The 72,089-nt window shown below is 39.1% G+C and overlaps 3 protein-coding genes across 4 annotated transcripts; 1 reads left to right on the top strand and 2 right to left on the bottom strand.

Annotated features, from left to right (window-relative positions):
• Positions 1 to 17,677: 17,677 nt before the first annotated feature.
• Positions 17,678 to 45,517, bottom strand: sucla2 (succinate-CoA ligase ADP-forming subunit beta). Its single transcript, XM_031746639.2, has 11 exons — positions 45,386 to 45,517; positions 42,117 to 42,312; positions 37,734 to 37,833; positions 35,946 to 36,108; positions 34,007 to 34,135; positions 29,559 to 29,697; positions 26,649 to 26,810; positions 25,403 to 25,545; positions 25,147 to 25,267; positions 21,255 to 21,343; positions 17,678 to 19,973 (listed from the first exon to the last, which is right to left on the bottom strand). Exons 1-11 carry the CDS (start codon positions 45,467 to 45,469, stop codon positions 19,899 to 19,901), a joined length of 1,401 nt encoding a protein of 466 aa, XP_031602499.2. The 5' UTR covers positions 45,470 to 45,517; the 3' UTR covers positions 17,678 to 19,898.
• A 1,337-nt stretch (positions 45,518 to 46,854) lies between these two features.
• Positions 46,855 to 50,282, bottom strand: med4 (mediator complex subunit 4). The gene is made up of 7 exons (XM_031746641.2): positions 50,136 to 50,282; positions 49,543 to 49,609; positions 48,718 to 48,888; positions 48,298 to 48,355; positions 48,106 to 48,192; positions 47,890 to 48,021; positions 46,855 to 47,536 (listed from the first exon to the last, which is right to left on the bottom strand). The coding sequence occupies exons 1-7, from the start codon at positions 50,204 to 50,206 to the stop codon at positions 47,364 to 47,366; spliced, it is 759 nt and encodes a 252-aa protein (XP_031602501.1). The 5' UTR covers positions 50,207 to 50,282; the 3' UTR covers positions 46,855 to 47,363.
• Positions 50,283 to 52,810: 2,528 nt separating this feature from the next.
• itm2bb (integral membrane protein 2Bb) lies at positions 52,811 to 71,651 on the top strand. 2 transcript variants are annotated; one of them, XM_031746635.2, is made up of 7 exons: positions 52,811 to 53,040; positions 67,015 to 67,173; positions 68,287 to 68,355; positions 69,340 to 69,489; positions 69,875 to 69,985; positions 70,397 to 70,547; positions 70,797 to 71,651. In XM_031746635.2, the coding sequence occupies exons 1-7, from the start codon at positions 52,957 to 52,959 to the stop codon at positions 70,883 to 70,885; spliced, it is 813 nt and encodes a 270-aa protein (XP_031602495.2). In that variant the 5' UTR covers positions 52,811 to 52,956; the 3' UTR covers positions 70,886 to 71,651. The 2 variants fall into 2 exon arrangements, with proteins under 2 accessions (XP_031602495.2, XP_031602496.2); XM_031746636.2 differs by having other exon boundaries at positions 67,015 to 67,146; positions 70,797 to 70,939.
• Positions 71,652 to 72,089: the final 438 nt, after the last annotated feature.

The following is a 72,089-nucleotide window of genomic DNA, read 5'->3' as shown; positions in this document are numbered from 1 at the left end:
ACCGTACGCCATGAGACTAAATGCAGGAACCACAGACCCCTTCCGTGACCTAATACTAACACTAATGGAAAGTGTAACTAATAATCAATTTAGATTTTTTTTTAAATCCAAGATTTTCTTTTGATGCAGAGTAGAAGTGTCAAATTGGACTAAATGGAAACTTCAGAACCTTCAGTCCATCCGGTCTTCTAGCAGAGCCCTGGGAGTTTGAGGGTTTGTCAAAGTATCACAGCTGTTTCTAGGTCTGCCTTCTTCTGGACAGCAACCTCAGATGTTGCACCTGGAATCTACTGGAGCCACTCTTACAGTTTTGGGGTTACAGTTCATAATGCCACATCTGCTACAGCTGTTCCTTCAGCCCTGGTACTTCTCTATTTTCCCGTGCTCCTTCATCCTGATGTTGCGGTCCACTGGGATTTCTACATCTTTCACAAATGCAGTCTTCTGCTCCATGTCAGCCACCACAATGGCTGGTTGGTTAACCAGCAGCTGCTTGTCTGTCTGGAACTTCCACAGGATCTTAGCCCTGCTATTCTCAACCATCTTTGGTGGGATCTCCCATCAGGACTTGGAGACTTCTGGTCCATACCTGGCGAAGATATTTCTGTACACTAGCCCAACCATTTGGTTGTGATTTTCAGTGTACAATGTCCCATTTTATATTCTGCTACTATGTGCTGGATAGTCTCCAGTGTAGCTTTGCATAGTCTGCAATTTGGTCCCTATCGGCTGTGGCAGACTCCTCTCGTTCCTCTATCGGTCTGGAGCTTGAGGCCTGTTCTTATGTTGTCATGATCAGAGTCTCTGTGCTGTTCTCTAAGCCATCCTTTTCTAGCCACTTGTAGGATTTCTTTATGTCAGCCACTTTCTCTAGCTGTCAATGGAAGATCCCATGTAGGGGCTTGGTTGCCCATTAGAGGCTCCTCCACCTGTTCCTCATCACAGTCTGTCTTCAGCAGCCTGAGGTATTCTTGGAGCAGCTCATCTCTGGGGCCGTCTTTCTGGTGTGTGTGTGTGTGTGTGTGTGTGTGTGTGTGTGTGTGTGTGTGTGTGTGTGTGTGTGTGTGTGTGTGTGTGTGTGTGTGTGTGTGTGTGTGTGTGTGTGTGTGTGTGTGTGTGTGTGTGCTGCTTGTACTTCTCCACACCACTCTTGTGTGCCATTCTCCAATATGTGCTTTTCTTCTAAAAATAAAAAAATCAAAGCACTCATGCATTCAAACCCCTACAGGTCCATGATCTAAAATTATGTTTTTAGGTATACAGCACACTACTGGAGCCTGGATTATTATGAATTATTCAATACAGCCATTTCAAATTAAAGGAGTTTAGAAAGTCTGGATGCAATAACCCAGGGGAACCAGAAGCTCCTCCTTATGTGACAGCCACTGACCTCTTCACACACTTTGAGGTGGACAGTAGACAGTCTATCCAGGGTCTACTCTAAAATGAACAAAATCAACCAAAAATACACTTACTGCCACTTCATATAATCGAAAAAGCAGGTATATTTAAATGTTAATGCATTTTTGTCTCCAAATTCTGCATCTGTACATGTTTTTAGACATTTCTTTTTTTAATTAGTGTGTGATGGTTTACTTAAAATTGCATTTCATACATAACGTAAGCGTCTTCATTACTGATCCTTTTCATCTCACTGTCTTTCACCGTCTTTAATAAATTCAAACCAATGTGACACTGTTAAATATGATTTAATGAGGCACCGTCTGATGAGGCGATGTTAAACAGATGGTTTTACGATCCTATCAGCGAGAAAACATCTGCCGCAGTGTCTGCTTTCTCATCCCACCGATCACTGTCTGAACGTTGGCAGAGAGATGATGAGAAGATGAAACAGAGTCACGCGAGCCATGGCATCTGCGTGTGCAGAGATGCTAGCATGAGATGGAGTCATCATGGTAGCTGGTCAACCGTCGGCCAAAATCCTGCACGTCTGAACTGCATGTTACCCAGCTAAAATTTTATTGCATAACAAAAATCCACCTGTGTACTAATTCTAAATACAAAATTTAGAACTAGTGCTTTCTATTTAACAGTCCCTCCCATGGATGCAACAGAGAGCAATTTGGAGTATTTTGCCCAAGGATATTTGGCACACAGCCTGGAGCAGCCAAGGATCAAACCACCAACCTTCTGATTAGTAGATGACATGCTCTACCTCCTGAGCTACAACCTCCTCCAAAACAGGGAAAACTGTAACTCATACTCTGTGAATTTAAATCATTACACAATTAGATCCAATTGAAGTTCAGGCTTTCAGTTTTTTTGCTGCCTTTTTTCAGCTGTTCCTCTCCTCCATACTTTTTTTCTTCCATCAGTCTGTTGCAAGTTAATCTGTCCTAACACTTTTTTGTCACAACAGGGTCGTTTAGATGTTTTCTACCAGTCTGGTCTTCTTGTTCTTGAATCTTGTAACCCAATTCATTCATAAAGATGTCTTTTGAATGTAGACTATAGACTGTAGATATGTTTAGCTTGGTTTTATTAGAAGTTTTTTCTCACAACCATGGAAATAATGTAATCATGCACTTTGTTGTTTTCTGTGTTCTTTCGGGTGTTTTGGTGTTGCTAAGCTGGGCTATGCTTTCACTCTGTTTCTAAATGCACTAGTTTGTTGATTTGGCCACTCCTGGAATTTTTACTCTCTCTCACTCACTCACTCACTCACTCACTCACACACACACACACACACACACACACACACACACACACACACACACACACACACACACACACACACACACACACACACACATATATGTGGTGTTGGGGGGTCTCCTCCCTTTCACAAACAGCTCTTTAGGCCACATATTTAAAATAACAGTGAAAAAACTCGAATAACTTTGAGCTTCTAAAAATCAGTGACTATGTATAAAAATGACTCTAATTCCTACACAGTCAACGCAATACTTTTATTAAAGCCCTTGAATTAAAGCTGAAAGTCTGAACATCAATCACAATTTGACTATTTGATTTATCCACCAAATCCACGGTGGTGGTGTAGACAGGCAAAACTAGGAAAAAAGTGTCTTTGCTCAACAAATTACTGACTTATCTGTAATAAAAACACACCAAACATATGTATAAAATGTACAGGAACACTGTGACACATATGGAAGATGGATTTAAAAAAACCTGCACAGATCATTACTCAGGTATGTATGAATGACATGACAAAGCCCTTTAAACGTCACAGGTCTTAAACAACTGATCAAACACACTGTACAAGATCAATGATGTCACAGCTGGAGAACTTCCAGCCTTACTTCATACTTTTGATAATCACTGCTGACACCTTTGTGGTTAAATGTATTTAACGTATTTTCCGCAATATAAGGCGCACTTAAAAACCTTTAATTTTCTCAAAAATCGACAGTGTGCCTTGTAATGTATGAATTCTGGTTGTGCTTACTGACCTCGAAACGATTTTATGTGGTACACGGCGCTCAGAAATCTGTCAAAAAATGTTTTAGTCAGGGGCCTCGCGGAGAAATCTGTGTCCAAAACTCCGTCCGCTTCAGGTCCCAAAGTTAAACGGACACTGCGGCATCACTGAGAGTTAAAAACTGTCTAAATTCTTTCATCTTTAATATAATGATAAGTGCTGCTGCTTTACCAGGTGTAACAATTAAGTTAACACATCCAGGCATCCATGAAAATAAAATTCATTACATTTAAAAGTTAGCAGGAAGTTAACTCACTGGTTTCCACCTAAACATGATATAGCATGTTCTGACTGAGAGAGTTCTGAAAAAATTAAAACATGCAGCTCTGCTATCACTTCCAACATGAATGAAGACAGGAAACTAAACAGCAGTGACTTTTGTAGGGTTACTGAAGTTGGGCTAGCTGGTATATAATGATGTGCTACGTGATCGCTAGCGACACAGCTACGTTAGTATAACATAAACACAGTGGAAGGACGCTAACTTTTTTCCATTCGATAAAAGTTAACATGAGGGTTAGGGACAAATGCAATCGCATGGCAGGATGCTATAAATGGACCAAACTTCAGTCAGGAGAACAACTGAGATAATCCATCCACAATATGAGGTTAGTCATTAATATACTGCAACAACATGGGAATAGAGCAGCTGTGAGAGAATTCAACATTAATGAATCAATGGTACAGAAGTGGAGGAAGCAAGAAGAATGAGTTGAGTAAAGTTTGACTTATATGACTGTTTTGTTTCGCTTAATGTGCCTTATAATCCAGTGCGCCTTATGAAACCTCAGCAGAGGGTTTCAGTATTAAAAGAAACAGGTTGTCATAGAAATAAAATATAAAAAATCACAGAAGTTTTATTTAAGTCAAAAGCTTTGGTTGAAGAATGAAGATGGAGAGTAACTAGACTTTATATTGACTATAAAATCCGCAAACAGAAAGGTATGCAAAGCTGGGTAGTTCCATCTCTCTGTTATAATACATGGAATTATAGAACTTGTGCTTTATTTGCCTCTGTTGACACGCCAACAGATTCCTGACAGGAGTCACGAGGAGCCCCTGTCCACTAAAAAAATGTAAAGGGTTTTTAAATCTTTCAACTAAAAATACCAAACTTAATATTATATCCACTCAGTCGAGCAGGGATGGCATCAAACATGTGCAAAAACTATGGTCATTTCTGAATTTGGTGCAATTAATAGAAATTTCTAAGAAATATTTTGGCATGTTAAACATTTACTTGCTCATTAGCCGCTCTGCCTACAAGCCTTTGAAAAACTGTTTTGCTCTGCAGTAGTGGTTTTCTTGCAAATTATAAACTGCTCATTTCTCACAGGCATCTCTCCAGCATCATTAAAAACTGCAGGCCACTCCTGAAAACAAGAAATCTGGATGCCCCACTAATAGCATCCTTGACAGATTTTAATCAGGTCTCTGCTCATATTATTGTAACGTCTGGACTTACTCACCAAGGTAGCACATTTATGCTTCCTACAACCCAGGATCACTTCAAAAGGACCACGTGGTTATCATTTATTTTTACCTCATGCTAACATGCTTTCACCTTGTCTCATCTTGACTGTTGTAATTATGGCACAGACAGAAGGTCATATCCAGCTCTTGCTCATGAAAAACCCACCTATCAGACTTTAAACACATTTAAAATGATTTTTTTTTAGATTATTTAATAGGAAAATGACTCGTAAATATATATATAATGGTGCATAATTACATTTTCTAACAAGCTGATGCATTTTCATGAACTTATAACTAATCTATAAAAATATATAGGAACAGGTTTGCAGTTTGTGGGAGCCTTCAACGTATTTTAATACAGTGGCCGTGAAGGACATCTCCCTTCAGACTAATGGCAGTTTATGGACATGGCTAGAGACCAGCAACAGAGGATCACAACAAAGATGGAAGAGAAGCTGTAGGCATTCATGTGCAGTGGAGGGACATTTAAATGAATGCCCGAACCTTTAATCTCAAGATATGTAGGATCATATCTATATGAAAGGGGTCCCATTGACCTAAGAAGCAAAAACGTGAAGGAAAGGGACAACGCCACCGACATCTTAATAAAATGCCATCCTCTTCCTCCTCACCTCAAGCCTAATCTCCTGAACTAAAGTCAGAGCTCTAACAGAAAAATTAACAAAAACATGCTCATTTATTTCCAATGTTGTCACAATTACGTCTCATCAGTAGATTAGACGTGTGACCTCTGGACAGCTGACAAGAGCCAAGCAAACAACAACATGTTGTTGTATAATGTTTGTATAATGTTTATAGCTAACATTAGCCTAAAAATCACAATTTCCCTCTGACAGTTTGATTACATTCTTGCATCATATGAGAGTTTATTAACTAAGCATCAGAGCTATGTTACATCCACTTCAAAGACAATTTCACCAAAGCTAACAGCGGCTAATAGCAGCTAACCGAGGCTAACAGCAGCAAAAATGGCAGCGCTACCAACAGTTCACCGTATCCTCAATCCGATCCTGTCACTGGCCAGTATTGGATGTAATGACCCAGCTCAGATTGCTCAAAAGGATCAAGGTTCTTTGTCTCGACTCGAGCTCGGCAAGTTCAGGAGCTCCTGGATCTCTGTAGCTTTTTCAGTTCAGAGATACTTGGGGGGCTCAGGATACTCAGGGAGCCCAAGAAAAACAGTCAGCTAGAAAGCTCGCACAGTAAACATGGGGGGCTCAGGCAAGCCAGTCTCTTAGAGGGTATTAATACTAGGTGCAGGAACAGTCTGGGGCCTAGTGACCTTCCTCCTCAGAGTGGGGAAGAATTTAGACTCAGCCCTGGCTGACCCAGGCAGAGGAATAGACATGGACCTGGCATCAGTTGTCCTCAGCAGTAGAGATAAAGGGGTGCTGCGACAGGCTCCAGGCAGCTCAGACTAGGCTTGTGTGCAGGGTTGCTGGGCTGCTGCACTAAGGAGGAACAGCACTGCCAAGGATGCTTCATCCTGAAGAAGGTGAAACAGAGGAAGTGGGCTGAGGCAGGCAGGGGGCATATGCCTCAGTAGGTGGCTCACTGACTTCATGTTTAACCAGCCCACACTGACATGTGAGGAAAAGCTCCCAGTGTAGAACATTCAGTTCAGTTCAGTTCATTTTTATTTCAAACATGTGCCTTCACAATCATTACAAAATATCATTCCATTTTTTGTTTGAAAAGGAGTAGGCAGAAGTATATACTTATTTGTCCCTACCTCCTCAGGTTTTACCTCTCATTCATTTGATTTTCTTTTAGTCTTAAATTAAACAAACAACATATGAAGCAAAAGTAAAGCAAAACAAAACAAACATACATAAATCAAAAACAAGAAATAAGCAAACCCCACCACAGTATAGTTTCTTTCATATGAAAAAGACAGAATGTGTAAATTTGCAGATTCACAAGTTATGGAAAAAAACAAACAAACAAACAAACAAAAAGAACTACAACACCAGCAACAGAACATTAAAGCCAAAATGGGTGCTGCTTAACATCTTGCAGTATTTCATAAGACTGGCTTTATCTTTGTTGAAATTTTGGTAAATTTATCCAAGGTCACAACTTTGAAATCCATCCAGACATTACATTAATTTTTTTACAAAAGTCTGGGTGATGGGAGAGTCAGACCACTGCGTAAAGTCATCTTTAGCCCATCCCAAAGAAATCTTTATTATTATTATTATAAATCTTTATTATTATCATTGTAATTATTATTACAATTATCCCCAATATAAAGATTATTTAAGAGTTATTCCTCCAAATCAAAGGTCTAGAAGCTGTCATGTGCTGTACAGATAATATTATATTATGATATTAATCAGAAGTCACTTGCATTGAAATATATAGTTATATAGAGATATAGAGAGAGAGAGAGAGAGAGAGAGAGGCACCAGATCTGATTATTTATCTCCTTGCTGTTTAAAAAAAAGCCTGTTTCCAATTAAAACTGGGTTACATAACTGTGCTAATCTGTGCAACTTTCATGTTGTAAATGTGCCTCAGGTTCCCAAAAGGTTGATTCTGTTCATCTGGACGTAGCGTTTTCAGTAATTTCTTTAGTCTGTGAGGTCTTCAGTAAGACTGAAGAAGTCACTTGGATGAGTGACAAAACATATCTTCCACTGAAAATGCTACATCCAGATGAACAGACTCAACCTTTTGAGATTTACATACCTTGATGATTGAGCATCCATCAAGACGTGCCTCGGGTTGTTTGAGGTTTTTTGTGTATCAGCTTGTATTTTCTGACTGTGTGTCAGTATTCAGGGCTGTCGTCATCAGTGAGGCCGTGTACTTTGAACTAAAATGAACTGTGTTCTTTGTCTGCAGCAAACTTTCTGATGTAAAACAGTTTTCACTTTAACATCTCAACTGATTCCGGCTGAAAATGATGAGCCTCGCTTGAACTTGATAGTTTTATTAGGTCACAAAAACTCAGATAAACAGTTTTCTTTCCGTCTGTGCTTCATCCTCCTCTCGTGTGCTTGCTCACTTCCCTCCCCCTCCCCGCTATCTCTTCGCTGGGTGCAGACAGTGATGGAGTTCCAGCAGTGTGAATACAGGTGGCTTGGCTCCCTGGCTGTTTGCTCTCAGCTGGCTTGCTCTGATAAGGTTCAGAGTTTACAGAAGTTGTGCTGCTGCTGCTGCCAGTTCATTTACTTAACTTGTGATAAGGCCAGTCAGCTGCAGCGAGCTGGGTGGGCTGGAGGTGGCAGGCAGTTGTTGGTCAATTTAGTTCATTCATAAAAAAAACACGCTGTCGTTCTGTGATGAAAATGAGTATATTTCACCAAGTTTCCAGACTAAGCCAAGAAGAGAAATCTACAGTTGAGAGTGTGTGTGTGTGTGTGTGTGTGTGTGTGTGTGTGACTTAGAAGAAGTAGATTTCAAGTTCACTGGAAAAAGAATACACTTGTATCAACACAAATAAACATATAATCAGAGCAAAATCAAGCAAATTGCTTTGGATTCCACTTTTTATAGTAGGAAGTTATAATAAAACATTATTACAAAATGTTGCCCACAATCCCAGCCGCTTTGTAATGCAGTGCACGATAATCATCTGCATCATGAAATCTGTGTGTTCAAAATAGAAAAATTGACAGCTTAAAAAAAGGCAAAAATGTTATTCTTGTAGTGTGATTGACTTTTCATTATTCAATTAAATCATTCATTGAAATCAAGGGTATGTTTGTCTCTACTCTTATTCAACTATCCAGTGTCCACAAGTAAGTTGTGTTCCTATCTAAGTATATGAAATGTAAACCTTATTGTAAAATAATGATCGATTTTCTTTAAAATGTACATTATAGACTTTTTTACCAAGAGGAAACCTCAAAAAGTGGCCAGCTATCACTCCCCTCACCACCATCTATCTAGCCCTACATAGATATCCCATAATGCCAGTTATTTAATAATAGGCGTCTTAAAGCAGTGAGGGTTCACCTGAGCAATCAGCCTTCTTTCTCCATTTTCTCTCATTTCTAATTAAAAGACCCTTTTTTCATCATTTATGGCTTACACATGCTGAATGAGTGACGCTTTTATTATGAACCCCAGAAAAACTTTCCTCTCCTGATATAAGGGCCTCCCCATCACTGAGCCCTACAGGAGTCTTTAAGTTTTTTATTTGAATTTTGAATTTAACAATAGAGTACAAAGGTGATGCAAAGTTTTTCTGGTATTTTGAAAGTGGAATACTGTGTATTTTGCACACAGCGATCAGTATCAGGCAATAATAAATAACTCTGCTGCCCAGAGTGACAAACCAGTCAACCAAAGTCTTATCATGCTTTACAGCATTCACTGAAATAAGACTTTAAATAAACATGTGGTGCAAAAAACTTTCTGTTTCAGCTTTTAGCAGTGACGTCAGTGGCAGATTGACCATCAAAATACTAGCTAATGTTGGAAACAGTGACAGACTAGAAGTGGATTTGTGGCTGAAATAAGAGGTTGGACCGTTATGAACCCTATATGTCTCAGATACACTTATGTGACAACTGGGGCAGAAAGCAATCATCTGCCGGTAATAGATAATATGTAAAGAGAAAAAAACCCACCTGAACTCACGGTACTGAAAGTGATGTCTTTGAATGAAAATAACAGGTTTCCCACCCAGCAAGAGGTCTTTGAAAACATGTGTTTGGATTTGATTGAAAATTGAAAGTTGAGAAGATGGCTTTCTCAGATTGCTGTAGAGGTGTCAGGTTTATACACATAAATGCACTCAAATTCGACAGCTTCCAAATAAAAGAGAGAGGCCAGATCAGTACACTTTTTGTTTTTGTGCTACTACACAAATAGTGATAACTGTAAACCTGTGATTTTTTTCAGGTTGTTTTGTTTACCAGCACACTAAAAAGTCAAGATTAATATCACTGAGTAGTTTATGATGTCAACTATTTTTACTGTAACAGTTAAGACACCCATTATTTATGCTGTAAAGCTGACAAACCAATGAATTTCCAAAATAAAATATCTTTACAAAACTTTTAAAAATCTGCTAAAATTGTAACAGTTAGTTTAAAACAACTCATATAGGTCTACAAACAGTAGTGCTAGCGTATAAACCATGAAAATACCATTAAATAGTAGTTATAATAACTTAGCTTACGTAGCTGTGCCCTCCATTGGTCCAACAGGCATTCACACACTAATATAACAGCATGTGAGGTTCAAGGATTCTGACATGGGAATAAATAAACGTTTCAGCACCACTGACTAGCCTCCACATTTTGCTATCCCACTATAACATTTTCATTTCAATTCAATTCAGTTTTATTAATATAATAATCATTAGAATGAATGAAATTAGAATGAAATCACAACAAGAGTCTCCCCAAGGCGCTTTATATTGTAAGGTAGACCCTACAATAATACATACAGAGAAAAACTCAGCAATCATATGACCCCCTATGAGCAAGCACTTTGGCGACAGTGGGAAGGAAAATCTCCCTTTTAACAGGAAGAAACCTCGAGCAGAGCCAGGCTCAGAACCATCTGCTGCGAGCGGTTGGGGTGAGAGAAGGAAGACAGGATAAAAGATTTGATGACATAAAGTTATGAAGTATCGTCTGTGATAATCATTGAAGTTCTTTTGTAAAATAAAAAATATATGTTTAATTCACTTTTTCCAATAGATTTGGTCAACAAAGACATATTTCCCATGATCAAAGACAAAGCTAAAAGAAGGATTATATGAAGCACTTCATATAATGCTTCAGAAACCTTCATTGGTAAATATATATATAAAATATATATTTTACATGCTTTCATTTTCAGTTTGATATTGGCTGACTTTGACTGTCACCAGAGGTATGATGGGACTATGGGTTTTGTATGTGACGGCAGAGATTTTTACATTTTGTTCTACACTTTACATGAAACCAATGAAGTGAAGCTATTGTGGAGGAAATATTATTAGTTCCTGAGATTCCCCTCAATCAGCTGGAGGCTTTCCAAAGAGCCACGAATCATCATGATGACAAGAATTACAGTCCAGCATGAAGGAAACAAACATGTGTTTTTTTTTTTTTTTTTTTTATCTTTCACAGCATTATTTTACAATCTAGTTGTATAATAAGGTTTATTGTTTCTATTCTTTTAATTTACAAACTTTCATCAGGCTCTGTTTTAGTTTACACACGGTACATGCATGCAAGATTAAGGACACACTAAAAATCAACCCGGACTTTAAAGGGTTGGTTCCTTCCTGCTGCTCTTCCCTCACTTCTGCTGCAACAAAGTGAGCAATGACCAGCCAGAGGCATCACGATTCACGTGTGAGCAGCAGCACAGTCGCCTCTGCTGAGAGAGTGGGAGTCCCTGATGTGATCCGTGCTGACACTTCAAATATCAGTGGTGGAGAAGCCTTTTATTTTAGACCATGGCATAATGTGTAAAAATAGCCCATTGTAGGAATTAAGATTTTCACAAATTTCGTCAGTAAAATGCATCATGTTGGTGCCTGTTTTATAGTATTTTAATAGACTTGGGCCCATAGGTTTGGGGACAATGACAGTGTTTTTTTTTCTGTACACAACCACAGTAGATTTTAAATAGAACAATTAGGATGTGATTGAAGTCACAGCCACTGTAGGAGGGAAGAAACAGTTGGTTTTGGTGACAGTGTATACAATGAAAGAGTAAAAATAATTAATAAAACTAGTTTAAGCATAGATAGCCAAGCTATCATCTGTAGATCATAAGACCCACATTCATTCTTGAAGATCTAGGGATAGACCTGTTAATAGAGGAAGTGTGGTTTTGTATAAGGAAGTCAGGTGTCAGAGAAGTATGTGAGGCTGGTGCAGCACATGTTGAGAAGTGGCAGGAATGTCCAGCCTGAATGACTATGAGGTTTGCAGATGATGGTGTGCTCTGTAGTGAGAGTAGGAAGCAGGTGGGAAAGAGCGTGGAGAGGTGGAGGTATGCTCTGGAGAGAAGAGTAATGAAAGTCAATGAATAGCAAATTAGTCCCACAGTCACTCTACGGAAAACAGTGGTTGGAGATTTTTACTGCAGCCATGTGCAGTGAAGTTCTTGTTGCCTTTGACGTGGTTTGTTCAAAGACATGGAGCGGGTCTGCGGCCAGTTGCAGTCAGCTGCTGTCTTCAAAGTGTCTTTGTTACAGCAAAATGAGTGTTAAAACAGCAATAAGACACCTGATCAGTCTGCTATCAGGCTGTGATTTAGCTTACATAGGGTACATGCATGCAAGATCAAGGATAGATAGAAAGGTTGATGGTTGTTTTCAATTGACTGTAAAAAAAGATCCTTGAAAGTCACAAATCTGTTGCACTCTTCATACAGAAATTCACATTAAACAGAAATTCAAAACAACATGTCTATGTTAACAGATTAGTCAGCAAGTACCAGTCTGTCTGAGAGTGATTGCAGCAATTGTTTGAAGACACATCTCCATCTCCACCAGGAGATGTGTGCAACCCTTTGGGTGATGTTATTTTAATAAAACACATGGATTTAACTTTACTGTTTCACAATAATTTAAAAAGATAAAGGCAACAATTTAGAATTTTTGAATGCAATGTAATCCAGCAGGAAACAGACAAACTCTTAGAGGTTATAATCTCACAGAGAAAAAGCCAAAATATATAAAATCAGTTTGTGGTTGGGGCAGGGGTTTTTCTCTGGCATTTCTTGCTGTAATTTCTAACTGTGACCTCCCAGGGCTGGATCTTCAGATGATGTTTTCTGCTTATGCAAGGAACTATGAAGAATTAGAAAAAAAAAAGTTGAGCCAGGAAAAAATCCGTCATGTTTTTCTGTTCTATACTCAGTTACTTTGATACAATACCTTCTGCTATGATGGTTACACCTATGATTAGGTCTCACAAGTGTTTGCTTTATTTTCATACCAAGATGGTTTACACAGAGTTTGTAATTGTAGAGAAATAATAAATTCATAAATGATACATGGTAAAGTCAGACATTCCTTAATCATTCTGACCGAGCACTTAAAGCTTCTCCCCCTCAGACAAGATCTGGGCTGCACCATGTTTAACTTCTCCAGTGACATATCCATCTCAGCACAGTACAACCTCACACCAAATCCCAGAAAACGGACAGAACTCAGGTATTAGAAACATTTCATTCTAATGATTATATTCTCATTCATCTGATTAGATTTTGATTAGATCTATTTTTGATTCTGAGTAGATTTAAGCATGATTCATTATTAGCATAATCACATACAGATAAACTGCTGTAGCACTTTGTATCACTTTAAATAAAAAAAGCTGGTCCTTTGATCGAGTCCTTTGATCCTCGCTCAGATGTAATGAGAGATAAGCTGGGGGACTTCCCACCCCTCTCAACACTTTCAATCTGTCAGGGAAAGCAAGAAAATGAAACGAAATGCCATTATTGTGTTTTCCCTGTCACAAGGAAGTTACTGCCCCAGTTTTACTCTCATGTGAATGAGTTTTTCCTCATAACCCACCTTTTCTGCCATTTGGTCTCACTGATTATGTTGCAATTAATATATGTAATATGTTTCAAACTTACAATATTACTCTTAGAGACTTTGGTAATCTTTGCTTTTAGTCTGATAAAAGTTGCTGTACATCTGCAGGCCACTTTGGATCCCACCTCAAGCCCCGCCTCTCATTTCATGCTCTATCACATTTCACAGATGTGATACACATCTGCTCCATGTTCTGCTGGGGTCTGTTCTCCATAGCAAATATACAATACAATACAAATATAAATTATGCACAGAGAAAAAAAAACAACCTTCTCTTGGTTGAACTGAATGACTTAGCAATAACGCACACACATACACAAAAAAGGAAAAACAACATCAGATTAAAAGTGTTGGTTTGGTTTTGAGATGAACAAAGCTAGACTTAGATTGTAGAGGGCATTTGTTTTACTTTGACCACCCGCTGTAAGTTTATTAAACACTGCACAAGTGATTTTAGTAAGGTACTGCTACATTTTCCATTACGGCTAAAATTACTCATGACACAGATTGAGTGCAGTTTGTCCCGGCTCCAGCACAGACGCTGTGCCTGCCACCCACAAACACACATTTAGAAAATTAAAAATGTGTCATCGAGTTTCATATTTTAGTTCCAAATGCATACAGTGCATCCCTGACAAATCAGAGCCCAGCTTACTCCTCCTTTCCCTCTTAATTAGTTTTAGAAATAAAAAAAGGTCCATTTATCACAAGATTTTTGGCCTCAGCAGTCTTTTCATCTCTGGAGAAACATGGCAGGGAGAGATATAATGAAATGTCTTGTGTACAATCAAAATCATCTTTTCTAGCCACAGGGTCGAGATTTGAGCCTTGTGCTACAGCCGAGGAAATCGTGGAAAAAGAGGCTGGAGCAAAGACTTCAAAGCTCAGTGTGAGTGTGTGTTGTATTGGCAAGGTTTAATTTGAGTGAAGATGTGAACTCAGCAGGGAGTCCTCTGATGACTTAACCCAGCTTTTCATCTCTTCTACAGTGACACGGCCTTCCAGCGCTCAAAGGCCATATCCACATTCAGCTTTAAAGCAGTGACTTCATCTCCTGCTTCCTGCTGATATCGCCGTCCATATTAAAACAGTGCTGCCCTTGTGGATTTCAGCAGCAAAGAACTGCTAGAGCTTGTTGCCTGAACTGGAAGTGGGCACGTGTGGTTGTGTGCAGATTGACTGATAGATCTGCTGCTTGTGAACATCAAGCACCTGCATTTTAGCAGCTGTCTGACCAACTGTATAATTTGCAGCGTGGAGTAAATGACATCACACTGCACATAATGCACATTCTTCTTTAAGAAGTGATGTTATATTTTGTGCTTGTTTTGGCATCTCTTTACAGATTGACTGGTGTGTTCCCGTAGATGTTTTATTTAGATTCAATACCAGCCAGAACACACTCAGACACATACATGCACACAGCAAAATTAACTCACAATGTGACAGTACAAGCTCTTGCTTGTAGTTATTGCTGTTATTCTTGATGTATCGACTGATTGGAAGATATTACTACCCTTGTTTTTTAAATATGTGTTCATAAAAATATAACAGACGTTGTCCAAATTTGCTGATTGAAGATCTGGTGTCAGTAGTCCAAAACCTTTGACGCTAGTTTATATGAACTGTGAAGGAACAATAGTCAATAGTCTTTGGCCACATCTGTCCTAAGTCTTTCCAGAAGTCTGATTTATTCAGATGGTGCTGTGCAAAGCTAAAAGCTGTCAAAATTTCAGAGGTGAACACACTCACTGATAATGAATTAATGAAGAGCATTTGATTATTAGCACCTGGCTGCTACTTAGTTGCTATGGATGCAATCAGCATGAACTTACATAACTATCATTAAATAAATAGATTTGTCGATCTTAAACATGGGCAGCACAAAAGCCAAACACTGTGATGTCAAACACTGGTTTGTGAAGTCCCATTTTAAAGCCTCAAGCTGAGTGTTTTCGACTTGTGATTAGCAAGCCATTAGCCAATGATGGCTTAGTCATCAGGAAAGAGTTTACTGGGATAAGAGAACAAGGAAGCTGAGGGTCGTAGACTTCTATAAAACTGGAAGGGTTTCTGCAACCCACTGCTGGTCATTAGGAAGAATGCAAGTTTAAGGCTTTTCCATGTTGGCTTCAGTTTACAGACCCATAAACTTCATCCATCTTCTATACCATCTATGATTTCAACTTGTATCATCTGGCATGTTATTGTAAACTTGTTAAACAGTGGATTGGTCAAGCCTTGACTATAGGACACACTTTTTTACTTCCATTTTGGGTCTCGACCAACTCAGTGCGAGTGTGTGAAATATCTATAACTCTTTATCTGTTACATGTCCTTCTACAATTTCAACTGGTCTCTGTCCTCTGACCTGCCTGATGTTTGATTTTCACAACTTCAGAGCAGGGTAGCTGAAAGACGACAAAGTGACTTCTACCTTGTTAAATAAAGCTAACTAAAACAGGTTAATCTTCAAATGTTAACCATGTGTGAATGTTCCTCCAGTTTCTTTTTACTTGAGCAGAGTTTGAATCATCATGTGTTGTTTTCCATCAACAGAGTCAAAAGCATTTTAACCTGCTGTCACGAAACACCCACTCAGGTAATCAACCTGCCATTACAGCCAGCGTGGGTGACTCTGACAGAACCTGTAATCAGAGAGCGCTCGCTCAGAGTCGTTACAGGGCCAACACAAATGGAAATATGCTTACAAAATTATTATCATTTAAACAACAAAATGATCCTGCTGCATACCGAGCAGAATTGTTAGAAAATAGCATCAAACAAAGACCATAGTTTAAAGTACCATTCAGATGGGACTGAGATTACACAGGTAAACATTAGAAAACATATTCCCTGTTTGTGATAGTTTAACTCATTCTGAGAATATTTTTAACCTCAGCAAAATTACAGAAAAAGGTACATAACATTAAAACAAAAAATAAACAAGTAAAAAAAATTTTTTTCTATCACCTACTGACAGTAATCTGTATATTCATGAATAGAGGCTGTACAGCTTGGGTAATTCGATAAATTTAGAGTGAATATTAGTTGTTTAAATGTAGTCAGATTGTGTTTTTCTGTAACTGTGACTTACTTGGTGTCATCTGCCCTCTGTTTTCCACAGCAGTGCAGAATCTTTTTGATTTTTTCTGGCAAAGCCTAATCTTCTGGTATTCTTTGTAACCAGTGGTTTGCACCTTGTTTTAAACCCTCTGCATTTCCATTCATGAAGGTGTCTCTTGACAATGAGCCACCTACAGTCTCGACAGTTGTTGACTGGGCTATTTGTTGTGGAAGGTTTTATCTTAACCCAGGAAAGAAATCTGCACTTGTCCACTTCATTGGTCTTCCAGACCTTAAAGTTGACTCCTTTTGCTATACTTGGGATCAGTTTGTCAAAGAATAACAAGGGAACAGGTCTCACCTGCCCAAACTGCTTCTCACCAAGGTGTCAAATTACTTTTGAGGCTCTAAAAATGGTTGTAATTCCTGAACAGTTGGTGTTTGTTAACGCCCCTGAATTGCAGTTGAAAGAAACAACAGAAAATCAGTCAGAGCTTTAGCTAGATCCCCTTTTAGCCCAAACTTACCGGCTGTACAAGGCTATATTTTTTATTAATGAAATTCCCAAAGTAACTGATGAGGAGGACAGCAAACCAGGAGACCCGTTGTTGAATTTGCTTTTTTTGAATAAAACTAACGCTCATCTATAATTGGACAAGTAAGCTCTATGTCATCTCTGCTTTTTGCAGTTGATGTGGTCCTGTTGGCTCAGAGTAGAGCTGGTACACTCCACATTGAAAGGAGCCAGCCTAGTAGAATGCCTCCAGCTGTAGGTGTTCCTGGCACACCGAGGACCGCCTGCCAAGAAAAGCTACAGGTGGTGGCTGGTGAGAGGGAAGTCTGGGCCTCTCTGCTTAGGCTGCTGTCTCTGTGACCCATGCCCCGGATAAGCAGAAGAAATGGGTGGAGGCCTGGATGTATGAATAGAAATATTCTCCACCATCTCACAAGACTATTGCAGGTTCTTGATTTCAAACTCATACAAAACATTAAACAGTTGCTCTTTTACAGGACAATAAATAAAGGCTTCTGAATGTTGCCACTACATTCAGCACCAATTAGGCATTTTTTGGTAAGAAGATTAAACCAAAATAAATGCTCAGCTTTGTACAGTGTCCAAGACAAAACACACAGGAGACAAGAAATTCAACCAGGGAAAAGTTGGTGTTCTCTGTATTTATTCTTTTCTTTTTCTTCCTTTGCTGTGCTCTTTGTGAGGAGCATAAATATTTTACAGAGCGAGAACATCAGTTTGGTTATTTACAAGATAAAATAAATGACGTACAACTCACAATGTCAGCTTGTGTTTGGAGAGCTGGAGGAGGAGGAGTAAAGGGAAGAAAGAAAAAACATAACCTAGAGCCATTTTACCGTTTGACTTGGAGGACCTAAGTACCCCAACCTTGACTCTGACTTCACAAACAGAAACAAAAAAAAGGAGCTAATAGACTGTGGCGCGATGGCACGACTGAACACACGGGAGCAGCAACTGCAGAGGTCTAAACCAGCGAATTATTCCATAGAGAGAATAAAGCAGATAAATAAAGAGCGACACAAAATTCCAGTGTCTTCAGCAGTCATCAGTCCATTTCTGGTGACTTTGATGCTCCAAGGGGGGAAAGAATTATTATGGCAGTAGTTCATTTAACAAGAAAGTTGCCTACAATAACCACTTTGAACAAGGTGATAAACCTGCAATCGGAACCAGTGACTTTTCTGTCCTCTTCAGTTTGAGCTCAACCGGAAAAACTTGTGACTTGTGAACGTTAACGATCAGACTTCCTGGCTGCCCCCATTAGCCAGTATAACCAAGTACTGTTTGGATGACAGTGGAAGTGTTGGTGTCCACCGGTTTTGTGCAGTTTCAATTTGGAAAATAATAATCTCAATATTAAAACACAAAGACTGCAACTGAGGACTTTTTTCATTATCTGTTTAATTATTTTCACACTGCCCGGGAATACATCAAATTCCTTATTTGGATTAATTAGCAGCTCAAAACAAAAAGATCTTAAAAGTATTGTCATGAAAGACATCAAAAGAACAGACTTTTTGATTTTCAGATGGTCACAAGATGTGAACTCCATCTGGTTGAAACCTGGCAGGTAAGCAGGAGCAGTTTCCACGGGAACAGGAACGTAGACCAAGCTCTCTTGATTTACTTTGGGATCATTCAACTTTTGATCTCCATGTTCCTCCCTGGCAAAACTTGAGGTGCCCAACACGAACACTGAATAATTCATTTATTTAAAAAAAAAGAAAGTTAGCTGTGATGTATCACCTGTGTTCAACATACCCACACACGAGCTCCACCACAGCTGGGGCACAGCCCAAACGCCAGGCCTGCTCATCAATACTCGCTCAGATCCTGATGTCGATCGATACGCCCGCAGGTGTCGTGCCTAATAATTCAGGCAAACAAATGCGACTCGTTCAAACCCGGGTTAAACCAGATTGAGCCGTTCAAACTTTCAGGTAAAGTCAGAGATTAACCCGAAGACCATCCGTGCAGAGTGTGCAGTTTTGAAAGGAGGAAACATCTGCTGTGTGAGGAGTAATGAAGGAGGCTGAGGAACTCATGCCTACAGGAGGTACAGAAATAACACTGAGGCCTGCATGGAAAAAACCCCACCATTATTAAATCGATGCTGCTGGTTCTCCAATAAGGAGAAAACTGAGGTTGTTTCCTGATGCCAGAGTCAAGCTTGCCAGCATGTTGTTTGTGTGTTTGTAGCTCTTCACTCACACACAAAGAAAATCGTGTATGGAGGAATATATTCCTATTTAGAGGTCGCACACTGAAAGGCACTCGTGCTAAACCGTGTAATGGATAGCACTAGTGGGTCCCGACTCACAAGCATTCAGCTGAAAACAGGAAATGATGCGACTCAAAAGAGCCCCAACCTGAATACCAAGTAACAAGACAAAGCTACTGTTTTTATTCTATTATTGTTTCAAAGTAGGTCAAAGGAAGTGTTTGCAACAAGTACCAAATAAGACAGAAAGGCTCACCGCGAGTCTCCCTCTCAGGGTGGAAGAGAGTGAAGAACGAGGAAGAGGAGGAGGTTTGTGCGTATCGACTCGAGTGCAACTTAAGTGTTTTTTTTCTGGGTTTGAGACTTTGAGTAAAGGAGGGAGACATGGGGTAGAGAGGAAATGGAGATTTGGGGGGGGGGGACCTGTTCAGAGTCGTGTCATCGTGCCACAGAGCCAGAAAGAGGTTTAACAAAGGCCTAACCTAATGTGTCTTCTCTCTAGCTCATGTTGCTGTTTGATTGGGTAGTGGAGTGGCGTGTTGTTGATAGGCTGACCCAGGGGTGTGAGAGAGGAAGTGCTTGGAGGAAGAGAGCTGAAAGGTTGGGTTTCTTAGATGGGCAGCTGGAAAGTGATGTCCACTTGAGCTTCCTTTGCAAGGGAGACGATTTCAGAAAGCTTTACAACCTGTGGACAGAGAGCAGAGTGGGCTCATTAAATAAAATTTAACATAACATACTTTTATAATTGACCTTTATTTAACCAATAAGCCCGTGTTTTAAAAAGGAGACCTTTTTTAAGATAGTCAATACAGAACAGATGACACAAATGATACAGGTCTCTGAAGTCATGCAGCTGTTTCAATGGGATCCCAATCCTCTTCTTGACTGTGCTTGAAAAGTCTGAAATTCAGGTGTTATGCAGGTATTCTGCTTTCAATTTAGGATTGAGATATAGTGCACCTCAGGTTTGACAGCTGACATCCCCATCACTCACAGCAGTCACGCTTCACTTCACCTCATTATTACCAACTTAGCCACTGACGTTCTACATTTACAAACTTTTTCTAGAACTTTTATCGTGGGAGTGTCATCGCCCAAGTGTCATCTTGAAGACGCATATTTGTCTCTCGACGCACGCACACCTCAAACTCTACTTGAACAGTTATAGAGCAGCTGCACCTGTTAATCAGCTGATTGCACACGTGCAGTCTTGTTTTGTGCACTGAGACACACGCTGCAGTTTCATGCCATATCATGTCATACTTGTCTAGTAATTTTCTCCAAAATCATATTAATTCTAAACTTTTTTTTTTTAATATTTGGTTATTTTGGCAGAACAAAAATACCAAACACGACAACTACTAATACAGGTGACTGATACACGTTTCTTTTCCTAATCTAACAACAAGGACTCTCCACCCACATCAATCTAAAGGGTTTTCATTATTTCTCATCTTTCCTTAGAATACAAAAGAACAGAACAAAGCCTTTCATTTCCTCACTAACTCACATATCTGACAAAGCTGATCCTGCTCATCACTAATATCCTGTTTTTAGATCAAATACAACCATTTTCCACATATATAATCGTTACATTAAAGCTGGAAGCAGTCCACTTTTAAGCAATTAATCAAGCAGCTTAATTGGATGTGAAAAGTGTTTAGAACAGAGTAAGATTTAATAAAATGTTATCAAACGGCCTCCCGGCACACCTGCTCCCCAACCCTGTTCTCACATACGCTTTCACACTGTTGCTGCTTTCTGGTTACTTTGTGCTATAAATATAAAGTGACGTTTTTCCTCACATTGGTTCTCTCTCTCTCTCCCTCACACACACACACACACACACACACACCACTTCCTCCTCCTCACATACAGCGACACACCTAAAGGCAGGTACATGTCAGCTCTGCTCTCCCCATTCATGACGTGAACATTTGAGTTGAACGTGCGTCTTTGTGCGTACCATTTTTGCAGCTTCGTCCAGGTCGTCGCAGGCCAGGATTTTCAGCGGACTGGCAGCGATCAGAGCTTTGGCGTCGTCCACTCTTGTTCCTGAGGACAAAAAAAAAAATACATTGGAGGAAAAAAGTGAGTTTTCCAAAACAGCAGTACCTTTGGCCTCCCTACAGCTGTGTCACGGTCAGGATTGATATAGTTTCTTGATACGGCAAACATTCGTTTGGATGTTGTTGAATGTTTTTGAACCTTGAGGAAGTTAATAACCTCCTTGTGGTTTTCTATGGATACCTGTGCCTCCTGTGCTGTCCACCCTCAGACCACAGTTTCCATTTCCACTCGGGAAAAACAAAGCTGAATGTCTAAAAGGTCTTTCCAGAAGTTTGGAGAGCTGATGAAGTTTCTTTGATGAAAAAGAAAATGTCTGCCAGACCAAAGTGACAACTCAATTTCCCTAAAACTGCCCTATAACCTCCCAGCAGACAGTTTTTATTAAAGCTGCTGTCAGACAGCAAGCCGTTGCCTCCTCCTTTGTTTTCGAGGCAAACTGCAACGGCAACCAGGCGAAGGCGGATGCCTTCACACTTCATGGTTCAACTTTTTTCAGCTTGCCTCTGTGGCTTGCTGTGCAGCCATGGCAACCGCAGATACAACCATAGGGGGAAAATGGTAACAAAGGCTCATCAGCAAAAAGAAGACAAATCGATGGAGATCAACAACATCTGCTTTAATGTCTGATTATACAGACAGACCTCACAACCCAGAAAAGAATTACAAACAGAGCAAAGCAGACACATCCATTACAGAATTAGCCACTGACACAAATACACAAACCCATTAATCCAGGATAAACCAGCGAAGCACTCTTAGACACGAAAGAGCATGTATAAACATACCAAAGAAACTTGTCAGTGTGTAGACAAACACAGTATATTTATTATTTTTTTAAAAATTAAAATGTTAAAAGAGAGCATATTCCTGTTTTGAAAGGAGAACGTGGTTCAGTCAAGTTTCCAGAGTCCAGTTAGGAGCTGTGACCTATCTGATGTATCCGAGTCCGGCCCCGATTAACAAGTCATTTGGTCACACGCACATTTGTGGATTTGGCCACAGGAAAAGCATGTCTTAAAATCCAGGAAGCGTTTGGGTTTAAGCATCACACTGATGAGCTTGAACGTTTATCACAGTTTAAACACCGCAGAGATGTTTAAAAGGTTACAAGACAGAATTTAACAGCTTTGGAAAGTTATTTCAACTACTTTCCTTTACCCTTTACCACTAGGTTTAGAAGATAAAAGCAGATAAAGCATGCATGAAGGAATTCTTGCCTGCATGTGCTTGATTATCAATCACAGCATTATAGCAAATGATCTGCTGCAGTCCAGCAAAAGCCATTTTCAATGCTGACAGTCTTGTTTTGTTTTTTTACCCTGTTCTGCAGGGTGTTAAAATTCAAATAGCCTTCAGAGCTTTAGACTAACAGCAGAGTATTTAGTTTCAGATGACTGAGTACTCTGAAGCCTTACAGTCTCAACCGCACTCAGTCAATTAACTTCATTTTGAAGGTAGAAAAACAAACCACGGTATTCAATCACATCGCTATAGGTAACCAACAAAATCTCAATTACATTCAACCATGTCCAAAACCTTTATGCGTGAAAATACTCCCTGAAGAAAATATAAAATACAGATGATTCTGCTATGGTCAATATTAATGAGCAATATTTTTTAATGTGCAAGTATGTTAAGTATGCCCAAACCTCTAAAAAAGTACACATCACTACAAAGGAACTGAAAACATCTGCTGCAAACCATGAACTAGGATGTACTCTTCTGAAGAAGGCAACTTCCTCTGTTGTTGAACCTTTCACCCATATCCTATTTTCTCTTTGAAACAGATTTTATACCAAGTGAACTTAAAGCAGCCCAAGTCCCTCTCTGTTCAGGTGACTCCAACAGTTCACAATCATCACCTTCTGACACTGCTGATCATAACATCCTATTTAAAAAAAAACAAAAAACAAACAGCATGCAAGGAGCAGCCAATCAAAAGAAAGTTGGCTTAAAGGGAGGGTGGCATTAACTTTTTAACCCTTGAAAGCCAATCAGCAGTAACAATTGAAGCTTTTCTGAACTGAGTCATTTCTGTCATATTTCAGGCTTATAGAACAAAATGAATGGGTGTGCATCAGAAGTTAGCAAGAGCCTGGGTCTCTGACTATGCAGCTACCCAGAAACTATTCTAATGGTGATCAAACCATGTCTTTGACATATATTGAGTAAAAACACATGATTAAGGGGAGGTCAGGTGAAGGGGAGGGGAGGTCATCAAATGTCGTCTTTATCAGGGAAGAGTTAACAGGAGAGGAGCTGAAATACCTCATTTCAGAGAGTGTATGAACTGAGTGGCAGCACAGAGGCTCTATGATAAATAAGGATTACATTGATTATTTTCAACATGCAAAGCTTCCCTAAAATAACACCAAAATCTGTAACTACCTGTCCTGTTCTTCACCAGTGCATGAGCACTTGCAGACAAGACCACAGAGGTGCTAATTGAGATTTAAGACAGAACCCACCTAATGACTCCAATCCAACTTCAGAGGCGCTTCTTCTCATCTTAGATTATAAAATGTGTAAAGAATATATGTTTAATCATTTTTTAAAAGTTAAACAGAAGGCAGCCCTCCTGTTTAATTCACGTAACGTGTCTAAAGCTGCAGTGCAGTTACAGTCTTGGCACTGGAACGCAAACCTCAGCAGCAGCATTTTGAGGTGACATCCTCTCGTTTCCAAAATAGAAAACAGGAGCAGAAAATGTTGCCCTGAGGAAAACTGAGAAATGTCAGCTCTGTTTAGGCTCCAAATACAACCATGCACCATTTCTTTGTGCTTGCAAATTTCACTGCCTTGCACTGCCGAATGAATAAAGATGAGAAAACCAAATTGGCAGAGGAATATCACCCAGTGAGGGATTCAGCTCTCTGGAAGGCCACAAAGGACCAGCAAGTCTTTGTATTCAACACTTGGCCTCCTTTGGTAATATAGAGTATGAATGTACATATGCATATATCATACGATATCACAATAATTCACACCTCATTTGGGTTTGTCGTTTTCTGCGTGTTTCCAAGAGCCAGACTTTGAAGTAGGAAGCATCAAACGAAACAGACACGAGTCCCCCCCCTCAGCACTGCCAGCTGCTGCCAGTTAACCCGCCTGACAAGGTGGGGGAGAGTGTGTGTTTGTTTCCACTGGAAGGGGAGCCTGTGGCTGCAGTCGATCCAGAACATTACAAGCCTGCGGTTCGGGAGTGTGTTTGCGACCAAACCCCTGTCTATTTGCATTTCCTTTTAAAACGAGGTTTAGGCTGTTGGTCAGGTTGGTAATGAAATCTGCATTACAAATATCTGTACTCGTTTTTAAACTGAGATACTGTGCTGGAGAGTTGTCGGGATTTCCTTGCATTCCTTAGCTCACTAAGATCAGACATCCCCGAATTCAGCAAGATCTTCTCATGGAGGGATCCTGAGGGGCTCCTAGTGCAGATGAGATATATATAATCTTTGATCCTTATCTCTGATCCTATTCCCAAATCACTTCAACTGGCTGCTACCAGATGTCTGAAGTCGTCATCCTTTCGTTCAGCTTTCAGAAGGATTTGGTGACTCACTGCGATGGGTGAGGATCAGAACAAAGACTTGTTGATCCAAAGATTGGCCTCCTCACTACAGAGGGAGGGAGGCATCAATCCCCCATCAAAGTCATGGGAAATTATTTAACAAGAGTAAAAATTCTATTTAGGATAAAGTCTAAGCTTCAATTTAACAAATTAACGAATACAATGCCACATTTTAAATCCTTTTTTTGTTAAAAAAAAAAAACAGTGCATTTCTCACCTTGTAACCGCACTACGATAGGGATCTTGAGGTCCAAGTCTCTTACAGCCATGATGATACCCTGGGCGATGACGTCACACCTCATAATTCCTCCGAAGATATTGACCAGGATGGCCTGAACCTGAGGGAAAAAAAGAAACAACTTCATCAAAAACTGAATGTTACAAGAGCTCAGAGGGTTGAGCTACATCAAGCTTCAACAGTTTCCTGTTGAAAAAAAATCCTGAACAGCCTTTGGAAGGTGGCATCTTCTTACCTTCCTGTCAGAGGTGATGAGTTTGAAGGCCTCCGTCACCTGATGAGCTGTGGCTCCTCCTCCTACATCCAGGAAGTTGGCTGGCGTGCCACCATGGAGCTTGATGATGTCCATGGTAGCCATGGCCAGACCTGCTCCGTTTACTAAAAGAGACAAAGCCACTGGTCAAATGATTCAGGCAGACGATTTTCTTCTTTTGCACAGAATATGTACTGGGGGGGGAAAAAAACCAAAACACTAACTGATAATAAGACTGACATTAAATAGGAACGCATTACATTTAAATCACAACTAAAATAGCTCCTACTACGACAGTGCTGTCTTTACACTCAAAGTCTGGTCTGACAGTCGTTATAAAAAGCCAATTGGTGAGAGGCTGGTAGGTGTTAATGGCTGATACTGATGCACCACTTTGAACTAAAGCAGCTCAGGTTTGTACTTCTACGTCTGAAACTAACTGTACTACTGCCTTATGTTATGTGAAAAGGTTTAATATCCATTTTGAAATCTTTAAATGATGACAAAACATTACAGACTCCCACTAAAAATTGTTTTTACACATGGAAACAAGACTTGGGTGCCACTGTGCTGTAAAATACCACCCCACTGTATTTATGAGTCCCTCGCACTTTGAGCCAGTAGAAAGTGTTAGAGCCAACAACAGCTACCGAGTTTGGATATTTTTAAAGACGTAAGAAAGAGAAAAAAGACCGTGTATGATCTGCTTTTCATTGTTAAGAGACAGAATTGTGTCAGATAAGCTAGCACACCACTGGACACAACACAGCAGCTCAGCTGGATCCTGTGAACCGTTTCTGAGACGTTGTCTAAAGTAAGTGAAGAAAAACAAATGCAACAGTTCCACTAAAAGGCCGCAAGGTGTCTTTAGGTTGTGGGATGCTGTGTATGGAGCTGAGGTGGCTAGAACGTTGAGGGGGAAAAAAGACAGTAAATAGGAGACTGACTGACTGCAGGATATCGCAGGACAAATTAGCAAGCTCCTTTTTTTAATCTATACATATCCATATCTTGTCCAGTTTGGTCATATTAGTATCTGTGTTACCGTTATAACCTATAACGTTCATTTTCTGTCTGGCATTACCGAGCATTATGGGAAAATCAGTACCCAATCAGGATTACAACTGAGAACATATCTCAAAATGACCACCAAATAAGTTCACAAACTATAATAAACACGAAAAATCAAACTACTAAATAGCTTTTCTGACATTTCACTTGCACTGACCCAGACAGCCGATGGTTCCATCAAGGCCGATATAGTTGAGGTCAGCCTTGGCGGCCTGCCGGTCCCGCGGGTCCTCTTGAGTCCAGTCCCGCAGTTCAAACACCTTCTGCTGGCGGTACGCTGCGTTGGAGTCAAAGTTGATCTTGGCATCCATGCACATCACTGTTGACAAGGAGACACATAAGATTTTGGCATTAGAGGAAGATCAACGTCAGCTCATCTCTCCATCTGCCAGAGAGTCAGCCATGGGGGAGGGAGAAAAAAAAAAAAGTCTGATCAACTCTGGGACACAGAGTGTTTCCAGCACTGGCACCGGGAATGTAAATGTACAGCAGAGGGTTTTTTTTAAAGACCTTCTAAATGCTTATAACCTCGGAAATGATCAAATAATTCAATATGTCGAGGAGAGCGTTTCGCTTAGTAAAGAAACAAAAACAATTCAGGAGAATAACTCATTTCTCACTACACTCTGCTAAAATTTCTGGCTTTGATTATGAGCACAAGGAAAAAGGAACACTGTGAGCTTCACTGAAAGTCATACCTGAACAGTAACCGCAGGACAGAAGAACATTTCTAACATGTCTGTAATCAGCTGGCTACAGTGAAGGAAGCTAAGGAGCTATTATTTATATATATATCTTTTTTTTTAATCTTTCTTCAAACGACATGATGATCATGCAGAAGAAGGACCTAACGTCTCATCAGGCGCTCAGCACAGCGTTTGGCACAAAGGTCAGCGGTCTCCTTTCCTCACAAGTGTGTTTGAGAGCTGTGATTCATGCCTGAGGAGCTCATCACTGTGCATCAGGCAAAGCCATTAACTCTGACTCACTGACAGAACAACACGCACACCTCAGACTGAAATCAATCTCCTCATCATCTCCAGAATGCTTTCATGGACAAACCCCGGTGCATTCCTCCTTGCCAGAGACCCATAAGTCCGGTTAAATTAGTCTGTTCCCCAAAATGAAAATGACCTTTAGAGGCCAAGAGCTACACAAGCATACCAACCACACACCACTCACATCTCAGTCAGCAAGACTGCAAACCTGGGCAAGACTAGCATGGCTCCATTTTTCTTTAATGTCAACTAGGCCCAGGAAATTAAAGAATCCTGATATTTGTCAAGAGGTAAATTCCCTAACTAATGATTAAACTGACAAGTCGTGTAGAGTTAATGTTTGTCAGGGTCAACCCTCTTCAGCAACATGACTGTGTAGCTGAAAAAAGTGCAACTCCAACCAATCTTCCGGAAGATTTGGAAAAGAGTGAAAAATGCAGCAAGAAGCTGATGCTGCATCTCGCTCATATTTCTAAGTAAAAACAGACCCTAAGCATATCTAGGAGCATGCACGTGGACAAAAATGATTACACGATTCAGTCCAAGTACATATTTTTCTGAACAACATGACTGATAACACAACAGCAGTCAAGAGTTGTAGTTTAATGTGGAAGCAAAGCCTCTCTTTGCTGTGTAGCATTCACAGCAAAAGCGCTTGTTACTATAATCACCATGAAAGCATTTCCTGGTAAAACAAAAGCTAGCAGAGTTTTTATAATCAAACCACCTGTGCAAAAAAAACAAACAAACAAAAAAAAATGGTGGTTGCCAAGTGATTCCATTGAATATTTTACTTTAAAGAAGGGTTGTAAATATTTGCCAAAAGATTCGGTCAGTCTGCCAATGACCTAAACTCTCTGACGAGTCTCTTTGCAGTAGGAGACTCAACTCAACTGGTCACTGGGCAGGTTGTATTCTGGTTATATTAAGTTTGCCGAGCACCAAGTCACTTCCCAACTAAACAGTTGTCCTGAAGCAAGTATATCACTGTTTGTTAAAGGTGATTTCTGTGCATGGAGATGGCCACAGGTCTGTGATTTCCAATGATTTATCACAGTTAAATGGCATACCATGACATAACAACCCCATTCAATTGCAAACTGATAGCAGACTGATCCAGTGTCTTGACCCAGTTTTATCACCAAAGGCCTTTAATGTGACATCCAACTGTGACCGGTCACAGGTCTGACCTTCATCTTCAAAGCAACCATGTCAAAGGTAACAAGATTGCTACTTCATTGCATATGATTGCAATAAATCTGGTGTTGCAGCAGCCTCTCACCACTGTTTTCCTTAATAATACGGCTCTTTTTGCTTCTCATTCTGCATCTTTGTGATTAAGTCTCAACAGGATCTTTTTTTTTATGTTTTAATTTTTTAGGAAATGAAATGCCATCAATGACCATCAAAAAATGAAAAAAACAACCAGTTTTTTTAGATTACCAGATTTACAAATCGTCATCCGATATATAAAGAACAAACCACCTTAATAATAAATTTTGGAAATTTGGGCCATCAATGAAATATACCATTTTTTTTCATTTGAATTCCCAAACTAAATTTGGGCACCTGTATACCTTTCATTTGAATACATGCTGAACTGCTCGGTAAGACCAAACTGGTTTTTAAATTTATTAAAATATCATAAATTAATGCCATTAAATTCCTTTATCAAGCTGTATTTCCTAACCTAACAGTGACTCTGACTTCATCTCTGTGTTCAAATAGGATGTTTTCGTTTTTGTTCTCCAGACCACATGACTAAAAATTCAATGAGACAGAACATGTGTGTGATAGAGGGTGGAACAGTGATGTTATGACTCAGAAGGGAAAGATTAGTCTGTTCTCACTCAGGTTGCATCTCTCATGGATTTTAACACTTATTTCCTGCTACTGAAAGCTTAAAATGTGCTCAAAACAACTGTAAACACATTTGTTTGCCCACATGATCAGGCTACACATCACTCCAACCAGCTGAGTTAGGTTAGGGGAAAAGGCTAGACAAGACCCAGCACCACCCAGCAAGGACAGAAATACAGACACAGACAGGTGCATGTGTGTGCACCTACCAATGCCAGAGGAGTCTTCCACCATGGGATTGATCTCGACCATTGACGCGTCATACTTGATGAACAGATTGTACAGTTTGACCATGGTCTCGGCTGCCTCGTTCACCAGCGCTGGAGGAAAGCCCATCTTCTGAGCAACCTGCAGACAGATATACTTTGTCAAAAACAAATCAGCAGCGAGCTATTTTCAAACAAATGGCAGAGAAATGCATGTTTACAGCCACGATCAGGGGGTCAAACATAAAGCCCGTGGGCCAAAATTGGCCAAAGAAAAGACTCTACTCTGGCTTTGGAGAATGTGGAGGAGGAATTTTATACTTTTAGGTTCACAGCATTTACTACATTCACACATCAAAGTAATTAAGTAATTAGAAAGAAAGAAACATTTCTGTATTTTCATTATTTTATTTTATTTTTTTAAGAGAAAAAATTATGAATGATCAAATATCTTCTGTTTTAAAACTACGACGCACCTTAAATTAATGTGTACAATTACAGAAAAGGTTCTGGTAGGTCATTGCCCAAAAAGTCTTGCTGACAGATTTACTTACCACTGCAGCATTTCTTTATCATGTAGAAACACTGAGCTGTACGGTTTACTTACCTTAAGATTTGTCAGGGATTAAATGTATAGTAAAACTTCTGTACACTGACAGAAAGGGAGTTCTGATCATTATCAACAATGCCATAAGAATTACAGCTTGATTTAACCTGCTTTAATTGTCCTGATATCTTTAACGTCTTTCAGCTCATTATTTTGGTTTTCTTGGTCACATATGTAGCACTTTGTCTCATTCGCTGCTCCCACAGAGCTTAACTCCTGTCGACATTAAGACAAAAGTGAAATTTCAAACAGAAACGGTAGCTTCGACAGGTCTCATTAGAAGCACGGAAAGCCTGCTGGGTCTGTAAGAACATCACGTCGTTTGAAAAATGTGGTCTTGGCGGACAGAAATAAATGCAGTGAAGGAATATCAATGCCGCTCCATCTACTTTGAGAGCCCTGCAATCAACACCTCTTCTCTCTGTCAAATATATTGAGTCTCTGCTTTCACTATGACAACCAACATATTCAATATTCAGAGCCAAAGAGATGTGCAGCAACAAGGGGACAGGAATAAAGTGGAAAGGAAAAGAAAGACAGGCAGAAGTGAGAAAGGGTGGAGAAATGAGTACATCTGTAAACAAAATAAATGAAGTCCACCAAAAACAAGAAAGAACTCCAGCATTAGCTTCTGAAAGTCAGCTGACAGAAAAATAACGAAATTTGTGTTTCTTTTAAAAGTGATCAGAATAATTTCTTCATGAACTGTGTTCTGTTTCAGTGATTTTCATATTACTACAATTTCTCTTTATTTTTTAAAGAACTCAAGTCCAGAATCAGTGCTTAATGTTTCTGAGGGGAAGAAGACCCTGTTCTAAAGCACAAACTGTTCTGCTGCCTTTAATGGTTAATTCAGCTTAGCTGATAATATAATTTTACAATTCTTAGTTTGCAAATTCATGTTTTATAATGATGTATTACTGATGACTGAGCCACAGTCTGAGGTTGGACTTTGGTCTTCCACTGTTGAGCTCTCTTAACACACTCTGTGCAGGCCTGAACTTTTCTAGATGGAACTAAAAGGACGAAAAAGTCTGATGCGATCAGATTCCACATTAAAAGGTCGTTAATCTCCCAGTCCATGACAACTGTCAACAAATATCCTAAATTTGTTTATCCACTGCTCCAAAACAAATGATTAAATACCAGAAGTTCTTGGTGAAGGCAGAAGAAGGGTGGGAAACCAGCAGCAGGAAGAGATGGATGTGGAGGACCTGCCAGTTCTTTGGAAAATGCCAGTCAAGCTGCACAGTGCTAACTGGGGAGCACAGGTCTCATGGACTGCCTCATGGAGTCTGATTCTAAGAGTCCGGTCAGGAAAAAAAAAAAAAAGCACATAACTAGCATGCACTGGAGGTCAATCTGAAGGGCTCTGGCAGTGTTTGTCCTGTTTCACCTTTCACAACGGAGCAGATCCCAGTCCTACTGCTGCTGGCTTGATGTCCTCCTATGACCCCTCCCAGCTCTCCCTGGCTATCCGCTCATCTCCTTGCATCTACTCCACACAGTTGACTGTGATGTGATACACAGCAAACCTTGCAACAGCAGATATGTGTGGTCATTCCCTTTTCAGGGGCGTGGGGGGTTCTTGCCATTGTTACTTTCATTTATACCAAAGCAGGTGACACAGGGTCTGTCCAGTTGTGCATCCTAATTGGACAGACTGATACCCTGAGGTTTAACTGACTTGGTGTAAGACTGCGATGATCAAGTGTTCCCTTAATTTTATGTTGAGCAGTACATATTTAAAGTGGTAAAAGACTGATGGCAGCTTCCATGAGAAAACCCAACAAGAGCTGTACAGATACAGCTTGCAACTCTGAAAGCACTCCTGCTGATGTAAGAAGAAACAGAGGGAGAGTCTGATGAAGCCTTCTGCAATTATGAATTATAAGTTGATGTATGTCAGGAAACAAGCAGACATAACGCGTCATGGCTACAGGGTGATCACTTCAAGCTTTGTAGTTTGTTTGTTTTTTTAAATATTATTAAGATCATGTTTCTTTGTTGAGCACATTTTTAAGATCAGTCAAGAAGAAGCTTTGGCAACGTGCAGATGCAGTGATAATGATTATTAAACATTATAAAATGTTTTGAGTTTGTTCAGGTGATCTGGAAATAAACCACAGTTAATGGAGTTCATGATCCAAGCATGACTGAGCTGAGGTGCTCAGCTCTCAGGTGCTCAGCTCAGGAACATCCTCACTCTCCTCAGAAGTAGCTGCTCAATAGCTGTAAAGTACAGCAGCTACATTACAAACACCGCAGCATCATCTTGTTGACAAAGGTAGTCCACAGTGCATCAGAAAGTATTTTTACTTCTTTTGGTACATGTTGTCAGCAGGAACATCCTCACTCTCCTCAGTGAAAAGTAGCTTGAAATGCTCAATAGCAAAAATACAACATGTACATTTAGTATTTACTCAGCAGCTTAAAGAGCCATTACAAACACAAGTCATTTTAGCATCATCTTGTTGTTTGTTTTGGGGAGGTAGTCCACAGTGCATCAGAAAGTATAGGGTCATTGTCACTTGGAAGATTCTTCCACATCATGTTACAGTTATGTTGTCATTTTACAGCCTTATTCCAGAACAGTTTAAAATTTAAACACAGAAACGTGGTCTTAGTCTTTCACATTTGGCAAACTCTGTCATGTGCCTTTTACTGAGGAGTGGGGCCACTCTACCATGCAGGAGTTTTAGTCCTCAGATAAGTTTACTTGAAAAAATGCCTTCGTTAGAGAAACCATCAGGTTATTTGTCAGCTCCCTGACAAATGGCTCAGATTAGTCAAAATTAACAAAAATACAGCATGTACATTGTCTCAGAGATACAGACACAGACTTCATGGCTTCCTTGTGACTGATTCTTTTGCTGTCGGTGTGCTTTTCAAAGTCAGGCCCAGTCAAAGAATTTACCGGTGGACTCCAGTCAAGTTTGAGCTCTGTAATTTTGTATTAATCATGTATTGTGATCAGTGCTTTCTTTAAAGAGCTCCTTCGCAGGTGGACTCCAGTCAAGTTGACAAAGAGCCAGTGTCTAATTGAGACTATTTTAGAATTCACATTAACATTTTAAAGGAAATGTTTTCTTTGCATCACTGTATTGTTGAATTTGTAGAAAATGAATGTAATCATGTGAATAAGGCTGTAATTTGACAAAAGTGAAACACTGGGAAAATCTGATTCTGCAGGAAAAACTACCCAGCTGAATGCCTGACTAGAGAGTCATCTTTGTAAATCACATTAAAAGCAGAACATGTTTGGGCATTATTTATCTTGCTTGAATGCCAGTCATCATCAGAAAATCATTATTTATCTTGCTTGGCACATCACTTACAAACAAGTTTTTTTTTTTTCCTCTAACAGATTATTTTAAAGGCAACCATCAGACTGAAAAATGAAAAAAAAAAAAGAATGACTATTCTAAACCAGGCACCAATTTCATACTGTAAACATGAGAAAATACCAGTTGTTTTCTATAAGCCCTAGAAAATGATTATAACTTAGGCTCAGAGGAAAATTTGGGATGGTGGGCGGAAATTTGGCATTACAGGCCAACAAACTAAAAATTTAAAAACCTTAATTATATCAAACATACATGTAAAAACACGCTAAGAAGAATGCAAATATTTCTCCAACCAATGACCTTGTTTAGATAAGAGTTATCCTTCTTTAAACAGCAAAGAGCCCCTTGTGATTTAGACATTTTAGCACTCACTGCAGCATGAACGCACACAAACACACTCCCCTTTCTCTTCCTCCAAGTCTTCCTGCAGCCCAAACTACAAAGTTGGAGCACCTCAAGTCTGTTTCGTGACTTATTACATCTACCATCGATCGCACCTTGACAGCCTGCTCCATCTTAATGCCCTCCACGATGTCGATGGGCTCCTTCACAATGGCATCTGGATTTTCCGCTGCAACATCTTCGATGTTCACGCCACCCTGTGAGCTGCCAATCAGCACAGGGCCCTGTGGGACACAAGTGGGAGGGATGGGGATTTAAAAACTTAGAGTTACTGCAATATTTTTGTTTCAAAATCTGTGAAACCTAAGCCCCAGATAGACACCTTTACAAGGAAAACGAGTGATTTAATAAGAGTGATTTTATGCAAGGAGGTTTTGACTATCCTCTCCCAATAATTACAATCAAAATTACCTTCTGTTTTTTTACTGACTTGGCTGCTCTTCCTGTAATTTAAATCAAATCTGAAGCCACATCCTTCAGACTTAAAATTCATCTTTTTGTGTGTAAAAACTAAAAGATGCTATTGCCATAAAAAAAAATTACAGTGTCTTCAAACCTCTCAGAACAAAAGCAACAAAGTAGTCTGTGGCTGCACAGTAAAATCACCGTCCTCATAATAAAATGCAAACGACAACAATAAGCAATTTTATAATCTTGTCATTTATCTTCAGACTATTTTCTCAAACTTTTACAAACCCTTAGATTTTCTATTTAAAGTCATGTAAAACAGGAAAAAGAAGAAACTCTCAGACCGGAGTAAGTAAGTAATTTTCATTGTTGTTAGAAAAGCAATGCTAAATAGTTTATAAAATATGAAAATACTTATTAATTTTACATTCATCTGATTGTCAATAGGCTAATCACTGAGCGCGCTGATTGCTTGCAGCAGCTTCATAAACACAGCTGCATAGAAAAAAAATAAAAAGGTTATCCACACAAGTCTTCATGACTGCACATCCTGAGGAGGCTCCTCAGATCACAAACCCCGTTTAATACAAGGTTTTGTTCCAAAGACTCCTTAGGAGACCTCTGAGACCTCCTTATTTCTGCTGTGATTACGGCAAAATACTAAGAAGGAATTTCTGTGGTGAGCAGCATCTTTTTCCCTTTCTTCATACAGTAAGAACATGTGGAATACATTACAATCAGAATTTTATATACTATATACAACAGTGTCCAAACGTTTTAAACACATAAAATTCTTGCTCACCACATGGTTCATGATCTATGACTGGATGATCAAGCTATAGACACAATGGACACGAATGTTACCACCTTTGCCTAATTATGAATAAAAACCTGAACATCCAGTAAAGCATACAGACTCACTGAACCCTGAAAAAGATCCAGTGAAAGTGTTAAAATTCTTAACACATATAAAAACACTGACTTCATACTGGTGTAAGTCATGCTGAACAGTCTTTATCTTCAGTACTGTGCTGCCATCTAGTGGTCAAAATCAGATTAAAGCAGGAAAAAATCTGTTAACTGAATCACGACTTTCTTTTTTATGAGTTCAATGAAGATGAGTCAAGATGCATTTAAGCACTGAAAAATTAATCTACGTGTGCTTTGCTTAATTTAGTCATCTGAATGAAAAGATGAGATGACACTGTGGAGGGGAGGTGCGATGTACAGTTTCATTACAAAAACAACAGTGAATCACATCCAAATCTTTAATTTCACATCTAATTTTTGTAGTTTATAAATTGCCTCTAATTTTTTCAGAGCTGACTTTTCTTATGATACAGATCTTAATTTAAATGAATGAGTAATGTGTTTAACGTGTTTAAGTAAACAAACAGCAGCAGCAGCTTGAGCTTTTCAAACTATGCCTGCAGACTGTCAGCAGCTAAACTAAAATGAAATGGGCATTAAGGGCACTCCTTTTGAACTCTTCCACCCACAGCATGACATATTCAGTTCAGCCACCTTTGTGTCTTGTTAGGGAAATTAATGTCCCCTGAACAGCATCGCTCTCAGCTGAGCAAACACATCATTTTGCTTCATGTGGGTTCATCTGTGTTCCCTCACCTGAAAGGACCTCTCCATGGTGATGGCGAAGTAGTATTCTCTGCGTGGGTACCTGCGCTCGCAGATGAACACCTGGTTGCAGATACGACCTGCCTCCCCGGTCTGCTTGGTGTACAGCTTTCGACCAATCATCTGAGATGAAATGTCTCGGGCTTCCTCTGGCCTGGAGATGAGGAGGAGACAGGAAATGAATACCAAGTAATTTAGAAAAGTTATGAGACAAATTGATAAAAACAACAATACAAACTAAAATTATTAAACAGCTACTTGAGTTTATTAACATTTATATCATATCTGTCAGCACTTTCCTGAGCTAGTCAGTAAGCAGCAGAATGAGGCTGGACACAGTTACCAAGGTTGTAAGTGTAATCTGCTCTGTGTATTGTACAGTGCAGAAAAAATCCATTTCCACTCTTTATAGCCTCCGTCCTCTAAACAACAGTATGCAAAGTCTGAGCAGTAACTTCTGAAAACAGATAATAAATCAAGAACAGGTTTGTCAAACTCATTAAGAGGAAATGAATAGTGCAATTTATTATTTTGTTCTTCAGATGAAGTCTGGAGTTCATTTTCATCCATTTTCAGTAGTACTGCAGTTTGTTGCTGCCACACTGGAGACACTTTGCCAAGTAGGCAGCATTTTGCAATTACACAGCAGTCAGCTGTGCTAAATAAAAACTAATGAAGCACTTTGATGCCTACAGCAGCTCAGATATTCAATCAGCTCTAGAATCTGTAGGCATGTGAAAAAAGAGAATCCTACCTATTAGGAGCAGAGGCGGAGTTTCCAACAGTATATTAAAAGTAGGTTAATATAGTAGGAGAGAAAAATGGGGGGTAAAGAACTTACTACTATTTACTACTTTTTGTTTTGTTTTACCAGTTCAGCTGATATACACTTAAAAATTCGTGGGGGGGGGGGGCTTCTATTCTATAATAGCAGAGGTTTTGACTGTTTGGGAGTCTGTTAACACAAATGTCAAGGAGGAAGCAGCTGTTGGTGAGAATCAGTCTGGGAGCGTAAGGCCATTTAAAAAACAACTTCAGGCCGTACGTCTGCAGTGAGAGAGATTAAACATTCGAGACCCCTGACAATTTTCCAGCAGTGGACAGTCCAGAAAATCCACCGCAACAACGGACTCTAAGAAATTACAAAAAACCCAGGAGCTACATCACAGACCCTACAGACCACAACTAGCATGTCAAAGTTCATGATAGCACAGTTGTGATGACTTCAAGTTAATCAAGTTATTGTTGCTAAAGATCTTTCAAATCGCAGGCTGTTTTTCACAGAACTGCATAGCATTGTGGGAAAACATTCTTCAAAAGACCGTATATTCACTACTCAAGGTAGGTTAAATCGTTGAGCACTCTACGTAAACATGGTCAAACATCATTAAGGTCTCTAAACACAACACTGTTTCTTCATACAGAAGGAGCTGAACTCCCTGGTGTCTCCCACCTCCCTCTTCATGTATGCGTTCTCCTCTCCTCCTCCTCTCTGTGCCACAACATAATGAGGAGCTAGGACGATAGTTATTTACCGTTATCTCTCCTACAATCTTTTCACTCCCATGGCCAACACAAACATTTCCTGCTGATCCTATTTCATGTTAATAATCTTAAACATGGGTTTTACTGTGAAGCAGCAAAACATACTCTTTGGTACATGCGTAAGTGAGGATAGGATTTTATCTAAAATGTGTTTACATATAGACAATCGTGACTTAGCTGAATTGTTGTCAGTGACGACTTATTTTGTTGAATTATAAAGGCTGGATTACTTACGAGTAGACGATCCTCACTCCTCCCTTCAGTCCACCTTCAAACGTCCCCTTTCCTCTGCCGCCAGCCAGAACCTGAGCTTTCACCACAAGGTCCTTCGAACCTAACATACACACACACACACACACACATCAATTACACACTGTGATAATAAATGCATTAAATGTCACAGTAACTAATCAGTTACATAATAGACCGGCCAGAAATGAAGTTTGTACATTGTCAATAATCAAGTTTTTTAAAAACATTCCTGGTTCTCTGTTAATATTTACACTCACATATTTCAAATGTGTGTTTGCTGCTTAGTTCCATAAATGTACCAATCACTGCTCTACTTCAATTTTTATATTGACAGAAACAGACCTCCATTTGTATTCTTTCTGTAGTGACCCAACGTTTAGATGGACTAATTTGATCTTATTCTCCTGTCACGCATAAACAATATGGCCAAAGGCTTACAAGACACCATGAGGCTTTTGCAATAATGGCTGAGTTTAAAAGTGACAGGAAGGACTCCAGTTGGCAACTAACGCACCCTTGACCATTTCAAAAATATGCAGTGACACAAAGCTCTGGGTCATAGTTGTGTTTATGAGAAGGTTTGTTCACAAGTTTGGTTTTTCAAATCTAGGTGGCAACTGACTAACTGTGCTAATATTGCATAATAGTTATATACACATTTAGCTTTAACTTCCTTAAAACTAGCACGGCATGCTGTAGCACACAGCATGTTTAAGTTTTCTTAAATTAATGAGTACTTTTGTTTATTTTCATCTACACACAGTTTCATTCTGGGGCTTGAGGGAGGGGGTTTGCATAGCTCAGTTTAATTATTTCCTTTTATCCTATACTTGGCACACCCTATCACAGTTCATCCTCTGTCTCAAACAAGCTCTTTAGAGCAGTCTCACAGTGCTGTGCAAAAGTCATGACACTTGGAATTTTCTAAAGTGGTCTTGAGCAATAGTTTAGCAGGGTTTCTGAAGATCTTTTAAAGTTTTTCTTTTGAGTTCAGCAGCTTTTTTTCTTTTTTGCTCATTTTAAAACTGCATAGCATGTATCATGTTCTTAAAAATGTTTGATGAAATTAGAAAAGTGGAGGACAAAAGAAGATGTGGCAGCAGCCAGTGGTACCACTCAGCCTCCTAGCAAATACACCTAATGTATCAAATTTTACAATGTCTTATTCTTGGGTTAGCACATTCACAAAGTGGGCATCCAAGCCTCCTCAGAAATGGTCTCAGTGGAAGGGGTAGCTGTCAAGGGGTCATTCTTAAAGAATATAAACAGCTAAATTAGACAAAAACTGCACTAAATATCAGTGGCAACAGGTCTTATGGAGAGATCAGTCCAAATTTGACATATTTGGTTCAAATCATCATTAATATATACAGGAGAAAAATACAGCAGTGAATGTCTACAGCCATCTGTAGAACATAGTGGAGACTTAGTCATGTTTTGGAGCTGAATTTCATCCAGGGATGCAGGAGATCTTGTCAAATTGGTGAAATCATGAAAAAGTATTTCATGATTCCACCAGATTAGTATTAGTATTCCAGATTTTGATCCACTGTGAATTAACATCTGGAAAGCATTTGACTATCAACAGCTTCATTATCAACATGACAATGACCACAAACACACTGCCAGTGCAGTGAAAGCATACCTGTATGGACAAACAGACAGTGGCCTCCCAAAACCCAGACCCCAACATTACTGAATCAGTGTGGGAACATCTTGTCAGAGAACAGAAAAACATGGCAGACAACATCCATAGAAGAGTTCTGAATGTCCTTCGAGAAACCTGGAAAACTTTTCCTGAAGACTACTTAAAGACATGACAAGAAAGGTGTCTAAGAGAGTTCAAGCTGTGCTGAAGAATAAAGGTCTTTATACCAAATGTTGACTTTCAAGCTTATCTCTTTTCGGCTTCTATACTGTATATCCATGTATGATTGCACATGTGTCAATAAATAACTGCACACACTTCCCATTTTCCTAGCAAAATAAAGAAATTAGGGGTGGCTAAAAACTTTTGCAACATACTGTATATGCCCCCCCCCAAAAAAAAAAGCAGTAGAGGACCAGCTTAGCTAAACAAGTCTTATCATATCACGTGTCTCCTTACTGATAGAGGAATATAACTTCAACGCAGGCAAAGTAGGAGTAAAATATGAGGAAAAAAAACATGGCATGTAGCTCTTTTCACGTTATTTACAATGAACAAGAAACAGGGTGTGTATTGATTCCAACAGGTGCATCTTCTTTCCATCCTAGAATTGTGCATGTTGAGTGTCAACTGATACCACTGAAGCAGAAGATGGCTATGTATAGACTGGGTGTGCGAGAGAGTCTTTCTCTGTCTGTCTCACTCTCACACTCACGCACAAACACACACACAATGTTAGAAAAGCCTCCAAGGGGCATTCAGGTCCAGAGGGGTGATGAAAGAGTTAGCAGCATAAATGGATAGTCACGCCACTGCGTTTGTCAGAGAGTAATAGCGTGGTTAAAGTCAAAACTTTCATTCCATCTCTTGAAATGTTTTCAAGTTTAATGCAGAGCGATGGGGTCAAAATGCTTAACACCTCCATCTTTAAAATTTTTCATTTCAAACATAGCTCTAAACGTGCTCTTCTTGCTCATATGACCAACCAAAAAAATCACCACTGGTAAATCCACAACAGTGGCTTGGTGGTGGACCATTAACAGATAAAACATTCATAATACACTCATAACACTACTAAAGCACACTGCATTTAACGTGGTTGCTAAATTCAAAGGTCTCCAGACTGAAGTTTGACACAAAAGAGTTTAACTACAGTGACTCCAAACGTAAGACTGCTTTACTTAGTCAAGTTTGTGAAAGTGATGGCTTATATTTGTGAATTAAACAAGAATTGCAATATGAGATTGTTTGGAATAGAAACAGTACTAATGTAATTTGGCTTCTTACAGACAAGGTTGTATTATGGGTTGTTTAAAACGTTAATGTTGCCACAGTCAGTTCACATTGAAGGCATTTGAAATTTAGCCTACTGGGTTTCTGAAGGCTTCTGTAATTAAATGCATGTACAACATCTTCAAACATCAGTGCTTCTCTATCCATTAAAGTGTGAAGCTGTGCATATTGACTGAGGTTGGACATTATGTTTAAAATCACTTAAATTCTCACTTAAGCCGTTCTAAATAACAGAACTACAGTTTTTGTTTTTTTGTCCTTATCTAACAGTAATTCACCAGCAAAGGTCATATTTTTAAATGTCTCCAAGGAAACTCATGGCTTACAAGACCACACACTCTTTCTCCCTGCTACCACTGGGACATAATGAAGTACACATTGTGATTTAGCAATTTAGGCCTTTTTCATGTTGTGAAAAAACAATATTTCTCACAGACATAAGGGAATAACATTAAATGTCCAGTCAGGTTTGTAATATGGTTCCTTTTAAACTGAAGCTTTAACATACTTTTTTTTTTTTTTTAATACAGGTGCACCTCTTGTGTGGCTGCTTGCACATGTACATGTTTAGCATCTGTTTTCAAATACCAGTACAGCTATAGGACAAATATACCCAGGAACAGGGAGAACATGCCAACTCCACACAGAAAAGCCCCAAATCTGATACACAGGATAGACTGATGACCTCTATTGAGTTTTACACCAAAAATAATACTACAGTTTTCTTAGACATTGGGACATTGACCTGGTGAACAAACCAACATGCACAATTTTGTCTAAATAAATAAAACTAATAAAGATAAGCTCTTTCGCCCCATTTCAAAGTGCAGTGGTTCAACAAATTTGAACACACAACATTATGACCAAGCAGAAGCACATTAAAACCTACACCGTACTTAAAAATGTCAAGTGAAAGTATCACCATGGAGTTGGATATTTATAATAATACCACAATTGCTAAACATTTTCCTCAATAATTAGTCTATGATCTTTTAAACATTATTTAGGCTACACATTGCCAATTTTAAACAACTAAAACCCTGCAGCTATGCAGAGTTAACACAAAAGTTATCACGGATCATTCTTGGGAGAATATATCAACTAAACCGCATAGCAACACATCAAACAGCTGTTGACTAATTTCACTCTGGAAACAAAGCTGTTGCCCAACCTGAATTGCCACATATTTCAAGGATTATAATGCAATTCACAGTTTGCCGGAATGAAAGGTGATCTGAGTAAACAGTCCAACCACAGCCTCATTTACAGCAACACAAAATAGAAAAAAGTGGAGAAGCCTCCCAATGGAGAAGTGGAGACATTGACAGTTTTCCTTAAACAAGTTTACCAAACGTGTTAAAATCATAGTCTGAGAAAAGGACAGTGAAAGTGAACTTGCTTATTAAGACCTTGTTCAACCTTACCAATCTGCTTGGCCACAGCATACGCCTCCTCTGAGGAGTTAGCCACCATGCCGGCCGGCACAGAGATGCCGGCCTCCTTCAGCAGGCCGATGCTCATGTACTCATGTAGCGAGAGGTTCCTCTGCTGCTGCTGCACGTGAGGGGGCTGGGGCTGGGACACATGGCCGCCAAACAGACCTGAAGAACCACCAAGAACCTGAAGGGACAGAAAGAACAAGAACAGGAAGCAGTGAACTTAAAGCCAGTACATCTGCCATCTTCAAATGTCAATCTAACCTACAAGTAAACAATCTATTTTAACTCAAAACACGCAGACACATCATTGTGTTGTTCCTGTCCATAAAAAAAGGATTTATTTAAAGTCTACGTAAAATGTCCTAAATCTGATCACACAATGCCATGGCAGCACACTCGTTAAGCAAAAGCTGAAGAACTTTTGCTCAATATTGCTAGAGCAACATGTGAAAATCACAGATACTAAACCCACAAGATAAAATTCCTACACCACAAAACATTACCATCCTTAGAGGAAGAGAGAATCATTCACAGTCCGTAGGACCACAAAAGTAACACTGGAAATTTTAACAAGGATGTGAAACAAAGTGTTACTCGAAGCATGTCAGCTGGGCATTAAACAATCACGTTTATTTCCTCAACTAAATCAGTGGACCAAAAGAAAAATACAACTTTTCATTTTTGGTCAAGAAAAAACAAAAAACAGTGCATGAAATTCCAGATTTATGCAGGTTGAAGCATGTAAAAAAAAAAAAAAAAAAGACTGGCTGCTTTATTAGGTACACCTGCTTCACATATTTACTTATTAACACAAATATCTAATCAGCATTTAGGCAAATAGGCATGGTCAAGACAACCTGTTAAAGTTCAAACTCAGTATCAGACCAGAGAAACAAAGCGATTTAAGTAACTGTGATGGTGGAATGGTTGCTGCTGCCAGATGGGCTTTGTCTGAGTATCAGAAACTGCTGATCTGCACCTCTAGGGTTTACTGAAAAAGAAAACATCCAGTGAGTGGCGGTTCTCTGGGTAAAAATGCCTTCTTGTTGATGTCAGAGGTGATAGGAGAATGGTCAGCTGCTTTGAGCTAACAAGAAGGCAACAGTAGCTCCATTAACCACTCAGACTAAAGCAGCAGAAGCTCACACCAGGTGCCACTCCTGTCAGATAAGAACAGGAACTGAGGCTCACCAAAAACAGTCAACAGAATAATGATTCTGGATTTTTGCTGTGATATTCAGATGATAGCATCAAAGCTGACCGTAACAGGCTCCATCCTGCCTTGTTTCAATAGCTGAGGCTAATGAGGTGGTATAATAGTGTTGGGAATATTTTCTTGGAACATTCTGGTTCCTTAAGTACAAACTGATCATCATTTAAAAGCTCTCACTGTACTCAGATGGCCTCCACGGTCACCAGATCTCATTCCAACAGAGTACCGTTAGGACAGGACGGAACAAGACACTCACACCATGAATGTGCAGCTGACAAATCTGCATCTGTGTGATGCTCCATGTCAATATGGACTAAAATCTCTGAGGAATGTTTCCAGCCACTTGTTAAATCTGTGCCACGGACAATTAATGCAGTTCTGAAGACCAAAAGGCATCCCCCCAGGTACCAGTATGGTGTACCTGTGACTGAAGTAAGTGTTTAGCTAAAACAAAACAAGACATTTGAAGAACTAAACCTGTAATGGTTTTTGAGGTTTCAGATACCAGACAATTAGTCAAACATTACTTTGTTCTGTTACCTTTACACACTCTATAAAATTATATCACAAGCAAAAGTGTGTGTAAACAGACATTATTAACTCTAATAGGTGTGCACACACTATCAAGATTACAATGAACAGAAAAAAAAGGGAGCAACTGAAGACTTTTTGTTGGCTACTCAAGTAACACTTTTAAAGTCCCTCTTGCAACCACATAATGTGTAGCACATGTAGTATTTCACTGTTACACCATCCAAAGTGAAAAACCAGAACAATACTGCAATTACAATATACATTATATCACATTTCCAGATGGATAACTCAAAAATTGCTATTGATGAATATAAGTGTAGGCAAACTGTCCTGACAAGTAGCCTAAAAAGAATGAAACCATTTAAAGATCACTGTTCTTTTTCGTTGATCTATATTACACCTTTCAACCATCTTTCAAACCAGTATACTATAAATTTTTTAGCTGAAAAAAAATGCAAATATTTTGTCACTAAACAGTGTATTCTGAGTTTTGGAGAAAAGAACTGAATGCAGTGCTTTTAGAGAGCTTCAACAACCTGCAGATACCTTTTTAGTAAAACAAATGTAAAGCTTTCCTGATGTTATCTGAACGGAATGTGTCAAAATAAGTTTTACATGCATTTCAAACTTTCAATAAGATGACACAGAGACTTCTGTTAAGAATGCTGATACTTTTACCACCGATAAGACAAAACACTAAAACCAGCTGTTTTGTATTGTGTCCTCATCATGCTTCCAAAACAGCTCCGGACTGCCAGAGCACAGCCATGAGACCACTGGGTTTCTCCTGTGGTGTCAGGTGTCTGCAGCGATGTCTAGGCTGGTGGTGTTAGAAGAACATCCACCAGAGTGTCGAGACCCAAAGCCTCCCACCGATACGACATAAATAACGTCATTCTGCTCGGTGAAGAGTATTCAGAATTTTCCTGGTCAGGCTCTATCTTATGGGGGCCCTGGTGTAATGGACTCCCGGTTGAATTGCGCGCTCTTCCCGGTTAGATCTCTTCCGTCATTTTATCTTGCTGTTCCCCCCGTTGTATATTTACAGCGTATCTCTGCGGTGAACGCTGTTTATGCTTCCGAGCCTGAGCGGATTTGTCCAGTTAACTTTCCAAGAAGACCCAGCGGGACAGATGCGACGGGGGAGGAATCGCAGGGATGGAAGCTGTAGCAGCTGCCGGTGGAGGTCACTGAGCTTCACTGAGCATATCCTCCACCAAGAATGCCGTTCACAGCCACACGAAGTGCACGGCTACAGAAAAGACTAAGGGCACAGGGATTCATTGGCCTTTTACTGCTTGATCTGCAGATTTGACAGCCGGCCATGCTAACTATGTGCTAGTTAGCGTGTTAGCCAAAATAACGGAAACTCAATGGAGTTGTGCTAATGTCAAATTTGACCCTGTCAGATTCGGAGAACTTTTAACCCTCGGGGAAGGTGTGGTGCCATAACAGACACATTCCTCGACAGCCCAAACGTTCTCCTCCATTGTGGATACACACTTACCTTACAAGCGGAGCTAATAGTGTTTCTAGCCCCTGAAGTTCTCAGGCTAGCCGTCAAACGGCCGCAAATCAGGGACGTCGCCATGTCTCCCTCTACAGCAAAGTGGATTGAACACGCATGCGTAGTGCAATTCCAAAGACACCCTCCCCACTGGCAATTTCAAATGCTGTCGGAAATTCCACAATTGACGTTCAGTCCCATGAAAGGAATATTATGGCCACATTAATATCTATCTATCTATCTATCTATCTATATGATTATTCTGAGAATAATCGAAAAACCTTCTTGAGAAAAAAGTCAAAATACTATTTTTTTAAAACTCGAATGAGTATTTTGAGAATAAAGTCGAAATGTAGAGATTAAAGCCCTCTGCAAAGTGCCTTGCGTAGATGAGCAAGTAAAATCGTACTTCAGAATCGATTTACGTTACAAGTAAATTGTTTATTTTTAACCATAAACACGGTGTGCAATCTCCACATTTCGCCTTTTTCCCCTCAAAATAGTTTTTCGAGTGTAATGATGAAATTTCGGCCGAAATCTCAAAATGAACACAATTTTTTATTGTTTTTTTCTGAATCTGGCCCTTTTACTACCATTGTACAATGCTTAGGATGAATGACTGCTGGTGTGTGTTCAAATATCTGAAGACACGTGTACTTACTTTAAGGAATAAAAATGAGCATTTAAAAAGTAGCTAAATGTATTTATTTGTTTTAAATATCCAATTCATGCCTATTTTCCCCTTTTCATAACACTGAAAACACTCAAATTGGCTACGTCACATAATTTTAATTGCATACTGCAAAAACAAATCTTTATTTCAATCTTTAACCACAGTATACAACAACATAGTGTTTTACAATGAGTTCCTGAAGGCAGCACTATCATTGCCTCAACATACTGTAAATAAAGACTCCTTCCGACCTTTAACCTAAATAAATACAATTCTTAGTGTCAAGTATAAACTTGTAAATTAATAAACGAAGCCATATCTCATGGCTGGTTTTAAAAAACAAAACAAAAAAAAAAACATGTAGGCACCGTGTTGCACTCTTACATTAGTTCCACTTCTATGTAACAAGAAATGAAACCATATCTACCCAGTGCTCATTTCTGGCTTGTATCTCTATTATCTCCTTATCTTTCCACTCAAAAAAGTTGCCAAATGCAAGATGGCCCTGATGTACTTATTGCGCTTTTGCATTATTTTCTACTTCCACTTCCAGTGGGAAATAGTGTTCCAGCACATATGTGTCAGTTCTAATTTTCAAATTAAGATTTGACAATTAAAAACATACAGACAACACCTTGCACCATGAAACGTACTGAACCGTAATGGATGAGATGATCTCTGACTGTATCTGCTTCCATCTAATGCTGTTCAGGAACATTTGAAAGTTGGTGTTCCTAAACATTAATAACAAAACAACAAATCCACAAATCCAGACACAAAAAAAAGAGTAGAAAAATAGTATTCAAAAAGTATTTATTTACAAGACTGAGTATTTACAGACATATTTACACAACTTATATACTACGCTGCAAACATTCTGACCGTGACCAACTAAAATTAGATATCAAGTCTCTCTCACACACACACATACACACGGTGTCACCAAAGAGCAAAAGAAGGCAAATTATTGTGGCTCTGGTCTTTGTTTTCTGAAGGATATTCTTTGGTCTGTCCAGAATGACAAGTTCATTTTTGCTAGTTCTAGTTTATACAGTAGTTTCACTGAACTGTATAGTAACACCAATTAGCCTGGTTCTGTCCAAAGGGAACATAATCCACCTACTAACACCATAAACTCACTAATATTCAAAAAGGGTAAATTTAAAAAATCAATTTCTCACAGGCACAATAAATGACTGAAGCTGAAAATGCCTGCTCAGCTGTTGCTCGCTGGTGAGCTCTGAGTCCAACATACAGACACACACACACACACGTCTCAGCGTCTCTTGACTCTGAGACACGCTTTTAGTCGGAGTCACTACTGCTGCTGGAAGAATCTGTGGACATGGCCTCTACATCATCTTCGTTCTCCTTGTTGTGACCCGGAGGCTCCAGGCCAAAGTCATTGCCGTGGTGAGGGGGCAGCATCCCCACTGAGACATCAGACGACTGCCACGGGTAATGAGGCGTCAGGACGTCTGAAGTGACACGAGAGAAAAGTGGTTATTCTGTGAAATGCCAGACACTGACTGACACTACTTATCTCAGCTCCCTTATATAGTATCTGAAAGCTGGCACTTTTTGCCAAGTTTCTTATGTTACAGAACATGATGTGGATGCAGTCTGAATGGCAACAAATAAAACCTGTGTTCAGTGTTTATACTTGATAAAAAGAAAAATAATGGATCCATCCTTTAACTTTTTATCATTATAACGATAAATTATTAACTTATACATTTTGAAATCACTGTAACAAACCTCTGACCTCATCTAAAATCTCTTTGCCAGGAGGCATGGGTACTCCTTTCTTTAACTGCTCAGCTGGACTTACCTGGTAACCTCCCAGCAGCTAATGCATCTCCTGGCAGATGCCCATTCACACCATTGGTGGACAGGTTGGCCATGTGACCAAGCATCCCACTACGCATTTCCAGGTCGGTAGGGTACGGTCTGCGTGGATCACCTGTCAAGTATGATGACAGTGAATGAAGCTGAACATAACTTTTTACCAACACCCGGTGGGAGCTACAGAGAGCCTGGCACATACCTGGCACCCAGTTGAGAGGAGCACACACAGCGTTACTGGCACTGATTCTGTGAGCATACTTGATGATTTCTTCTGATGAGATGCTTCCTGCAGAGAACATGTAAACAGTGTCAATTTATGGGCAAGCCATCAAAGAGAAAACCAGCCATCAAACACAGCTTTCACCAGAACGTGTCGGGAGTGTTCCCTCACCTTTCCTGGCTCTTTCAATGGATTTCAGTTTCTCTTTTGCCTGGTAAACAGCAGTGGCCTGAAAGAGATACACAGAAATATATCAGTCCTCTCTATCACTTGTCACATGATGTTAGAATTTAAAGAAGATGTAGTTTCTGTTTATCATGACTCTTCATATGCTGGCCTCATTATTTTAAACCTTGACCATGTTTAATATGTACATCTGTAACAAAGTATATCAGAAAAAGAAGAGAATCATAGGCCCCTTTACATTTACAATAGCAACACTATAACCCTGAACGCCTCTGCTGTAAGAGCACAGTGTCAGCTACACCAGCATACTTAAAACATTTGAGCATTTATTTCAATCTGTCAGCGTTGCCCTGCTCTGGATGAAAAAAAAAAAAAAATTAAAAACAACAGACAAGCCAAACCCACCAGGATGTGTTCTGCTTCCTTCAGTTGTTTCTGGAGCTGCTGGATGTCACTGTCTCTCTTCTCCACCTCCTTCTCCAGCAGTTGCATCTCCTGGTGAACCTTCCCCTGCTGCTGTGCCACCTCCATCAGCTCCTGAAACTCCTTGTCCCTCTGCACCAACAGCTCCAGGATCTTATGGATAAAGCATATACACATTCTGTTATCAAAGATTTCCTATTTGATACGCTTCATACAGGTTACTGTAACTAACTAAAATCAGTCAAGTCTAACTTGTAAAATAATTTTAGGCATTCTCTGGAGACTCAGACACAATAAAAGGTTCAAAAGTTATGAAAGATTTATGGACAAGACGACAGAAAATCAGTTGGAAGGAACTAAATATCTTCAAATGTGACCGCATTAAAATTAAATGCTTAAATCTAAAAAATTATGGTTAGCAATTAAGCACAGGGTTTGTCCTTAAAGAAACAGTGATCCTGTATCAGTGATCATGTCTCACCAAAACTTTAAAACAGCAAAAAGCAAAAAACTTAAGACTGTGCAAGTCCACAAAGAACTTAAAGATCAAGTACCAGAAACTGGAAAAATACAGACACCGAGTGGCAGACAAGTATCAAACTGGACAATGTTTCACAACACTGACCAAATATATAGCTGGAGACATTTTAGAATAGCTGCCACATAGTGAGACTTGCTTGTAGAAGGCCTTTGGCTAAGCTTTGATCACCACTAACCCTAAGACTACACATGGTCTGACGGTCACTGTGAGGGTCATTAGTTTGTTTAAATCTCGGTGTGTCAACTGCAGGCTGAGTGGGGTGTTACCTGCGTGTCCTCTCCAGGTTGAGGCATTTTCTGACTCCTGGACAGGGCCAGCATCTCTATCAGCTCCCTGAAATGAACGCACACACAATGAGAAATGGGTCAAACAGCACAACTCAATCCAACAAATCAATTTCTATTTTTATATATTTATTTACTTTTTAAAGCTCATACTGACGATCGTTTTCTGTACGCCTATGTTCACTTTGTTTCTCTGATTAGTCATTTTGGCCATTCTTGTGGTAGTTTCCTTTTAAAAATGACTATTAGCCGCTGAGTGTAGTACCTACAAACTCTTCAGCAACCTTGTTTTATAAAATGGACACACTCAGTCTTCTAACTGCTAAAAGTTTCCAAGAAAAGACTTAGAACAGTGTTTCAGGTTGTTTCAAATCCCAGGGTTCGTTATCTTTCTTTCAGAAAAGCCGTTGTTTCGGCCAGTGAGCGGCATGTCTGCTAGTAATCAGCACAAACTGGGGGTGCTAGTTCACGGCTCCAAATATGAGTATTTTATCTCTTCACAGATAAAATACTGATAGCTTACCAAACCGTTTACACGAGACACAAGAAAGCCCCCACACGAAGTTTAATTTTACCTGGATAAAACCTCCAAATCATCCAGCACAGACAGTAGTCTCTCCTTCGTCGATTTCTCCGCCGCCGCCATGTTTACTTTCTTTCCTCTGGTTTGCGCAAGACAGGAAATGATGTTCCAACATGCTAATGCTTCTTCTTCTTCTTCTTCTTCTTTGTTGTTTTCGGGCAATTTGCGTTTTGGTCTCTAGGGTATGCTAGAGATATGACTCCTGTTCTCACTTCCGTAGCATTTGTTGGCGTTATTACATTAGTATTATTGGCAGCCAAAAAAAAAAAAAAAAAAAGTATTATTGGCAGCCATATTCTAATCTAGACTTATGGTGCCTTATTTATATATCTATAATTTTCAATAATTTGTACTAAGTTCATCTACTCCAAATAAATTCCTCCCGTTTTTTTGTTTTTTACTTTTTAATGCACTGCATTTATTTGTCAGACCTATGTTTTTAATTATAGGTTACCTGTCATTTACGAAGATAAGAGCGTCAAATATTTTTTTTCTGTTATCAGCGTATTTCACCTTCATTCAAGCGAAAAGCGACACGAATGAAAAATTAAGGAGTACATTAAGTTGGAAAGGTTGATAATATATATATTATTATGACGGGACATAATGTGGAAATATTCAAGTAACGATTCAAGCGCTTGAAAATAAAAATGAATACAGTACTTCTGCCATATTTTTTTCATTGTTTTTCTTTTTTTGAGTACATCACACATCATACATCCCAGCTGGCGTGAAAGAATTGTATTAATCTTTTGTTTTGTTTTTTTGTCACTGTATATAAATGTGTTCACACAGCTTTATTTTATTTAGTTCCCATGTCCCCGACCAGGGGGAAACAGCCATTTCCCAGATGTCGGCTGTTTCCCCCAGTCTGTGGCAGGCCGTAGACAGCGCAAACCGAAACTGAAGAAGCTTCCGGACCGTCAAAATAAAAGTGCAAACCAGCTTAAAATTTCACAAAAGTTTATGTAATGCAAGCATTTATGCAAAATGGGAAAAGTGCCACAGTAATTAAAAGATAAAATACATATAAACTTTTTTCTCTTGGAAGCTGTGTACAGTGTATCTGTATTTCGTGGTTGGATATTGCCTTTCGCAGATGAGAACTCACATTGCAGCCTGATTTTATTCACGTGGTTTGTTGAGATATTTGAATCAAAGAAATACGATATATTCTGAATTCATTATATAGCTCATCAGTTAAAACTGACAGTTCTTCTGTTTTTTCTGTAAATCAAAAATGTGTATATTTTCTTGAAGCCCATTAAATTATTTAAATTTTGGATTTCTTTAACCCACTACCACTTTTTAGTCATCATTTATGTTCGTGCCATTATGTTAATTTTCTTATTTTCTCTTATGTTATGGCAGGGTTATCAAACTCCTTTTACACTGTGTAAATATAAAGCCAGATTTGAGCTTAACTCCTACTTCTGTCATTGCAAAGAAGTTTAACTACACATTACACAATACATCTCAGTTTTTCTGCATTACAGAGAAATACTGAAGTTTTTCAGCACAACTCCTTGGGCTTAAACTGTTATAAATAAATGCATAAATTACTTCCACTAATTACGTTAATTGTATTAAATTTACACCCAAATGTATTAATACAGAAAAAGTTCTATTGGCTTATGGCACAGATGGTCTTTTACTTATACAAACAGAACATTTTTGTTAATTGAAAGAATTTTTGTTTTTGTATTTTTCCTGTAAAGCCACTGCAAAAATGATAGATTTGAATAATGACGGTAAAAAAGTGTCATTTGTGTTTTCATTCCTTGTTTATTTTAGGTTAGTGGTCATGGGGGAGTTTTTTGATCAGTAGGAAAACTCATAAAACTTATGAAAATACAGTTTAAAAAGCTGTCCCAGGGGCCAGATTGGAGAGGTGATTCTGGTCCCTGGGCTTATGTTTGACGCCCCTGCCTTACTTTTATCGTATTAATCAGTGTGTGTAGCTCGGATTGTCCCCCACTCCTTGGTGTTGATGGTTGGTTATATAAATACATCCCAGAAAAGTAATAAACTCTATAAATTATATTTATAGTAATAAAGTCTTGAGTTTAGTGTATGTGTTCCACTACATTTCGGAAGTAAATGATATAATATTTATTGACAGCTCTAGGTACTAGAGCAACAGTCGTGATCTAATCACTTTCATAATATTTGCACAGTTTTATTGTTCTATATTTAAATAAAACATTTTAGTCTATTACTTGTCTTTTTGTATTATTTATCTATTTTATTATTTAACAGTCATTTATATGTTCTTTTAAGTAGGTATATTATTAAATATGTTAAATGAGTTTTTCGTTAATTGTTTTCTGCATTGTTTTATTTGTTGTTTATCTTGCATTCCCATTCACTGTGCTTCTCGGCCTATTGTAAATCGCTTTGAAATACATATCTTATATAGGAGAGGCTATAAAATAAAGTATAATAAAAGCAAGTATAATAAGGTATAATACAGCACGTATATACAGATAATTACATAATTTCACACTGATGTTCTTTTTAAGCTAAGTTTTAAGCTTGGATTGTGCCATTTTGCTTTTATATTGTCGTATTTCAGTCAAATATCGGAACGTCTTAGATTAATCGTCGTGGATATGCTTTTATTTTGAAAGTCGGAAGCGCGGCGACTCTAAGTCTAGCTTTACATCGCTCTTATCACAACAACAGAGCAGACTTGGCCGGGGGAGAAGTGCGACTTATTTTTACTTCGGAGCAAATTGTCTTTGCTGTTGTTTGCTTTCTGTCGTGTTGCTTTTTTTCCCTTTCTCTCGGAGATTGTCGCCACTTGTTCCAAGATGGTCAAGGTATCATTTAACACGGCTCTGGCACAGAAAGATGTGAAGAAGGACGCCGAAACTCTTATTCCCGAGGAGGACAAAGTGAGTAGAAAATGGCTAACAGCAAACTCGGTTCTCGGTGGGGGGAAAGGCGCAGTTAAGCATAAATGCGTAGAGACACAATACTGTTGTTTAACAGGGCTCCTGATATATTTCAGTTTCTCCACTCTTTGAACACTTTTAAACAATACATTTTAAAATCATACAATGTATCATTTAAACTACTAACGTCAAATAATTGAGTGGACGTTACTTCCTCATGTGGCGTTTGTTTTTTTCACCTTTGATACTCTTGATGTTTCCGGTATTTTCTACTTGTTTCCATTTTTAAATCTATTTTATACACGGACTAAATACCACATAAATATAATATTTACACCTTTTAAGTTGGTCTGACAATACCCTGAAAACATTAATGTAAGTTTATGGGCTCTAAAGTGTAGGAACGAGCTTTGCCTGACTTTTCATGTCGTTTTAGAGGTCAGCAAGTATACCAGGTGGTTAAAGCGTGCAGTTACCAAACAGATCAGTCAGTAAGCAGAAGAATGTAAGAGAAAACAGTGGAGGGAAAAACATTCAGTGCTGGCACCAAAATCACGTGTAGATTTTTACCTGGCAAATTTTAGGATGGGTTTTAATCTGGTTTCATATTACAGTTATTCCTGCTTTTTTTGCAATCAGTTGGCCTCAAACTTCAAGGACATGAACATGTGCCGAGGAAAGAAAAAAGAAAAGAAAAAAAACACAACAGAAAATGCAGATGTTATGTTATTGCCTCTTTGTGAAGAGTGCCACTCTCAAAAAAGAGAAAGCAGAGGAGGTGGGAACTTCCCCATAACTAAACTTAAAAGTCCATGCAAATTTAGTTATTTTTAATCTGCACCTCTCAGCAATTAATAACAGCTTAGAATGGAAAGACTACACAGGAAGGCATGGGAGTCTGTCACTTTGACATCCTCTTTGGTCTGAAAGATGTGTATGTTGAGTGTCCTAGAAATGTCATTCAAAAGTTAGAAAATTCACCTTTCCCCCCCAAAAAGTGCAAAAAACCCAAAAGAGTGCTGTGCAGTGTGGTGACGCTGCAGTGTATTTTACACAACATTCACTAGAAAAGTGCAACTAAATGACAGTTTTAGAGTTGCAGAGCGGCTGCGACTGCTGTGTGATCTCACCCTGCAAAGGAGCTGGTTGTATTATTCAACTGCTTTCGAGCTGACTTGTGGAGTTGAATGTGTGGGCTGCTGAGGCGTGTTGCCTGTCAGACAGTAAAGTCTACAAGAAGATCTTCCCGCTGGCCTCCACCCTGTTGTAAAAGGAGCTGCCTGTTGTTTCTGTTTCGGTCTGACAGAGGACCTCTGGGCTCTCTCTGTATGCAGAGAGCGCGATGTAAACCTTGCTACAGTTGCAAACGCAAACAGCTGCTTGTAGTTTCAAAGATGTGTGCTGAGTGACAAACCACAAAAGTGTAATTCTCGATGAGCAGCTGTGAGAATATCTTAACTTGACTCATTGTGGTGAGAGTTCTGCCTTAGCATGAAACTTTCACACAATCTGCCTGCATGGTTATTGTGGGATTAGACTGTATGAAGGAAGGTGGCAGGGCTCAGTTTCTACCGCCACCCCGCCCCCCTGTGTCTTGAGCTTCAGTCTCACCGACTTTTATCTTTTTAATCTTGATAATCAGAGCTTAATGTGCTCCTTCTGGGGGATTGAAGTAGAAAAGAGGCGATTCTGCGCTTAGTTTGGGGTTGTGTTTTGGGGGATTTTCTAGCACTTGTGGAGAGAGCAAATGAGGACTTTGTGCCATGTGTCTCGTGCGCGGGGTTCAGTAGCATTTCGTTGAAATGTAATCCCTTGAAATCCTTTACTGGACCTTTTTTAAAGTAGATTGTGTACTCTGTTTTTTTTAGAGTTAGATATCAACCCCCATCTTCTAATTTGATTTAAATTAACAAAATCTGGATAGGATAAGAAGTGCATTATTGTCCCAAAAGTCAGGAAATGTCTTTGTTACAATCGCCAAAAAACCTGTAAACCAAAAAGTTCAAAAGAGTTCAGAAAACTAAAGTGAAGGCGCTAATTAAGTAAAAGTCTAATACAATAAAATGCGATGCAAGTTTTAAAAATGTTAACATTTAAATAAAATGTCAAAAAGTGGCAAATATATAATAAAGTGGCTGTATAAAGCAATATATCTTAAACTGAGGATTTCAAAACAAAACAGGATAAAGATGTAGAGGAAGTCCGGTGCTCACGTGGAAGAACAGACATTTATGATAGTGATTAATGATTGATTTGTCACTGGCAATGTCAACAACTTCTTCATAAGTGAGGACGCTTTACTAAATGTCTAAGACACGATTTAAAATCCTGTACTGTTCTCGAATGTATTAACATGCCCTCAAAACAAAAACGAAAAAAATCAGTCTACAGTCACGTAACGAGGTGTGTGTCTTGTTGCTCAACAGGATCCGAAAACCGATGAAAGTGGTTATCAACATTGCAATGTCAGGCTAAAGCTATTAGTCAGCAGCTGCTTTAACAGGTGGTTAGCTGATTTAAATTAATCACAACTAGAAAAAATCATTTTATCCCAAACCACCAACAGGAGTGGAAAGCTGCTTGCACACAGGAGCAGAGATGGAACTGGAAGTGTATTTATTGCCCCCATCCAGCACGAGAAGCCAGCCCTGTCTGTAGCAGTGAGAGAGCACTGGATCATATCTAATCTGATTTAAGCAACCCTGAGTAGTGGTCATAGGTGGATGAATATTAGCTGAATAAGTGAAAGACTATTAAGTCTTTAATAGCTCCTCTTGTTCTCTAATCCCTCATTAAACTTGTTGAACTTTGTTTTGTTTATGTGTAAAAATTGCTGAGAGGAACAGTATGCTAATACAGTACATTAGCCTTAGTTTAGGAAATAGCTTGGAAAAAATCATGATGTGATGTAAATTCAGTTCTGTTTTCAGTTTGATTTATTTCTTCTTCAGAAAGTACCGATTAAAAATACCATTAAAGTAATGGACTGATAAGCATTACCATTAAAAATACCATTAAAACCATTAACCATACCCATCCCTCACTCTGTAGTCAAGGAAATATTTGGAAAGTTTTTTCTAACATATTTACAAATCAAAGAGAGCTTATCACACCGTCATCTATTTTGCCTTCATGGAAATTTTCCTGCTGCTCTGCTTCCTGAGGGAGGAATCTGCTCTACTGGTCGGACCGCACAGGACCAAACAGGAACTAGCAAATGTTTTATGTTTTTGCTAGTTGTGCTTGTGTGTTGGGGAGGTTATTTGATTATAAAAATAGTCAGTCTGTTGAGGTCTTGGCTCCTGTTACTGCTGCAAAGGATCTTCCTTTCTTCATTGCTTATGTGAACACAGACACTGTTGTAATTCAGTGAGTTGTAAATCTTGTAAATGTAGCAGCTTGCTGGTTTACTGCCATATGTGTTGATTAGTAAACAGCAGATGAGTTATGATGCAAAAATAGGAGCTAGGATCCTTTAAAGTGCAGGATGAGCCAAGTCTTGCTGATACAAGGTGGCCTGATGGCAGACACTTGAATGAGTCTTGTGGTCTGACAGGCTGGAGACAGTGAGTTTGTCTCTAAGCCATCCCATTCTGCCCTCATCAGACGTTTTGGTCATTCCTGCTTCCTGTTGTAGTTGTGAATTTTCCTTGGATGTTTGGATTCAGATACAGTTATTAATCATTACTGATTGGGGAGAATGCCACATGATTACTATGTATGGTAGGGGGTCTCACAAGATCAGCCACTAGCTCCTTGTTGGTTGGTAGACTAAACAAAAGAATGTCTGCAGGGGCAAAGAGCAGTTCAGACTACAGCAGACTGTTGAACTTTGGAAGACTTGTTTCACAGGGAATGATAGAGATCCAATAGCTAACCAAAACTTTGATTGCTTGCCGCTGGAGACTGAGTGGGTGAGAGATCCTAAGCAATCCAGGTAAAAATCCAGCACCTGCAACTGCTGATGATTACAAGCTCAGCTACAGAACATTTTTCCAATTTTTACTACTTGTGAATAGATCTTGTTAATTAAAGGCTGTATTTGCGTCATCTTGACTCTAGCTGAACTAAACAGTCAGTATGTTCTGGCTTATATTGAGTGATGAAGGCGTACTTTGCCAAAGAAAAACCATGCACCTGGTGAGCTTCATATCGAAAGTAATCATTTTATTCTACTTTTGTTACTACAATTGATGAAAGCTAAATTTGGATTACAATTAACATCCAGTAAATTGTCTAGCTTTAGTAACTCTGTCTAAAAGATCTGATGATGATTGCTGCTGACATTTCTGCAGTGTCTTGTTGTTAGATGTGCTGCTAAATGTGTTTAGTATATCTGCTACTGTTTTACATTTACAAGAAAAGCCATTATGAATTTTGATAGTTTCTCTTTTTGTTTGGTTCCTCTTAACTCTCTGAGTCACTATCTGTCTGATAAGCTCTTGTCTGAATTCCCTTTCATTTTCATTATTCTTATATTTTAGCTCAGTTATGAGCAGAAAAACAGCATATTGAGCTTTTGTAAACTTGAAATTTTATAGCATTCTTTAGATAAATTGAGTAACAGTTATCAGCATGTTTTATGATGGATACAGCTGTGTTTGCATCAAATACAAATATCTCTAAGATTGGTTGGAAATGAATTAAAGGTGCTTGATTATGTATCTGCTCTGAGTAAATAGATGTTTGTTTGTTTTTAAAAAGTGACTTGGTATATTACCAGACAGCAAAAAGCCATGTGAATGAAACGCAGTTCATGTATAACAGGAACAAATTTGCAAGCCTGTTTGGCTCCACAGACGCAGTTTGAGCACTTGTGGTGTATTCAGGGACAGCTAAACTAAGCATGAAGATATGCTTAGCCTAAATATTTAGCTTGACCTATTTTTCCCTCTATAGTTGTCTCAGTGACTGTCGTTAGTATGAGACACACTCAGGATTATTGGGGTTAAGGTCTGACAGAAACATCCTTGCACAGCAGTTGAACTGAAGGCCATGACTGTACCTACAGAGGAGTGTACTGTTTGTTATGTGGCTTTGCAGCCCTTTATATTGCCTGCCTGATAGTGTTTATTTCTTTTATACAGGATGGCTGTGAGCCATACACAGTCATAGTGCTGGACTTGCACCTTTATACTTTCAGTGTTGTTCCTAGTTGCTATAGAAGAGACAGCCGCTGTGTAGCCACTGTGTTTACATTTGGTATAGAACGATGTCAGTGTGTGTGTGTTATTCATGACTTGAGATGCAAATATACCTGGAAGTACCTGGAAACAAGAACAGTATGTGTGTCAATATTTGCATGAGAAGTGCTCTTAAGTAGCAACCTTGCATATAATTTGCAGGTGACCGTAAACACATTAGGAAACTGTGTCCAAAACCAGAACTTTGTTCATATCCAGTGAAAAACCTCTCATACAGTCAATTTATTCCCCCCCCCCCAAAACAGTTATTTCACTTACAAGTTGGCAGAATAATTACTGCAAATTTAGTAAAATCTTTATGCTTCTTGTCCACTTATTGTTTATTTCAAGTATTAATAAATGTACCATTTTATCTGCTTTACAAAATTGCTGCTTTGTGCAAATTTAGAGCGCTCTTCAGTTAGATATTTTCTCTTTATAAATTTTCTATTTCTTAAATGGTAAATGGCCTGTATTTGTATAGCGCTTTACTAGTCCCTAAGGACCCCAAAGCGCTTTACACAACCAGTCATCCACGCATTCACACACACATTCACACTGGTGATGGCAAGCTACATTGTAGCCACAGCCACCCTGGGGCGCACTGACAGAGGCGAGGCCAATAAAATCATCAGTTTTATTGGCCAAGTGTTTCAACGGCACACTAAAAGATTTTCATTACATTTAGATATTGTCATTGAGCCAATGCAGTTTTGCATTTGTAAGGCGCATTTACACAACAAACACATTATTAGTACTTAATGTCAAGATTAGAAAAACTTCCAGCCACCTCAGCTTAACTTTGGATGGAGGAGCACCTGTGCTTACCTCACAGACGGTGTTTGAATCAGGCTGTAGTGCTACAGCAGTTGTGGGTGGTGCTTATTAAAGATCAGCTTTCACATCTCTGTCCTCAAATCAACTACAGCCGTGTCGAGCTGAGTGTAGAACATCTCAGGAGGAAACCGCTGCGCTGAAAATTTCAGTCTCAGAAGAGTCTAGTGTTTAATTTCATGCTTAAATATAAATGTCGAGTTCTTCTGACTTGATGTTTTTATTTTTTTAAACTTTCAGTTATGAGTTGAGAAAGAGTTTGCACAACTTTATTTATTTAAAAAATATAATTTAAACACACCCAGCTACCAAGAGACTTTTTGTAGTGATGAGAAATCATTGTCTTCAGGTCAGGTTAAATTTAAATAAATACATTTTTAAAAAGTAACAATCAAGATAAAGCAGCCAAACCCCATTTGTTTATAAATGAGCAAGTTCCAGGGACCAACGTCGTGTAATCTCTGTGTACTGACTGTGGTACAAAATGGCTTCTGCAGCTGCGTTTGATAATAAGTTTGATGTGTCAAACTATGCATATTGCAATAGTGTCAAAACCGTCTCAGTGTGCGACTTCATCCTCTCATTCTGTGATGAGTGAAGAAGATGAGGTTGAACTTTATCAGCTGACACGCACAGGCCAAAGTGTCTAAGCTGAAGTACAGATAAGAGAAGTATATTTTGAAGATTATGAAACTAGACTACTTCTTCTGTATATTGTCTTTTTGAACATCGACAAAACTAAACAATGATAGAAAATAAAGAGTGCTTCTAAATATTTTTAAAAAATCTCTAGTTGTAGCATTTCATTTGTGAACATTTTCTACTGAACTTTAAACAAAGTTCTGGCACATTGTATCGAGCTGGTAACAGACGTCTCTGAAAACGACAGAGCACTTTTGCAAATATGTGATGTCTTGAAAAATCGAGCAGATATTTGAAGTTTACACAGCTACATTCTCGCCAGAAAATATTTTGAAAGTTTATTTTGTGATCCAGAAAGAGTAATTTTAAAACTAAGTAGCTGCCGCCATTGTTGGAACCTGGAATTGGCTGGGCCGCACTATGAATTCTGGGATAGGTTGGGAAACACCCAACCCATCCTTCAAATCCAAGGAAATGAAGGACGCATTTGTCGGCTGCATTTGGAGCAGCCATCAAATTGCAAAAGAATTTCCCTCAGGATAAATAAAGTTCTTCTTATCTTATCTTAGTAATAAGATAAGAAGCCTCACAGTTTGGGTGTCATATACTTTGAGTGTATGTGGTTTTATAGAGGCTGAGCTGGAGCAGATACATGCTTACACCTGCTGTTTATGCAGATGCTCAAAGGAAACTGTGGTTGTATCTTGTTGACGTTGCGGGCACTTTATTGCAATATTTAGGTTAAGAGCTTCATGTACATACTTGCTGTGCTTTGATTCCTAATTTCAGCATGAAACCTGGTGAACCTCCCTGCCCTGTTTGACGACAGTATAATCAGCTATGGAAGTAATCATTATCATTAGTAGTCTGTTGAGATTTAAAAGGTCTCCTTTTTACGTAATGTTGATTTTCTTTTCCGTCTATCGCGTCTTTCAGCAAAGAATCGAATGAAAATAATGTTTTCTCTCAGTTTTGGAAAGGAGCTATTCCACATGTGCCAGTAAAAAAATTTGCTTCCACCTTCACATTCATCAGTAGACCTAATTACAGATTTGGATTACAGACCTAACCTTTCCTCAGTTGCTCTCTGCTTGTTTGTTCTCTGGTTGGTGTCTCAGACATGTGGGCTGCTTGAAAAGGATTACAGTGTAATCAGTCAGATGGAGAGTCAGCCAGAGAGCTTTAGCTGCCTCCCACAGGACGCTGCCGACCACTAAAACTCAAGAAGAGGGAGGATTAACTAAGCAGGCACATATATATGACAGCAGCTATGAAGCCCATGCACATTTACATAGTGCACACTATCTGAATGGTATGCACAACCACTGCTTAATGTAGTGAAAAAGTGTAGGGTTGCTTTACACCATGATGCTATTAGTATTATATCTGTGACACATATCTATGTCCTAATGTATGTTTACATACTTATAAATACACTGTATGGTGGAGGATAAGCATTTAACCACCTGTAATACACTACAGCCAATGGTAATACACTTTATGAAGCCCCTAATAGGATTTCTGTCAAACAGATTTCAGCCCTTCCCTTAAATCCTTCTGTAAGTACACCAAGAACTACTTTTAGATCTATTTCCATTAGAAAATCCACATTCTTTTAATTTCTTTATGTTGGACATGAGTGCTCTTATTCTGCAGAGTTTTGTTGGGTTTTTTTCCTTTAAGCCAGTGTGACAAACTTGCTGCCTTTGGCTTTTTAAACACAAAGATTTGCTGCTTTCTTTTAAATTTGTTAAACTCTTTCTACGACCTAACGTAACCCAGTTACTGCCTTCACAGACACACTATGTAGCTCAGAGGTGAAGATAAAGTTTCATGTGTAGACTGAAATAAAACCCGCCTTGGACACTGATACTCACCTGTCTCCACAGAGACGGAAACACAAACCGTCCTCAGGTAGACTGATGCATATGGACTTTGCAGCATTATCCGCTTAAGACATTTACTGAAAGACTGAATCGTGCTTAGGATCACAAGGAGCTCTAAATAGTACTTTATTTGCATATTGATTATTGACAAGGAAAATGCCACACCACAGAACATAAAACATATTTGTTGTGGTGAACTGAAAAAGTGTTAAAGCTTTCAGTATGCCTGCAAAAGACAAAGAACTGCATTAATATGTAACCAAAGCCTGACAGAAATGGAATATATGCATAACTAAAATATTCCTGAATTAGTACCAAAATAAATTGAACATACACACACATGGTTGGCAATGGTTTACATTTAATCACGAAGTTGCTTGCAAAGCAAAAGTACTTTTGCTTTTCAGTGAATTCTAGCTTCTCAAATGAGCTTTTCTTCCTCATCTTTATACTGTCATACATTTAATATCTTTATGCCAAGTATAAATATCAACACCGATCTTCAAATTTAATTCACTTCATGTCTTATGTTACATCAAGGTGTGAAAGGCAGAAAGCACTTCTCAGATTTATTTCTGGAAACTTGATCGTCTTTTACGTTCAACAACTAAGCAACAGTAACCAAGACTAAAATGTGGTGCTTTTCTGTTGATCTGCCACATGCTTAAAACAACTAAGAATGATAAAGGATTTCCACTACTTGTTGACCACTGAGCACAGTGAGGAGGGCAGGGTTTGTGGCCACAATGACTCTAAAGATCTTCACACACAGATTAATAGCTCTAACCATGAGAATCCACAGTCATAATTTAGTGGAAAATGTTTGTTTGTTGTGGTGGGTTTAGTGTGGTCAGCCCGTAGGTTCATCTCAAAGACACACACTGACACACACAAAGACGGTCATTGATCCCTGTGGTGTTGTGAATGAAGCCCAGAGGACACTTCAGCACAGTGTAAACCAGCAGCCTTCATCTTCACAGCAGCAGCTCAAACTTGGGATTTCTGTGGCCACCAGTGTTGGGTTTGTTCCTCAGAAACATGTACAGGTACTGAAAAATGTAATCTGATTACATTAACATAGTACTTTGGAATGTGCTACACCCATCACTGGTGACCACCAACCACAACAAAAAGCTTACACAATAAGTCGTTCCTGGCATAAGAACAAAAGAGGAAGTGTCATTTAACCAGTATAAAAAGTGTACAAAAAGATGTTTGTGTTGAGAGTTGGGCCAGCTCAGATATGTTTCAGTTTCATAAATTTCATAAACATATATAAATGTAATGATAAAATTAATAATCTGTAGGCTTGATGAAATAATACAAATTTAATACGCGAGTGTTCTCATGACGTCGGCATACTTTCCTGTGTTGACATTGGAGTGGTATAACGAGGGTGCGTGTGTTGGAATTATGATACGTTGGTCTGAAGGCCTGTTAGGTCTTGTTGTTGGTGAGGCTTTAAGAGACAGTAGTAAAACTGGAAAATCACATAGCAGAGCTCCAGTCTCGAGTTGATTCTGTAGAGGTCCTGATACAAACTTTGTCTTGAAATTTGAAAATGTTTTTACTTGGTGAACTCACTATTGATGCTTCCCTGTCATGCTTCATGGTCTGTGCATTAGATTGTTGTTGGAGAATAGCGAGCAGTTTTCAGATTGCATGTCACCAAATGCAGTTCATCATCCTTCATTAAAGACATGAACCAACCATAGATGGTCAGCTGCAGTTCAGCTGCAGAACAGTTCTGACAGATTTATTTAAGTATGTTATTAGTAACATTCATTTCACCATTTCAGGGAGAAAGTCATCATCAGTCCTTATTTAACCTCACCCTTAGTAAACTTATTGCAGCTTTGCCACTGGAACCAATATTCACACCCTAGCAGTACTTTGGACAGCACTACCCTACACTTTCCTGCTTTAGTTTCCTTCCTTCTGCTCTGTTCAGTTGTGGAGAGCTGTGAGTACCTGTGAATTAGCTATTTGCTTGTGTTAAGTCTCCTTCATGATATTGACCAGGATCCTTAAAAGTCAATGCTTTTTAATTAAACTGCAATACATGTGTCCTTCCTGGAAGGTCTCAGAACTCTTTTATTCTGTTTGCTATAGATATTTCTGCTTTTTATGTTTTGCTAACTTTTTTTTTTTCTACCCTTAAAGTCAAAAAGACATGTCAGTGATTGGAGCAAACCCCTTATTTAGCAGAGGTGACCCCAGCTATACAGCTGATGGAGAAAAGCCTCAGGAAATGTTCCCATTTAGTGTCTTTCTGCCAGGCAGTGGTTCTATTAAACTGACTGCATCTGACACTAACATGTTGCTGATCTGTCAGCCTGTGTGCACTTTTAAAATGGCCTCACCCCCGCTTCCTCTTATTCGTCCTCATATTTGGTTTCATGTTGTTGCTAACGTCTGCTTTTTGGTTTTTTTTTTTTTTTTTTTTTTTTCAAAACGCTATTTCTCTTCATTCCAGGAAAAATGTTACATTCTAAGAGTTCCCTCCTGCTGTCTGTACTTAGACTTGTAGATCTGAAAGGGCTGACTGTCTATTTCTCAGCTGCCACCCTGATGCTGCTTTAAAAAAAACATAAAAAACTCTTAACACTTTTCTCCTCTACCCAATGTGCCCCCCTTGCTTCTGACCAGAAAGAGCTGAGGCATGTCCCACATTTATCAAGTTGAAAAGTGTACCGATAATGCTGAAATGCATGGTAATGCTTCACTGGCCTATCAAAAAAAAACGTAAAAACAAGTTTTAAACTGGAAGTCAGCTGTTCTCAAAGCAGATAATTCATGCTGACAAGTCTCGTTTTGTGATGACACAGTATATCTACAGACCACAAAAGATGAGGATGTCCTCAATTTTTTTTTTTTTATCCAGTGTATAAATGTGTTAAGTTCAAGTACTAAAACATGAAAAAACACCTTTAACATTTTAGTGATTATTAGCTATGATCAGTGTGACAAAAGACCGCTTTTGTTCATTTTATAAAATTTACACATTTTTGTAGTCTTGCTTCCAACCAGGATGATTTAATAACCATAATATCCCCTGGGTTTGATTATATAATAATGATAAGCATTTTCCTGTCAACCCTTGTGTTATTGTATACAGCATACTGTTGAACTGAACCAATTCGAGACCAATAAGGATTTAGGAAATTAGCAAACACACTCTGTCTGGAAATGCATGCTAAATATTAGCCTTTTTTGATCATTTAATTGTTGCATGGGTGTAAATGCATGGTTTACATATGAACACAGGAGACTCTGAGGCTATGTTCTGCTTTAGTTGAGACAGAAGGATGGGCCTTTTACATAGTGCAGCACTATGAGCAATTTGTCTTTACGTTAAAATGTTTGGTCAGCCAAGTTAATTATGCAAGCAAGCATAATTATGTAATATCATGCACCCCCCCCCCCAAAACGGCCACAAAAACAGATTATGAAATGTTTTCGTCGGTGTTTCTGTAACTGAAACCGCAAAATTTATTTTCAGACTTAACAGGAAATTTAAAAAAGAAAATGGTATTCACAGGAAAGCAACAGATCAGCTGTACTTCCGACGTGTTCCCAGTAATAGAAGGTGCCCGGCTGGAGTACACAGTGTAGGTTTTGTTTGCAGCTAAAACCCCTGTTCTTTTCTTAGCTGTTGAATTACTTGCCCATAATCCCATAATCTTCATTTCTCCTCTCAGCTCACGTTAGAATCTCAGCTTCCTTTGTTAGGTTGTCCAGAGAAAGCAACTTTTATGGCATAAACAGAAATCCCTATTAAAACAAAAATGCCAGCCGGACTTGCATGCAATATCATTTAGTAATGTTGCCACGCTAGCAGCTCCGTGAGCCTCTGCTGGCAGAGCGTGACTTTCAGCTGATGCAAATATAACAACTTCTCATCCTCACAAAGGCAGTATTATTGTGTTGGTGTTACAGATGCCCCTTGAAGCGTCCCTGCATTTATTGCTACTCAGCAAATGAAAGTGTGTGAGGTTCTCCACAAATGTGGATTATGTTTTCTTCCTTTTAAAACATTTGGACTTCAATAAAAGGGGGCTCTAAATGCCACTGTACAATAGCGGCTCAGGAGTAGCTTCTGTCTTAAAGCTACCAGGACAGCTTCTTGTTATCGGTTCCTCCAGCCTTTGCAACTCAATTTAAATCTAATAAAAGAACATAGCATGAAGAGATCATTCCAGTGAGATGAGAAACCAGAACAAGAAAACCTGCTTCCTCACCTGACCCAGATTTTTTTTTTTTTTTTTTTTTTTACTGCCCGCTGGTCAGAGAGAGAAGAAGAAAATGCAAATCAGGTAGAAGTTTCTAGCTGATTGTAACTCCTTTTAGTCACTATTCAACAAACAGAAAATGTAAATCTGATTTTATTGTAGTTTCCCCTTTCCTGAAGATTCCAGTGAACTAATAACAGAACGAGTTGAGAGCCACACTTTCATTTCCTCTGTTTTCGTTTCTTTTCACATTTTTAGGTATTTTTTCACTCTGTCTCAGTTTGTTTCCCCCCTCTGTGATTCGCATCATGATGAGTCACCCTGATGCTGTGTTAGTCTGAAAAGAGATGTGGAGCCTCCTTCATCTGATCTCAAGAAAGCCTTTGTTTTCTTACACACACACACACACACACACACACACACACACACACACTGTCCTCATGTCACACCCTGGCCTCTGGTTTAATAGTTGTCGTAGTTCAGGAGATTTTCCCGGCTGAAAGGCTGGTGAAGGTTGGGACGGGTTCTGATTTTTATTTGAGTCTAAGTGCATTTGAATTTATTAAAAAAAAAAAAAAAAACAATGTGCACAGTATTCAACCCATACTGCTGAAAAAGTGTGTTTCTGTTTCTTAGTAGTTTGACAACACAGGGGATGGAATCCGACCGATTTTTGTTTTCAGTTAATGTAATGTGGAGTGCTATTAAGTACATTTATATAACCGCAGTACTTTGTGTGTGTACTGTCCTACATGAACTTAGACTTTACCTGAGTAGGTCCAGCATGGTGAACTTTTCATATGTGGTACTCAGCAGTGTGTTGCTGTCATGATTTGTATTTGTCAGCTGTGAAGTATGTGGTTTATGAAACTGAATTTTTGTTCCCTGCATTTATCCTTAAGAAAGTGCTTCTCCCCAGACCAGCTGCAGTTTCACCAGTGTATTTGTTTTCTGGGAGGAGGCCCTGCCTTGAAGCGTAGGGTGGTTTTGAATGCTTAATACTTAAAGGGAAAAACTCAGGAAAATGCATTTGTGAGGGTTTGAAATAATAGGTACGTGTTGAAAATCATCACAAGTATTTAACAATAATAACCAGACGCGTACTGATCCTTGGGGGATTCTCTCTGATCCCTGAATGTATAATTGGAGACAGTTAAACTTAATCATATCTAATCAGTAGTTTTCTCTCTCCTGCAGGACGCTGAGGCTGCTGTGCTGGTGCGTCACCAGTCTCGCGCCTGGTGCTGGTGCATGTGCCTTGGTCTGGCCCTCATGCTGTCTGGAGTGGTGGTTGGAGGTGCCTACCTGTATCGCTACTATGTCATGGAGGTGAGTAGCGAGCCTGAGGACAATTTGGTAAGTATCTCATACAGCGCATGGAGAAAATAGTGCGTTGCTAAATATGAAAGCAGACAGATAGAAATGCTGTCAACATTACAACAGAATGTCACAGACAGAGGTGGCTCAGGAAGAGTTGATCATCTATGATAAAAACTAATGGCCGGTGGTGACACCACTTTATCCACTTCATAATGGAATATATAAGTTTCCATATTTTCTGTTTAAAACAGTGACAGTGATGAACATAAACATAAACATGTTACTGCTGACTTGACGAAATTTCATATAATTTAGGATGTTATTTTCCTTCCATGATCAAAACCACCCTCATTTAAAGCGCCGTGCTCAGCTGTACTCCTGCAGCTCAGACTGACAGTCAAGAGCAAAGCACATAGTACAAATTTATATATACTTTTAAACACATTTCAGCTCCCCTTTCTGAAGGAAAAACATCCAAATTTAATTTCTGTGTTCTTGACACGGGTAAGAAAAGGCATGAAACTTGGATCAGAAATTGCAGAAGAAAATGTGAACTGACACAGCGCGACAGGTCGGAGCATGTACGCCACTGCCAGCTGTTCTTGTCACGTTAAGCTCCGCCTACAGTACAGTGGCAGTTCTAGACATAAACTAGACCAAGCTGTTTTGAGTTTACCAACTTGAGCTAATCCTTTATAGTTGAAGACTGAATAAACCTATTGCTGATCTGAGAAGGCTTCCTGTTTACTATTCTGTAAATGGCTGTGATGTGGCTGAATGTCCTCTTCTATTTTTTATTAATCCAAATTCTCCCTAAATTTAAAGAGAATCAGATTCTCTCCATGTCTATGTCACATCACATTCCTTAAGGAAATGTGAACATGCGCTGTTTCTAAATTCAGAAAAACTTTGTGTTTACAGAAGTAGTATCTGTTTTTATGCATTTCTCCAGAGAGAACTAAACTTTTAACAACAAAAACTGATATTATTAGTTATAACAAAATGCTGTGAAGTAGACGAAACTGAAGGACTCACTGGGAATAACACTTCCTCAAATTTGAGATGTACGTTCTTTACACTTCATGTAAAGATTGTCAAAAATGTCACATCTCTGTCTCCTTCCTTTTTTTTTTTTTTTTTTAACCACAGGAGGGCCAAGTATTTTTTTGTGGCGTCAAATACCGCGAAGAAGACTTCATGATCCAGGAGGAGGATGAGGTATGGCAAAACTCTGGATATAGTATCTTTTCCTTATCAGAGGCCTGTGTTATGAAGCAGGATTTGGGTTGATTTGTTAGTGGACTACATCGCTATGACCATTCAAGATGGAAACCTAATTTGCTCTGGAGCATGATATGTCAGGTTTGGAGACCAGCGGGTACGAAATCACTACCCACTGACCCACTGATCAGTTCTCTGGAGAGTATTTTGCTGATTTATTTAAAAAAAATAAACAAACAACTTCTTGACCCCAGAGTGATAGCAGGAGGGCCTGCTGGTTTTAGAGACAGAAAAAAGCTTTTGGTTTTCTCTGCATACCCATCAAGTATCGCATTTTTAAGAACTTTTTTTGGGGGGGTTGTTTGCTGCAAGCATTTTCCAACCTACATCAATGTTCTGTAAACCTGAGCCTAAGCCTCATACTTGGCAATCTTAAATAAGATTGTGAAGAATTATGTCATAATTTCTAGCACATTCCTTATTTCTCGCTCTTTCATGCGTGAACGGGTTTGTGGTTAGACTCTGGGTTGTGTATCGAGTTGAAAATCCCCAAGCGTTGATTGGTTGGTCTCATTGAAGATGTGAGGGAGGGTAAGTGAAGCCAGATAAGGACGAGATACCACGAGTATGACGAACTCCCTTGCAACACAGGCCTGTGTTTATATGTTTGTGTTCAGTAGATGTGACACTGGTTCAGTGTGTCTATTGTTTTCATTTAATCATTACCGACTGAGTCACTGATTAATGTCCTGAGTTGTTGACTAACTGACCTCCGCTTGCAGGGCTCTTTTAGTAAAGTGAGCCTAGTGAGTTTCGCATCACTGCCATAAATCGGTGTATGAGCTGACAGGCCTCCAAGCTTTGCTCTATATGTTTTTATTTCTGTACCAAAAGTATTCTTTAATAAAATGTGACTTTAAAGTGTTTCACTGAGTAACCAGTCACTGGAACTTATTAAAAATGTTACGCACTGGTTCATAGGTGGAGGTGGAGCTGCCAAACGAGTACCACCTGCGTCAGATGTCAGAGACGATCCGGGTGTTGGAGACGGAGCAGGTGGAGCTAATCAGTGTGCCTGTGCCCGAGTTTGAAGATGGAGACCCAGCTGACATCGTCCACGACTTTAGCCGGGTATGTACAAGTGTATGTAAAAGTGAAACTCTTAGTGTTGTCGCAAAGCTACGGTTGCACATTTAAAGGGATTCAAAATAGACCAAACATCACTTGGAATAACATTCTCACAGCTTTAGAAATATAGAATTTTAGAAATGTGAGTTGTGAGTGATGCAATGTCTGCTAACCAGCCAGTAGGAATTCAGCCTGAGGTGATTCACTCGGAGACAAATCTCCCAGCATAAGCACTTTTATGAGGAACTGTATGCAGATATATGTAGCTATTTAAGATTTAGATTTTAAAGATAACCAACTCAGCTTTATATTTTGTTACTAGGTTAAAGAAAAAAGAAGCAAATACCAGTTACTTTCCTGTTTTCTAACTGTATTCCTTCTTTCTCAGAGGCTGACTGCTTACCTGGATCTGTATCTGAACAAGTGCTACGTCATCCCACTCAACACCTCCATTGTCACGCCTCCCAGAGACTTTTTGGACCTTCTCATCAATATCAAGGTAACCGTGCAGGGTTCAGACCTATTAGTCTTACTGTGCTGACTTAAGCCTGGATTATATTTCCACAAATCTGCTCAGGTCCAAGTAACATAGTTTCATCATCAGACAGTGAGTGTGAGGCTCTGTGTGGGGAAGATGTTAAAGCATCTTCCCTGTTTAAAACACTTCAGACTGTTCCAAACAGCTGCGAACAAAATAAATGTATTGAAACCACCAAGCCACCTGCTTTAAATTGATATTTACCATGGATCTATTAATACACGTTCCAGTATTAATGACGATTAAGCAGAATCTGGCACTCCTTAAAGAAAATGAAGAGATCTCCAAAAATCGAAATACAGAAACAAAAAGTGCAAAAGATATTTACATCATGCTTTAAATAATTTGCATTTGGTTCCTCCCTCTGCCCAGGCTGGCACCTACTTGCCTCAGTCTTACCTGGTCCGTGAGGAGATGATGGTGACCGAGCGCCTGGAGCACGTTGACCAGCTCGGCTATTTCATCAACAACCTCTGCAATGGCAAAGAGACCTACAAACTGCAGCGCAGAGACAGAATTCTGGGTAAGCATGTCAGGCTTTCATTTAGGTTTAAACACAGAGATATAAGACTACAGATGCCAAACAGGCAAGGCAAAGACAAAATGCACTGCCATACAAATATTTAGCAAGCATTAAGAGATTGTAAATCATTGCGACCTTTGATCTGTGCATTTGAATGTGTGGAAGTTTATCTATGTACTCTTTCAGCAACATGAGACACGAAATGCAGCGATACAGGTTTATATAAGAGATTCTCTGATCACCTCACAGGTATGCAGAAGCGCGAGGCTCTGAACTGCCACAAGATTCGTCACTTTGGAAGCCAGTTTGTGGTGGAAACCCTGATCTGTGAGCCTTAAGACGCCTCGTCGCCTCACAACTGCTCTTAAAGTCACTGGCGTGCAGTGAGATTGTGTTTTTAATCCTCACCTGTCTATTGTTTCCTGTCCTTTACTTCAGGTAGTTTGAGTGAATGAGCGTGGTGAAATGTGATGCTGTTGGCTGAATATTAAGTGATCCTGAAATTTAAAAAAAAAAAAAAAGGTGAAGCATTGCGTTTTTTGTTTTATGTTTTGTTTTCCAATTTCTATACAGAATTCTTTTTCAGAGATAAATTAGCTTACAGCCAGCTGGTATACAAAAGTAAATTATTTTAATCAAAGTAATTGCAAACATAGTATCAAGCTCTTCATTAATAGACGTGGGTAAATATAAGATTTCCTTGCTTTCAGTTCACATATAACATTTTAAGACAGGGGGATTTTTATACCACTCAGTCCACAAAGATTTTTTTTGTATTTTGTCTGCTGTAGCTGTTAATACACTGCACCTGTTTTCTTAACTGGAAAATGATCTTAAAATAAGAGTGTAAATGCACGCTTCTGTTGCAGAGCTTTAAAGTGTGTGAAATCCAACCGAAGAACACAATATTTTAATTTGGATGAAAGAGAGCTCCGAAAAATAAAAACACGCTTATATTAAAATCTTTTTCACAGGGGTTGTCTGTCTTTTTATGAATGTGTAATTTTTTTTTTCTTTTTTGGATAACTCTTCTTGTACCAATTTGTGTATATAATCTCTATAAACATAAGCAGACCTACAGAATAAAGAAAATGGTAGAAACTATAAATGGTGTGTTGTGTGTTTCTGTGCCAGAAGCTTCAGAAAAATCCTATAAACTTTTAATTGGTGTATATACACTAATTATTATTTTGACTGTTTTTCTGTTATTAAGCGAAGGATCAGACTACTTGAAACCAGCAGTACATGTTTATTTAGTGTGCCACACTGGTGCATCAGCTCTACATCTTTTACGGGTTCTTTGACTTTAATGAAAGCTCAGATTATTTCTTACATCAGTGTACTGTTCACCACAGAGTTTCTGTTTTCATCATGCAGATCATAACTCATCAGAGAATGGGACTGACAGTGTCAGTGGCCATGCTGTTTACAGCGGTGTAGTTGCCTTGTCATCACATGCAGTCGTTACCTCAGTGAACTAACATGGATCAGCTGTCACAGTGGGCTCTCTGCCTGTGTGTCATAGGATCCCGGTGGAAATTT

The sequence above is a fragment of the Oreochromis aureus genome, linkage group 16 (assembly GCF_013358895.1).
Source record: "Oreochromis aureus strain Israel breed Guangdong linkage group 16, ZZ_aureus, whole genome shotgun sequence".
In the NCBI taxonomy this organism is placed as follows: Eukaryota; Metazoa; Chordata; class Actinopteri; order Cichliformes; family Cichlidae; genus Oreochromis; species Oreochromis aureus.
This window is presented reverse-complemented; position numbering and strand designations above follow the sequence as displayed.

Excerpts from the sequence above, each read along its gene's own strand:
- med4 (XM_031746641.2), bottom strand. The coding sequence starts at position 50,206 with ATGGCGGCGGCGGAGAAATCGACGAAGGAGAGACTACTGTCTGTGCTG. Across the intron at positions 48,356-48,717 it reads AGGAAGCAGAACACATCCTG|GCCACTGCTGTTTACCAGGC; the intron begins GTGGGTTTGGCT and ends TATCTCTTTCAG. Across the intron at positions 48,193-48,297 it reads CATTGAAAGAGCCAGGAAAG|GAAGCATCTCATCAGAAGAA; the intron begins GTGAGGGAACAC and ends TGTTCTCTGCAG.
- itm2bb (XM_031746635.2), top strand. The coding sequence starts at position 52,957 with ATGGTCAAGGTATCATTTAACACGGCTCTGGCACAGAAAGATGTGAAG. Across the intron at positions 67,174-68,286 it reads GCGAGCCTGAGGACAATTTG|GAGGGCCAAGTATTTTTTTG; the intron begins GTAAGTATCTCA and ends TTTTAACCACAG. Across the intron at positions 69,490-69,874 it reads TCGTCCACGACTTTAGCCGG|AGGCTGACTGCTTACCTGGA; the intron begins GTATGTACAAGT and ends CTTCTTTCTCAG.
- sucla2 (XM_031746639.2), bottom strand. The coding sequence starts at position 45,469 with ATGGCGACGTCCCTGATTTGCGGCCGTTTGACGGCTAGCCTGAGAACT. Across the intron at positions 36,109-37,733 it reads GGAGTGAGGATCGTCTACTC|GCCAGAGGAAGCCCGAGACA; the intron begins GTAAGTAATCCA and ends CCTCATCTCCAG. Across the intron at positions 21,344-25,146 it reads TATCGTAGTGCGGTTACAAG|GAACAAGAGTGGACGACGCC; the intron begins GTGAGAAATGCA and ends TTTTGTCCTCAG.